Source organism: Rhinolophus ferrumequinum, chromosome 2 (assembly GCF_004115265.2).
Source record: "Rhinolophus ferrumequinum isolate MPI-CBG mRhiFer1 chromosome 2, mRhiFer1_v1.p, whole genome shotgun sequence".
In the NCBI taxonomy this organism is placed as follows: Eukaryota; Metazoa; Chordata; class Mammalia; order Chiroptera; family Rhinolophidae; genus Rhinolophus; species Rhinolophus ferrumequinum.
In genome coordinates this window covers 89,247,951-89,320,039 of record NC_046285.1, presented here as the reverse complement: position 1 = coordinate 89,320,039, position 72,089 = coordinate 89,247,951, and positions in this window count along the sequence as shown.

Here is a 72,089-nt window from a genome sequence, read left to right as displayed (position 1 = left end):
TCTTCATTACATCATCCTGGGCTACAAAATATTTGAGGCTGCATTTTTCTGTTATTTTGAAGAGTTGTGGTCCTGTCCTTTTACACATGTTTATTAATTTTCTTTATCTCTTCCTTCTTCTTATTTCTTCCTTTTATGATGAGTATAGGGACATTTCATTTTGCAGGTGGAAAACTCTGCCTAAAGCTTTGAGTCTCTCTTTATCCCTTTCCATTTTATGGGATCCAGGTTGTCTTTCTTTCTGAGCTGAAAGTTGAGGGCTACGATCTATTCATTCTTATGTAGCCTAAATTAATGAAAGAATAAACTCTATTTGGCATTATGTGGAAATCTGGCTGGGGAGCTAGGCTTAGCTTCTTTTAGGAAACCCCACAAAATATTCAGTACCTCAGCCCAGAATGAATTAGGATCCAACTCTGACAAGATTTGTCTTCTCTCATTCAGCACAGCATTCTAAAAGATGGTAATCAGTGAACTCGATCCGGTGTCTGATGAAGTCTTAGTAGGCATATATGGCAACCTCCTTAGGTCATTATCTTAGATTTACATGAAAACTAACTACTTGTAAATCCAGTACTTTTTTGTGTGTGTGGAGGGGGTGAAGTTATATAATTTTGTCCACTCATTTTATATTGTATTTGTGCAGCACAGTGTTTTATGATCTGCCATCCTCATCCATGTCTTGTTTCTTCCCTTCTTCCTCCCCCAAAGTTTATGGCATGAGGTTAAAGGCACTACTAAGTGACATTCTGACAGATCCCTGTCCTTGTATCTTTTAATCACTTTCCTTGGCATTGATGGAAATCGAGTTAGTAAACAGCCTTTAGAGTGCCATCTTTCCCTAGAATTCTCTCATCCACACAAGGTGTGATCAAAATGTATGGTAAATGTTTAAATTATATATAAACAGTAAAATACATACATATATATGTATATAAATATATATATATATATATATATATATATATATATATATGTAATAGTAAAAGACAGATTGTCATTAATCCCCCTCAAAATACTCCCCCTCCCTTCAAAAACACTTATCACATCATTCTTGCTGCTTTCTGAAGCAGTTCTGGAAATCCTCTTCCATGGGTGTCTTTACTTCATCCTCCATCATGACAGTGCTCCATTTCACACATTGTTTCTGACACAGCAATTTCTATCAAATAAAAACATTATGGTGTGTCCTCTTCAACCTTATTCACCAGATCTGGCATCATGCAACATCTGGCTCTTCACCAAAGTCAAAATGACCATGAAAGAAAAACATTTTGAATTGATTCAGGATAGTCATGACAGTGCAACTAAAGACACTCACAAAAGAGGACTTCCACAGCTGCTTCAGAAAATGGCAAGAATGACAGGGTAAGTATGTTCAAAAGAGTGGGGGTATTTTGAGGGGGATTAATGGCACTGGGTCTTTTACTGTATTATTATTTAATTATTTATTTTTTACTTAAACATTGATCCTATTTGTTTTGATCACCTACCCCCCAACCCGCCTACCACCCCCCTCCACACACACACTTTTTCTTAAGCAACAAGGAAGAAAGAAATGTATATAGCTAAATGCACTTAAAGATAGAATGTTGTAATATGTGTTTCAAAATTTAGTATTTGGTTGAGTATGGAGGAACAGAATCTGACCTTTACAATACTTGCATGTTATCTTAGTTTTGGTCATTGCTTGGAGCTGAACTTTGCCCAGATTGTCTGCCTATGCTGAAAGGTCAGGTAGAACAGGAATGTTTTCCACGTATTAGTAAGAGAATACTGTGTGATCATTAAGAGAAGAGGGCTGTCTCTGATATTAACTAGTCTCTACAAAGGAGTTAAAAGGGAGAGTTAAAATAGGAAAAACAGATTCCTTACATGCAGATATAAGTCAGCACTCTTAGAAAAAGTCTTTTCTAACTTTAAAGAAATAACTTACACAACCAAGTAACTATATCCTCTCAACATTTTTTAGCTTTTCCTTTGAAAACTATGTACTGCTTTATTTCTTTTATTAAGATAACTAATAATTTGACTAAATTGTAATCCCCTTCTTATTTGTTACCACAACAAATTCTGGGAATGGAGGAGAATTTAGAGCAGAAATTGTCCCAAATCCTTAGGCTGAACCCAGTTGGATTTGTCAAAGTTGTTGATCCATAGTGGGAGTGAGGATACAAATTTGAACTATCCATTTCCCTGACCTCTTGTCTTACTGGACTAATGAAGATCTGAAAAGGGCCATCTATGCCTTCATTCAGTCACTCAGAAATAAACATTCTCCTGGCCTCTAGTGTTACTCTTTATCATCCAGGAAAGAAGGGGTGATCCATCTGATTGGTGAAGAAATTGGGCATGAATGCTTTCATACCTATACTTTTAGACCTGGCTTTCTATACAGAAGATTTAATCAGATATGTTTTCTTCCCCTTTATTGGAGGCCTGCATTTCTCCACTGCTACTGGTTGAATAAGTGACCAAATCCTGGTAATATTGGGAGAAGTATTAGAGAGCCATTTGGGCTAAAGATACAAACATGAGGGCTACAACAGATTATAATTCTTACATTTGATCTTCCTCTTCATAATTTCTATGTTTATATCTAAACCTGTGACTAAAAACTCATGTTTTTGACTGATTTTTTTCAAACCTCAATGATGATCAATACATAAATGTCGATGTATCTAAAATACATGTGTAGTTTTACATTATTTTTAAAAATTAAGCTACAGTGTCAAGTTAAAGAGAAGTTTAAATCAGTTATTTAATTTAATGAGAAGTTGTCATGTTACCCTAATTTTAATGGATTTTTATTTGGGAATTATAATATTTGTCCCATGAAATAAATTGATTTAATATGCTTAATTACTACCTGTAAATAAAATTAGGGAAAAATCATAATGTTGTAGACTTGCATTTTTTGCAGTGTTTCATTAAGATGTCAACTTGCCATAGGATTAAAAATGAAATAACACCTTTTGTAAACAGGGATTTTAAGTTAGTCCAAATATTTTGTTGCTATTAATTTATTTTTCTCAGCAATATTTATTTTTCAATATCATCCGCATGTCATATGATTGTTTACTTAACTGGGACTCTAACTTCGTTCAGCAAGATAAAATACTAACTGGTTGACTAAGGAAAAGTTGTTTATTTTTGGCATCCTTCTATTTTCATTTGATCCCTATTACATTGCTATAGCACGTAGATTTAAATAAACATCAGAGATAGTCTGCAGATTTTAAAATGAATCACATTCAATTTAAATAAAAGGTTTACACATAAAACTCATGTCAGTCATATTTTTAATAATTTATAAATCTGAATTTTTCATTACCTAATGCCATTTTTCCTGACTTCTGTTAAGTACATCATGAAATAAAATCCTAAGCTATTTTAAGAAACACATATATTTGTTTTCTATTATAAATCTTCCACATTTGTATTTTATTTGAATACCATTGGAAAATATTTATATACCTCCTAATAAGGAATTTAAATATCTTAATTAAAACTTTGTAAAAGCTATTTCAAGTATGATTTAATTTATGATGAGTAGAGCATCAACTGAAACTATAGAAATACTTCTCCTCCTACAAATTACTTTGTTTTTTTCTTTACCAAAATAATGGCATACTCATCACACAATGTGAAAGTGATTACAGGCCTAAATGTGAAACTTAAAACTATAAAATGTCTAGAATAAAATATAATTTAAAATATATTAAAAAAACTTTAAAGTGAACTTTTTTGAAATTAAGCAACTCAGGTCTTTGAGAAACACTGTTAAGAGAATTAAAATACACTGAGAGAGCCCTGCCATAAAAAAAAAAAAAAAAAAAAAAATGTTAGTCTGTTGGTAACATATCAGGTAAAGTGGCAAAGAGTAAACTAGAAATACTTGAACATGATTCTAATAACACCTCACTGTTTCAAATTTCTAGATGCATAAAAGTATGCTTGCCCTTAGGTTTCCTAATAAAAGTTAAACAATTTTTATTCAAAGGGTCCTATGTGTAAGGTACTACATGGCAGTAAGCATGCAGAAAAGTGACGGGAATATTGTAAACATTTGTAAAATAAATGGGTAAATATAATATATTTCTATCTAGAAAGTATTTTAATTATTTTCTATTTTAAAACTGAAGTCTTCACTTTCTTTAAGTATAATTTTTCTCCTGAGACTAAATTAAAATATTTAAAGCAACCTATTCTTATATATAGAGAGAGAGGAAGGAAAGCTATACTGAACATAAGTCATTTGGAAATTCTTTCTCTTTTTAAAGTCAATTGCTCTAACATAAATACTACTATTAATACTACTATTTATGTACTCAGCTTATAAAATATTTTCAAGGTTTTTTCCAGAAAACGTTATGCATTTCTATCTTTGAAATCTATTGTTTTATTTTTAAAGTTAACTGACAATTCACTTTTTTTTTTTTATGGGAAAAGAACAATTTTCTCTTTATATCTCTCTTTGATAGCAGACCCTGAATAAAAATTAGTGTAAGAATCACTTTCATATGTTCACTACAGGTTTATATTTAGCATAAATATTACAAATTACACTAAGTCCTCACTTACCACCATTGATAAGTTCTTGGAAACTGTGACTTGAAACAAAATGACTTATAATGAAACCAATTTTACCACTGGTTAATTGATATAAACAAGAGTTAAGTTCCTATGGCATATTTACTGTTACAAAAACATCACTAAATTTCTAAATAAAGAGTCCTAATATTAAACATCGCATACATTTAAGAAAAATGAAATAAAATAAATAAGATCATTATTTTCCAACCTGTTTATTTCAGTTCAGAGTCTTGGGTGGTAGGAGCATCTCCTAGCAGCTCAGGGCACAAGATGGGACACACCTGAACAACCCTGAACAGGATGTCCTTCCATTGCAAGGGGCATTCTATTTTAAAACTGAAGTCTTCACTTTCTTTAAGTATAATTTTTCTCCTGAGACTAAATTAAATATTTTACCCACTCTAATATCACACCCACTCTGACTGGGACAATTCAGACACACCAATTGACCTAACTTGCACATCTTTGGGATATGGGAGGAAACCAGAGTATCTGGAGAAAACCCATGCAGAGAGGAGGAGAAGGTGAAAACTCCATGCAGACTGTGGCCCTGGCCTATAATTGATTTTTTGTTTGTTTTTTTGTTTGTTTGTTTCTTATCAGTGTTATAATGCAATGAGGTTGAACAAAACAATGTTATTGGAGGATGTGCTTTACATCCCACTCTTCAAAAAAGGAGATACCAAGAAGTGCAATAACAATAGGACCATTGCTCTAACTTCCAATGCAAGTAAAGTGAGGCTCAAGGGGATGTAACAAAGGCTTCTACCTTATATGTTGGAAGACGTTCCAGATGTCTAAGTTGGATTCAGAAAAGGAAGAGGCACTTGAGACCTAATCGCCAGCATTTGTTGGATACTTGAGTGCTCCAATGAAGTTCAGAAGAAGATAGTCTGTTTGATACCCTACAGTAAAGTCTTTGTATGGATCATGAAAAGCTGTGGATGCTCTGAAAGAAATGAGCTTGCCTCAGCACTTGATCATCCTGATACATAACCTGTATTGTGGACAGGAAGCACTGCCAGGAAAGAATATGGAGAGACAGAATGGGTTCCTATAGGAAAAGGTATCAGACAAGGGCACATTATATCTCCCTATCTGTTTAATCTCTACGCAGAACATATCATACAAAAAAAAAATGGGCTAGACTCAGAGGAAGGAGGACTGAAAACTGGTGGAAGAAATACCAATAATGTAAGATATACAGACATAGCATCTTGCAGGCAGAAAGTAGCAAGGATTTGAAATGACTTCTGATGAGTGAAAGAAGTGCCAAAGCAGGCTTGAATTTGAACATCAAAGGACAAAAATCATGACTACATAAGAAATATACAACTTTAACATAGACACTGAAATCATTAAAGATTTTGCTTACCTTGGTTCAGTCATCAATTAAAATGGAGATGGCTGCCAAGATATCAAGAGAAGGCCGAGACTCAGAAGGGCAGCAATGGAAGAATCAGGAAAGATCACCAAGAGCAAAGATGTCTCCTCAGAGACCAAGGCTAAGATCACTCATACCCTCGTATTCCCAATTACTATATATAGATGTGAAAGTTGGACAATGATGAAGGCTGTTAGGAAAAAAAAATCGGTTCATTTGAAACACAGTGTTGGAGGAGAGATCTGTGGATATTTTGGAACGCTATAAAGACAAACAAGTGGGTCCCAGAGCAAATTAAGTTGGAAACAACACTGGAGATAAAAAATGACAAAACTGAAGCTGACTTACTTCAGACACATCATGACAAGACAGGGATTCTTTGGAAAAGACAATAATGCTAGAAAAATAGAAGGCAGCAGGAAAACAGGAAGACCAAATATGAGATGGATTGACTCCATAAAAGAAGCCATAGGCAGGAGTCTCCAGGAGCTGAGAAGGGCCACTGAGGACATCACTCATTCATGGGGTTGCCGGAGTCAGAGCCAATTCAATGGACATGAAGAATGTCTCTCCAATTTTAATATGTCTTTTCAGTGGCATACCATCATCCACCTGAAGAAAGAGGTTAATGAAAAACCTCCTCTATATCCAAGGACATTAAATGGAAATTTTGGTTTAGTAAATATAATGCATTTTCAATCTGAAACTCATTTAACTTTATTCAGTTCAAATTTCTTTTAATTATATTGAAAATAATTGTCCCCTGCCTGTATCTCCACAACTAAATTGATCTAATGGATAGTTAGCTTTCTAATTCAGAACATCATTGGAATATTTGCTACATAAATAACACTTAACAATTTGAGATATTATCAATTAACACACTAAAGTTATTAATATAAAACTTTGGGCCTTTAAAGTATTATTACTACAAATAAAACCCTTGTATGTCAGTGTGTAAGTGAAATGTAAATGAGTTAATAAAAGTAATTACAAAATAAAAATTCTAAACGAACAAAGTTAGTTCAAATGCATTCTTTTCAGTTCAGAATTATTTTGCATCGAAAGGGCACAAATAAGATTTCATTCTTCTGGGCATATTGACATGAAATCCTGTCTACTTAATTCTCAAAGGAAATGTGTCCTTGTTAGTAAATAATTTGCATTCTCTTTTTTGATTTACCTCAATAAACTGCAAACCTCACTGATTATTATCAACTCATGTAAACTCATCTAAAGCAGGCATACAAAATAGTTCTAACTAATCCTTGAACTTAAAATGCTTAGAATCATGAATGTGTGTAAATTAAGTGCTATAAGGTAAGCGATATTAGCAAACAGGTTCGGAAACATTTAACTGTCGTTGATAATAACTTATAAAGTAGGTATGTAGACATTCACCTGACAGATCTGAGGGGCATGTTAATGGACTAAAATGAAGACAGATAGCTCCATTCTGGTACCACCGAGCAGACAGCCGCCTCACGAAACACTTCGCAGCCAACGCACATCAATCTCGCCATGATGGCTGCTCAGATTAGACAGAAAGACACACTCCTGTGAATCTTAAAAGGCCATTTCTGTCTCTTGAGAAGTTGTTTAACTTTGTTTTCATTTTATGGAGACTGGCTGAGCTCTAACACACAGGATTTGACAGATAGACTTTTGTAAAATACCTAGGAAAGAGGGATTTTTACTGAAACCATAAATTACAAATTTTGCAGAATAAACTAGCCTTGGCATTAACTTGAGATACTACAAGATGGAATTTATTATTTATTACTTTTTGCCATATAATATTTATGGGTAGAGTCATATTTTTTGTGGCACTATTTGATTTGTTTCAATTTAGAATGATACCTGACAGTAAGAAGGCAAACTTTACACAGCACATGTGTAATTATTTTCAAACCTAATTTATATAGTTTATGAGCCTCTCAAAATTATTAAGACACCCCAAGGAAAACATCAAATAAGTCTTCCTGGACAGTCAATGAGATGATGATTTGATATGCTGAAAGCAACCTCCCAAAGGCATTGCTGTCATTCTTTATTCAGTATTATATCCAACAGTGACATAACACAAAATGTGATTTCCCATACTTTCCAGAAATGATTTGTTTCTAGGATTTGTAAATCTGCAGCACTGTAAAGTCAAAGTAAACAATATCGATGTTCCAACTATGTCAATAAATTTATATCTAAAAACAGTACAATCTACTGTTAAAGATACCATCAGCAGGATATCAGACAGTGCTGCTCAGAAATCATGTAATCTTTTTTGTGTGTTGGTTTTTACTACTGAACACAATTGGTCAAACTAAATCAGTATAAGCACATTCTTTGAAAAATATTATAATACTACAACATTCGTAGGAGACTGAAGTCTTCTTGTCATAAATTCTGTGAAAATCAAATAAGGGATGATTCCCGGGTGAAGGGTGATTGATAAAGAATATGAATGACTTCAGAGGATGATTTTTGGGTTCTACAACATCTTATCACCTGTCAGTACTTAGTGTCATTTTTCTAGCCCTGGTCTTTACCACACCCGTTCTGTGTGCACTGGCTTTTTTATCTACTAAGTTCAGACATGTCTCAGTCCTCAGTGCATTTGAGGCTTAACACTGTAAGTGTTTAAACCACCCATATGTCCCCTTCTCAGGCGGGTCATCATTGCATCTTTCCTTCCATTATCCTGACTTAGGACACAGGACTCCAGGGAAGACCAGTAGCCCTAAAATGAAATACAACGGTGGAAAAGCAGATGCTGAGTATTAGCTCATGAGCTTCCGTCCAGCCCTACTTCAGCTTCTACTTGCATACTTGGCTTCCTTAATCCCCAACTCAGAGACACATGGACACCCTGTTTTCTCATCTCTTGTCACCTGTTTTTGGCTTGCTATCTTGATTATCTGTACCGGTATCTAACTTGTGCTTTAGTTGCTTATGAATCTGAGAGCCTGTCAGGATCATCTCGATTCACAATTGCTATTAGGTTGGTGCAAAAGTAATCGCGGTTTAAAAAGTTAAAAAAAAAACAAAAATGCAAAAACCACAATGACTTTTGCACCGACCTAATAGAACTTTAGCTCTTTACCCTAGTGTGGTACTTGGCAATGTCTTCCTCCAACTTGCAAATACTGTCTGACAAGGGGCAACCTCCAATTTGCAAATACTGTCTGACAAGACCTCTGTGCATCACCCAGCCATACGCCCCCCTATCTGAGAGGATGTTCTTTGAACCTCTAGTGCTGATCAATAGCATCTTAAAGAATACATTTCCTTCCTCCCCATCCAACAACAATCTGAGTGTGCACTTTATATGGTTCATGTGATAATTTGTTCTACGGCTGTCTTACCCATGAGGCTAGGGTCTTATGTGTTTTTCTGATCCTCACATTTTCTCCAGAACTTAGCACAGTGCTCAGCAAAAGGTGGGTGTTCCATAGAAGGGTGATGAAGTAATATTCATATTAACTCTAGGGGAAACACAAAGTTTCTTCCTTCTACCCATCCCAATTGCTCAGAAAGATTAAGCAGGATGAATGGTGATCAGACTCCCAAAGAGTAGGATCAAGGATAGGTTCATGTTCAAAGACACCAATAAAATTGAGTTTCAAGTGGAATAAAATAAAACCAATAAAAGTCCCACTTCTGATCTGAGGTGGAAAAGGAAAATTGCTTCCCTTCTAACAATAAGAAAAACCTGCATACTATATAAAATCATATATTTTCGTGAACCTATCAGATGATTAAGAAGACTTAATAATTGATATAGTCTGTTTCATTACATCTGACATTTTTTGAGAATTCATGTGTTACACTTTGTTAGAAAACTTAGGGAATATGGAAATCTATTCATTCAATTGAATATCTCATAGTATATGAAAACACAGCTCTGTCATACTGAAAAAATATATCTTTTTAAAGACACTTGTCATTTGACTTAATTCACAAAAATGTAAGTGTATTTGCCGATGATACTAATATAACATAAAATATATTATATGTAATGTATAATGTATAGCATAAAAATATAATAAATGATGCATAAATTATATATATGTATAGCATATATATTCTAAAGAACTGAGAGACAAAAAATTACATGCTTATGAAAAACTAAACATTGTATATGAATCAAAAATTGCTGAAACATTTTAAAATGAATTGTAATGCAGAATAATTAAGAAGACAAACAATAAAGTAGAAAACATATAGAAAAATATCTTCCTGATTTTCACAAGTGAAACCATCAATGATGTCACAGTTCAACTGTGTTCCCCCAAAATTCACATGTTGAAATCCTAACCTCTACCGTGTTTCCCCAAAAATAAGATCTACCCTGAAAATAAGCCCCAGTTAAGATTGTCCACCAGACAGACACATTTAGTATGTTATGACAATGTTCCAGAAGATGACATGACTGTATTTGAATACACGTAGATTGTTGTACTTGAAAAGAATAAGACAGCCCCTAAAAATATGCCCTAATGCATCTTTTGGAGCAAAAACTAATGTAAGACCCCATCTTATTTTCGGGGAAACAGGGTAGTACTTCAGAAATGGACTGTATTTGAAGAAAGGACCTATACAGAAGTAATTCAGTTACAGTGAGGCTATTAGGGTAGACCCCAATCTAATCCAACTGTTGTCCTGACGAAAAAAAACAAGATTAAAGCACACAGAGACACTAAGGACATGTGCACACGGGAAATCCATGTGAAGACACAAGGAGAAGGTGAGAAGGCAGCTAGCTATCTTCAAGCCAAGGAAAGAGGTCTCAGAAGAAACCAAAGCTGCCTACACCTTGATCTGAGACCTCCAGCCTCTAGAACTGTGAGGAAATAAATTGTTGTTGTTTAAGCCATCTAGTCTGTGGTATTTTGTTATGGTAACCCTAAAAAAAAAAAAAAACACTAAAAATGGCTTATAAGAAATTAAATCATTTCCAAATTTCTAATGATTAGGTAGATGCAAACACAGACATTATTGATGGGATATTTTATACCTCACATTCGCAAAATACAGAAAACTTAAAATGACAAATATAAGAAATAATATAATGGGAATCTTACATAAACCAAAGGTGATGATGTAAATTAATAAATTTTTTCCAATTTCTATTCCAAGTTTAGGTTCTTTTCATAATGAGGATTAGCATTATATTTTTTGTAAATGTATATTTAGCTTTGTAACTTAGCAAAATAATTAATTTTGCAAGTGATTAAATATTATTGTAAATATAATTTCAATTACTGCCTGATGCTCATTCTAATATATTTCCTATAATTACTTTAAAACAATCAGATATATTTTATATCTAGGTCACACTTTTTTTCATGATTGGTAAACTGCAGTGAACATATTATTGTTGTATAAAACTTTGCATATGTAGGGTTATTTTCTTAGTTAGATTCCAAGAAGCAGAAATAGTGTGTGTATATGTATATATACATATACATATATACATATACATATACACACACAAAATGGAAACTAACACATAAAATTTCAAAGCACTTTGAAATACAGTATTAAAATGATTTCTATCAGAATTATAGCAATTCTTAATCCTCTTCTATATGGTATGATTATATCACTCCTCCTAACCCAAATTGGCTTTGTGTCTGTTTCTGCTAAAACTTGTCCTATATTTTGTCTTGGTAAACAAAAACAAAAAAATTTTCCTAAAAATCACATCACTAGATTTTTTAAATAATAAATTATCATGCACATGTAAGAAAAAAATAAATCAAATAAATCAAATGTCTTCTTTTTTTAAACAGTGAAAGTCTCTAAACACTGAAATAATTTCATTATCAAATATTACTATAAAAGTCATACATTTTATAATTTCAGTACTGAGATTAGTCATGAAATCTAGGAATCAAATAGTTTTTGTTATATTTTAGGCACAGCTCCCTATAAACTATAGAAAACATCTGAGGAAATAAAATGTAAGTATTTTTCCTGTCAACATAATTTTGCCCTTCTACAAAGACTAACATTCAGCCTCTGTCTTACTTTGGAAATGTAATGTCTCTGAGAGCTAAGACAATTTTTGTGGAAATAAAATTCCCATCTGCATGTTTATTTGAGGGAAAGGATAGCCTACTTTAATCACCTTTCAAAAGTGCACATTTAAGCTTCCATTATCTCTATCTGCCTTTGCCATTTAACTCATAGAATTTCACTTACATTATCTCAAATATGTCATCAAGTGTCCTACACTGCAGGGACTCTCAATGTCTTTTGCTGACTTTTATATTACTTTGGTTAATCATGGACTTTAAGACTATTAACGCTTTTGAAAAGTTGTCTGTCAACACATAAAGGTTAGTCTGAAATTGATCTGATTGTATCTGTAACAGATAGGCTTCCAAATAATTGCTGAATTCATAATCATTTAATTAAAAATAATTGTTATAAAGCATTTTATCCTTCTTTCTCACAGTTTCCATTTTTCTTTACAAGCGTTTCTATTTTCTCTCAAGTTCCAGATATTCAATTAAATTCCTCCTTTAAATTGCCCACACACATGCTTAACATAAAACATTACATTTTAATCACAATGTGTAAAGTCTCTGTGGTACAATTCTTTTATTGAAGATAGAACAAAAATTACTTTCCTAGGCATAACTAATTCTCTAGGGAGCTCATTTTGGTATGCTTTATTATAATTGTCAAAGACTATGAACCACCTGAATTGGTTTGCTATTGTTACCTACCTTGATATTACCACAGGGGTTCTAATTAATTCAGATCTGTGTAAGCTATTTCCAAACTTGATTAAAAAAAAACACAAAACATACAAACATATTATTCTCTCTTTTTAGTCTTACCATGTAGTCATAGGTCAAATAAGAAAATATTGCCTCTTTTTCATTTTGTATTTCTGTTAATGTACACATTTTAACAATAAAATGCATACATTTTATTTTTATACAAAAACAAAACTACATGAATTTTTATTAATATACTGTAAAAACAATTAAAATGACATATTTTGAACACAATGTAGGGCCTATTTCTTGATAGTTACATTACCAATACTCTCAAAAATCATTACTTCCACAGTCTCAGAATAGTTAAAATTTTTGTAATATTTTATTTATAGAATAAACTAGACCATTCTTTTTTGTACTACATATAGTGTAAAATCAGCCTTTGAATTGTATGCTTGCCACAATTTCCAGGTCTTTAAAATGTATAAGGATATATTACTCAAGTTGGGAAATCTATAAGGCAACAAAAATATTCAGACACATATCTATTTTGTTAAAAGAACTATTGACTATTATATATATATATATATATATGTATGTATATATACACATATATTTATACACACACACATATATATATATATACACATATACACACATTATACACACACACACATATATACACACACACACACATATATATATATATATATATATATATAAAACTTTATACTAAATTCTGAGGAATGCTACCTTTAGTGTTTAAATATGACATAAACAAATTTAACTTGTTTAGAATATATCCATGATATACATGACAGAATTAAGCATGTTTTTTTCCCCAGTAGAAACTAAATTCTATAAAATAGCTGCTATCTTTAGATATAACATTCAAGAGAAAAATATATAACAATCTGTAACCTTTCAAAATTGGAAAGGAACATTTAGCAATGTTTACACTAAATTTTTAAACTCTTACCTTCCTTCACAACTGTAATGCCATGAACATAAAACCAATACCACTTAACAACTACAGGGTGTTTGGAAACACAGGTTAAAAAAATAGAAGGATGTTTCTGTTGTCTAAGTCACAGGTCAGGGGTACACTACTACATTTTATAAGCGGGATCCAGGGAAGTTAAATATCCTGGAATGCTTGAGACACTGTAGCACACAAAGAGATCTTATTGTCTTAATTTCAATAGCATATCTGTTGGAGATTATAGAAAAAATAATGACATTGCCAAGGGTCGTATCCTTACATTGGTTAAGAGGAAAAAAACTATTACAACCAGAGTTTGATCTAATTCTCTCTTTGGATATTGATCCCTTAGGAATGAATTACAGAAAAAGGACTGTTATTTTATAATCGCTAGAAGCAACAGATGCAGTTTTTAAATGACTAAAGAGCTGATTTTAAGATTTTAAAAAATATCATCTATTGCTCATAAGACATCTGATGCATTTTGAATAAACTTGAAAAATGGCACCTGGCATTGTCTTAGTCATTTGGGACTGCTATAACTAAATAGTATAGAGTGGGTATCTTAAACAACAGAAATTTATTATGCCTGAATTGTTTTATCCATATACATTTAATGTCATTATTCATATAACTGGATTTACATCTGCCAATTATCTTTTCTCCCAGTACATCCTACATCTTATTTCTGTTCTTCTATTCTTCTCTACTACTTTCCTTAGCATTAAGTGAATATTACTAGGGTGCCATCTTAATAACTTAATGAGTTTTTTTTTCCATTATATTTCCTTAGTGGTTGTTCTACGATTTACCATACACATCTTAGCTAACTAGAATATACAGTAGACTTATACTAACTTAATTCCAGTCAGAAATTAACATACAGAAACATTACACATATGAGGCTTTATTCTTCCTTCCTCCCTTTTCTGCCACCATTGCTGTGCATATTACATCTACATATGTTACAAATCCAACAATGTATTAAGCTAATTATTACATTGTAGAATTTAATTTTTAAAAACAACTGAAATAAAAAAAAAGAAAATATGCATTTTTTAGCTTATCATATTAACTTTCTGATTTATTATACAATTTTTGGTTCTTCTCCTTTGTTCCCTTTTCACCCTTTCATGGCAGCAGTGTTAGCAGGACTCTGTCTGTTTCCCTGATCTCTGTTAGGTGTCTGCATCTACCCAGCTGTTAGGCTCCCCTAATTATAGGCTGTTTATTCTACTATTTAAAAAAAATGTCCTGTTGCATAAATTGTTTCACAGTGTGAACCAAATAAATTCTGACTTTTGTTAATGTAGATTTTGAAGCCAGACTTTGAGTTCTGTTCTAACTCCATTGCTGTTTCTTTTTCTGATCCTCTCTAATAATCTAGCAGGCCTAAGGAAGCTGGTTGCTTTCATGGAGGTACAGGTTCCTTATAATTGTGTACTACCCAAATCTGCCTTGTTTCAAGAGCATCTTTAGGTTCGAATATTCACACACTCTATTCCAATTACTTACTTAAAATTGAATTAATTTGGGAAGAGCTTTGGAGCTCTCTATTGTTATGGCCTGCGTCTGTGCCTGGGCAACAGGGCGGAGCTATTCTTCGGTGCGGGGGTGGGAACAGTAGTAACCAGCCTCTCTCAGTTGACAGCCCTGCTTTACAAGCATGATGCTGGGCAGGAGTGGTAGCCGGTTGTCTTCCTAGTACGGTGCTGGGCTTGACAGAATCTACTCCCCAGTGTTCTCAGTCTGCCACGTCTGAGGTCCAGCCTCTACCCTGATTAAGGACAGTGGGTAAAGGAATGGAGCCAAAGATTTCTCAGCTTCAATTGCCTAGAATTTGGGGTCTTTACCAAAAGCTGGGGGATGAGAAATGTTTGTTTTTTTCTCCTCCAGACTACAGTTGTGGGGAGATCTTCAATTTTTGTATTCACCTAGAATGGATCATCTATCATGCTATGAACTGGGGGGTAAGGAAAGGGAGAGATTGCTGAGTTATGACTCAAGAGTCACAAAATTTTCACCTTCTTGGCAAGATTTAATAGCTTCTTATTAAGAATATCTACTAATTAGTTTTATCCTCTCAAGAAAATTTCTAGAGGCTTTAAAACTGTTTTTTGTTTGTTTGTTTGTTTGTTTTTTTTGATATAAATTTCACCAGGTAAGGCAATTTCACTGGGGTATATGATTATATAGGTCATGAAGTTCCTCACACTCATAATTCCTTCCAAAATCCATCCTTATAGTCTCCCAGTGTGATTTTAAAGATTAAATGAAATGATTTTAGATAGATAGATGAGAGAGAGAAAGAGAGAGAGAGAGAGAGAGAGAGAGAGAGAGAGAGAGAGAGAGAGAGAGAGAGAGAGAGAGAGAAATAGATGATAGACTACATTGTGAACAAGTATATAGCTTGTGGTATGATACTGCTAATTAAATTAATATTGTGATGACAATTATATAGCATTGTGTGTTCAAGTAAGAAGTCTTGGCTCAAAGTGAAAAATGGGAGTTTAGTCATGAGAGTGATTAGATCACAATGTTTGCACTGATCAGGTAGCCAAACAAAACATTTCTGTTCCAAGATTATAACAAATCTTTAAAAAATCTGTTTGCCTATTGTTGCCTTTTCTCCTCAACAGTCTGTCTGTAGTCAGCAAACTATTATATCTTATACTACACATGAGAACTAAATGTTGTGTGTGTGTGTGTGTGTTTGTTGTTGTTTTTTTTTAATGATATTCTCTTAGAGGAGCTCTACTGTTGAACATAGTCAACTAGCAAAACACCCACTCATCAGAACTTAGAATGTTTCTTATGAAATTACAAAATGAATATTATTAAGACCTCTACATTACACTTATAAAAATAAAATCACACTAGAATAGCAGATATCATATGGATTCATGTATAAATACAGTTGTTACTGTGTTTTAGTTCTGACATCATAGAAAATATTAATAGAAAACGGTAAGTATGTTTTAAAAATGGTGATTGCATCACGTTAGTCAGTCCTAGAGTTTAAATAATAGCCTCGGGCAGTAAATGTTATATCTCAAAACCTGTGACCCAGCTGCATTCTTTCTTGAAATGGACTCTGCAATAATATGACTTTCACACATATGATAGCAACAGCTTCACTTGGAGAAGTTGAATTTTACAACGTAAGTTAATGGAGAAATAAAAAAAAAATGCAGTGATATCTGTATTGTAGTATGCCTACAGGGTTGAAATAAAATGAGATTAAAACAATGCAAGTTCAGGATATTTTGTCCAATGATTACTAAGGTATTCAATAAATACTGTCAACCCCCAAATAGTATATTGGGAGCAATAAGATAGCTTCCCAAATGTGCAGAATAACAAATTGAGAACATGGAAAACATAAGAAAATCAGCTATGTTTGAACATTTTTGGGGAAAAAATTAACTCTTGCCATAAATTAAAACTGCATTTTTTTAGGGAAATGATTACGTCTTATTAGATTGATCAGTCCTTCCCATAAATACCTATAAATAAAAACAAAACAAAAACATAACTAATTGACAACATTAAAGAATGAACAAAAACAAGCAGATTCTGGAAGTGTTGTCCTTTATCAGAAGAAAGTTGTACTAGGAGAGTTGCTGATTTGTATGTTTTGTTGTTGTTTGTCTTTCCCCAAGGGAAGGCTCCAACTGTATTCTATGGGCTACACAAATCATACATATATATACAGAGGGTGCCAAAATAAAAGTATACACATTTTAAGAACGGACAAAACTATTAAAAATTGTAATATTTAATATATGCCAATAACAAAAAATGAATACAAGTCATGTTTGCTTCTGCAATTACAAGAGGTATTCAAAGTGGTTACCATCAGCATAATTTTAATACAGATTTTTCCTTTCCTAAAATGTGTATACATTTTTGGCACCGTGTGTGTGTGCGCGCACACACACACACTGGCATCGGTACATAGATTCCAAAGAGGAGTACTTTGAAGGTGACCGTTGTGATATTCAGCAATGAGGTACGTAACACTTTTTCTAAAATGAGTTTGTGAACTTAATTGTCTGACCTCATATATAATGTCCTGTAGTCTTCTTTGAAGAATTAATTCTTCAAAAAGTTTGTAATTTCCACAGAAAGGGCCAATCTTAGAAAGGAGAGAACCATAAAGATATAATCCAATTCTTTGTACAGACAGACTCTGCCCATAACATACCGTGGTTCTCTGAAGTATACACACACAGACACATTCCAAGCAATCCAAGTCAGGATAAAATAATTGACCTGAAGATTTTAGATTAGATTCTGAATGAAGGCTATTATTTTTGGGGAACATCACAGAATACAAATTATCCAAACTGTATCATGCAAAATATCTAGGATAGAATCCAAAATTATTAGGTTTATGAAGAAACAATAAATGTTATCCCTACTGAAGAAAAGGACAATAAAAGGACAATACATGTAGACCAAACTAGATGTAACTTTAATATTGGAAATAATAATGTGCTTAAGGACATTAAGGAAAATATGCTTGTTATACAAGGAAAACATAATTAAAAACTGAAAGATACAATATAGGAAATTACAACAACAACAAAATCACTGAGTAAGCCTAACATAAGATTGGAGATGATAGAAAAAATAAGTGAGAGAGAAATTACATCAATAAAGTAACTATTCAATCTGAAGTACAAGAAGAAATAATACTGGAAAAAAATAAACAGAATATCAGGGATTTGTGAGACAATATGAATACTGAACATAGTTGTACATAATTGAGTCCTATTGAGATGAGGAGAAATAAGACATTCAGGGAAACTCTTGTAAGCAATAATAGCCAGCATGTACCTCAGATTATTGAAAGACATAAATTTATACAGCAAAGAAAACCAGAGAATCATAATAAATAAGAAAGAAAATTATACCAAGCACATTCAGGCAAATTTCTAAACCCAAAATATAAAGATAGTATTTTGAGGGGTCAGAGAAAAAATTACTTTGTGTATATTGGGTAAGAGAAATTTTAATAACTGCTCAATTTTTATCAGAAACAGTGGATACCAGAGGACAGTGGAATTATAGATATAAATTACTAAATAGGGAAAAAAAAACAAAACAGAACTCTACATTCAATGAGTACATCTTTCGAGAATGTGGATTAAATAAAGACATTTTCAAATATAAAAAAGAAAATTTGCATGATAAAAATATTAAAATAAATACCTCAAAAAAAAGTATATTATACAAAACGGGTACTTACATTTTCAGGAAGAATGAAGAGGACAGGAAATGTAAAAGACTTGCGTAAGTATAAAATACTATGTTTTTCCTTTATGTCTCTTCAAAATATATATGACTGTTTAAAGTAAAATAACATTGCCTTGTGGGGTTTGTGATGAACTGATGTGTCAATACAAACGATAACATTGGTGTAAAGAATGGCAGAGGTGGTAAAATGTCGTACTTTCTTACATTTTCTATATTTTACATGAAGTTGTACAATATTTACTCTCAGTAGACTGTGAAGTTACAAATGCATATTACATACTCAGAGTAATAACTAAAACAATGCAAAGAGATGAATGCTAAAATGCCAAGAGATAAAAATAATTTTAAATATTCGGCTATTAAAATGAATGCAGGACAGGAAGAGAAAATAAACTAAAAGCAGAGAGGACTAAACAAATAAATATGATAAACATAATCCAGCCTAGTAATTACTTTAAATCACAATGGACTAAGTAATCTTATTAAAAGACAAAGAATGAAAAAAAAGAATAAAATTGTAAAACCTAAGTATATATGGTCTGCAAGAGACACATTTTCAACATAAAACACAGGTAGGGTGAAAGTAAAAGGATGGAAACTGTTACATCATGCAGAGTGTAAGCATAAGAATGCTGAAATAGCTAAATTATTGGATACAAAAGACTTTCAGACAAAGGGTATTATCAGAATTAAAGAGGTACATTTATAACAAAAGTGAAAACATGAAGACATAATGATCATGAATGCATGCTTAATTTCAGAGCGTAAAATAAATTAATAAAAATTTTATTAAATTAAAAATAGACAAAGCCTGTATCCTAGTTAGAGGTATTAATAACCTTCTGTAAGCATTTCATGGAATTAGACACAAAAATCATAAAAGCCATTGGTGATTTAAAATACATTATCAGTTACTTTGAACAAACTGACTTTTACAGAAGATACCCAAGTGAGATGACACTTTTTTAAGAGCACATGTAATGCTCACTCAAACTGAACATTAGCTTAGTCAGAACAAACCTCAATAAATCCAAAAGATTGAAAAATACAGAGTGTATTGTCTAATCATAAGGGGATTAAATTAAACATAAGTAACATAAGCTATCCATGGCAACCTCAAATAATTGGAAATTAAACTACATACTATTCCTATAAAAAATCCATAGGTTAAAGATAAGTCACAAAGAAAATCAGAAAACATTTAAATGTGCATGATGATGAAAAATTGTATTATTATAAATAATTGTGAAGCAAAAGTGCACTCATGGTTTCCTTTAAACTTGAAATATTTGGAGTAGATAAGATGTGCACATTCCTCTTAATAAATTCTAAGGATGTCAAATCTTAGCTTATTTTCCATTAACTATTGTATTGTATCTGAGATAGCATTTATGTTATATTCATATTGCATGTAGTTAGTTGGTATGTATTGCAAGGATTGAAGGTTACATCTTTGTATCCTGAATTTATCTTTCCTCACAAATGTCAAACCATCCTTTGCCTACTTTTTCTGAATTTGATGTTGCCAGAATTATTTTAAGTATAACCCATTGTTCATAGACCCTTTCAGATTCACTTTTTTGTTGTTGTTTGCTGTATTTCACTTTATTTTCGTGGAAATAGAAGTGCATTAGTTATCTATTACCTTTATATCATTTTTGTATGCACATAAAAATGGGTAAGAATGAAAATTATTTTTGAGAAAAAAAATCATTATAGAAACCACTGGAGCAAATGAAGAAGTACACCATAAGAACAGTATTTTGTAAAAGAACTCAAAGTTAGATTTAGATTAAAACCTGAATATTGCCTTGACTCTTATCAGTGCAAATAATATTCCATCTGAAGATTGCTTTAAATCTTCTATTTCACAGTTCTGACAGTCTGTTTGTTGCACAGTGTCAGAAAGACCACAGCTTTGTACAGTGTCAGAAAGTTCCCAGTATCTATTCTCATTGAGTATGTCTTGTAATCTATTATTTTCTCACGCACCCAATTGCTATGCTGAGAGTAATTACAGTGGTAACTGATAATGTTTCTATTACACATAATTTCATTTGATACTCTGTTCCCGCTTATCAAGAACAGACTGCCATAGCTTAGACAAAAAGCTGATCAACCCCATTTCAAGTTTTCTTCAGAGGTATTTTAAGGAACATTTAAAAATCACAGCAATTAATTGACTGCACATGTAATAATATGTTTGCTATTAAAACATAAATTATAAAGGACATGATTAATTTTAGTTATATACATATACATCATGTTATAATTTTACATTCAATGTGGAGAATTAGATAATTTAAGTAGATAATTGTAAACATGTTATGAAATTGTCACTATAGGTTGTGAGAAATGATCACAAAATGTGTTAGAAGTAATATACAATGTATACATGGAAATATGAAAAATGAGGGACTTTTTGGCAGATTATATGACGGGAACTGAATAAGTCAGAAGTAAAAAATGTCTAAACAAAAGGAGCAAAATGTGCAGAACCAGAGGTAAATGGGACCATAGACTTTTTGAAACGAAAAAGTAATCCAGACATGTATAGCATCTTCGCCCAGATGTAATATAAATGGGATAATACAGCATGCAGCCTTTAGATTCTGACATTTTCACTTATCATAATGAGATTCACCTATGTCGTTCCATGTATTAGCAGTCCATTTATTTTAATTCCTACTTAGTGATCCATAGTATTGAGGTAGCATAGATTTTATCTATTTACTAATTAATAAATAATTAATTTGTTTCCAGTTTGGGACAATTATGAATTATCAAGTGAACACTGGTCACTATAAACATGGGCATTTAAGCTTTTGTGTGGAGATGCTTTTTTGTCTCTTGAGCAAACATCTGGGAGTGGGATTTTGGGTCTTCTGATGTGTATCTTTAAATTTATTAAAACATTTCAAGACCATCTTGCAAAGTGGATATAATTTTTGCAATCCCACCCACAATGTATGAATTAGCCTCGACCCACATCCTTGCCAGCACTTTGCATTGTAAGTTGTTTGTTTTGTTTTATTTTGTTTTGTTCCCTTGCTATTCTGATAGGTGTGCAGGGTATCTCATTGTGGACTGAATTCCTCTAACAGTAACTGGAACAAACTTAATATATATGGAAGAAGCATGGGCTAGTTTTCTCCGCCTTTGTGAGAAGGCAGTGGAATAACAGGAGTTTATGATCATGAAGGAAAGATTATGATTTTTTTATGAACAAAAGGAAAAATTTAAACCTGCATATTTGAGGAAAAAGTGAGAACTGCTAGGCAATCCTGACCTGTCCTTTCTTCTGCTGATTGGTCAGGCTCAGTGTACTCATTGATTTCTTCACCCTTATCCAGCTGACACTGTTGTGGCATCTACTGGTTCCCTGAATTCCTGCTCTGTGCCCCAGTTCACAAGAACATATTCACCTTGCTTGACTCGTGTTTTCTGAAGTTTTGATGCTTATTACGTTTAGGGGAAAGGTGAGTGGATAAAGATAGGGATTCAATAAAATACAATACTTTTGAAACAAATTTCTGGACAATAGGAAATGTCTTTCATTAACAATATGAAATAAATTCTCATTAGTCTTCTGACAGTTGTATCAATATGGCTAAATAAGGAGACTGGTATTCAAGAATTTACTCTTTAAAAGACACTTTAGGGAGGACTTGCAGTGTGCTCTATGGTAGTAGTTGGGCTAAATAACATTTAAAAGCACTTTAGGGGCTTAAAGTCTAGTGATAGGTTGAAATATAACCAAGTAATTGTAATATGTAGAAAATCTTAACAATGAGGCATTGACAAAATGCTCTAAAACCCTGAGGGTCAATTGATTCATCTTGAGATTCAAGAAAGAATTTCCTCAGAGACATAACCTCTGAGATTGGTCTAAAAGATGACTGAAAAAGAGTTAGCGAGACAATGAATCCTACGAAATGGTGAGAACGTGGAAATTTAAGAACGAAAAAACAGAACTGCAATATCACAGTGTGTGAAGAGAATAGGACAGCATTCCCTGGGTATCCAGAGTGAATAGGGAAAGTGTTCAGAAATAAACTAAAGACATTTGGTAGTGAATTTTTAGAGCTTCTTCTGTGAAAATTAAGATCTCACACTTTCATCTTAAAAATCAGTGATATGCATGTATGTTTTGTTCTTTTTCATGGAGCATCTCATTCAAGTTTTGGTTTCCCTTTCTAGAAAAAAATGTATTTTTTACTTCCACAAACACACACACACACACACACACACACACAAACACGAGTATATGTGTGCATGTGTTGTGTGTGTATGTGTACACACGTGAGTATACACACATATGTATACACTTGAGTCCAACGTTCATACACTTAAACTGACTCATAACCACATAGGGGTTCTCTAGCCCCTAATGTAGTTAGAGACAAGATATTAAAGTGCTTTTAAGCAGAAGACTGTTTCTGATTACTGAAAGGAAAAGAATTTAATGGCTGCAAAGTTGCCAACAGGGAGAAGAACATTATAAAGATGAATATTACCAATAATTCAAATTTTAAAAAGACCTACAAATACAAACTGGGTGGTTTCCTTGAACTCAGCTTATTAATTGCAGATAAAAACATTATTTTTGACATTCAAAGTTTTAAAAGTTAATATTCCATTTACTGAAATTAACAGATTGGGAAGATTATTTTTATATCATTTAGTTCAACATGAACTTATACGACATATAATTCTAGTAAATATTAGCAAATACACTTAAAGGTTTATGCATTTTCTATAAACAGATATTTTGAAAAACATTTATATATATATATACCTTAGATTTTTAAGCATCAGTAAAAAAAGCCTTCCACATATAAATTTAATACATTAAACATGTAAATAATGTTAATCTTAAACTCTCTGAACTTGCCAATGGTATTTAAAAATATAAAAGTGGTATTTAAAAATTCCCTTTTATCTTTAAATTTAAAATATGATTTGAATATATTATTCAATAATATTTTAAATTGATTTATAATAATAATTTCTTGATACTCTATTAGGCCTGAATGTCTTATACATGCTAAGTGATTAAAACAAAATATATACAGATAATTCCTAAAATAAATAAATTATTTTAAACCTCATTATAATGATTATTTATATTTAAATTTCCCAGTGTTGTGGACAATAATAACACACTGACAAAATCATTTTGCTACCTCATTTGTTTTTCTCTCCCAATTGAATTGGGGTGACTTTCTTGGTGGGCTGAAATTATGAACCAATCAAATAATTTGATTAGAATACAAAATTTGTACGTGCAGAATCCAAGCAGATGTTTCTAATAACTATAAATCTTCTTTTATAGAACTATAGCAGCTCCCAGCCCGAGTTCTACCCCAACAGGAGTCTTGCACCCCATGTTCCCTGGGCTCAAGTATAAACACTGCTAATTCTCAAGTCTGCCCTGAGACTACAGTACCTCATCGAAGTCACTTTATCACTGATTCAACTATTAACCCTTCATTCTATTCTGAATTAGGCTGTAGTCTTCCTATCTAGGAGAATGTGACACGTTACCAGATTCTGCCTATTTCTCATATATGGCCCGAAAGACATGTTCTTACATCATTCCTGTAACAAGAGTGATCTAGGACAATTGGAGAAAATTAAAAAAAAAAAAAATGACTAGATGATTTCTTCTTTTATTTTCAATCTAGAGTCCTAATGGTTCTTGCTTGAGTGAAAAATACAATATCATTTACTGTAAAGTTGGACAAAGGAGGATAAACAAGTTTTGATGAATTTCACTTTGGGTATTTTGAGTTTGAGGTACTTTGATATATGATACTAATATTTTCATGATGTGGGTATTTGAGGTACTTCAACAACGGAAATTTTGAGTGTGAGGCATTTACTTGATTGTAATATATATGTTGCAATGTTTTGAGTTTGCAGTTACATGTTTGAGATTACTGTAATAGGTAAGGTCTGAATACACGTACATACCAGAACACAGGTGAGCTTTATGGGACAGGCCAAGAATGAGATTGACATATTCCAAGAATGTACTATTGGACCACACTAAGGTTTAAAGGGAGATATCCAGAAAGCTACTAAATACACATGGAAGAATCATATAGACAAGAGATTACTGTTGAGCTGAAGGTAAGCTAAGTACCTCTGTGACAAGCAAAAATCTTTACTAGAGCAATGATTTATACACAAGTAAGTACCTGTGTACACATGGATGTCTTTGCTAAAGTGAGCTGTTTTCTCAGTCTGAGAGGATTCAAGAGTTGTTTGAAGGAGGTAAGCTACACATGTCATTGGATCCAATATTATTCTTATATGAAATAAAATCACAGTAAAACCCTAAACCAGAGAATTCTGAATCCTTATAAAATTGTACTGGTAGATTATGACTTAATATCATGTTTTCATCTTTCATTAATTGAAAATTAACAAAAAGTTAATTTTAAGGGTAAAAACTCTGGGGTTGATGTAAAAACAATAAAGTAATTCTTTACATTGTTTAATATCGTATGCAGAATTTGATTCCAGGAATTACTTTACATTATCTGGTTTCTAAGCATCCTTTCTTGAATAAACAAGTATAATGAGCTAGCTCACTATATTTACTTTTCTCCCTGGCTGCTAGAAACTTCTGAGCCAAGTGCTGTTTTCTGTTTTTGCAGTTTTGCTCAAGCAGTTATTTCCTGCTCTAATTTTGCTCTTCTTTTTGATTATTAAATTTCCTTTCTTTGTTGTGATCCTTAATTTACTGGACAGGTGGGCTTTATATGACCCTTCTATGTGTTTGAATAATGCTTCCATGGACATTCTTTTATAAATACTAACATATTTCTTAAAAAAATTATTTTGGGTAAATATCTAAGAGTCAAATTGCCATGTCATAGGGTAGGTACACCCTTAACTTAAAAAAAAAAAAAGCCAAACATTGGCAAAATATTTGTATTAATTTGCCCCAACTCCAAGCCTTATGAATGAAGGTCTTGGTTCCTTCACACCCTCACCAAAATTTGGTATTATCCATCTTTTTTTTTCTTTTTTATCTTTTTTTTTTTTTTCCAAATTTTAGCTATTCCATAGAATGTGGAGTTGAATCTATCACTTTCCCTGCTGATTGATGATGATTAATGATGTTGAACACATTTTCATACAATTTTGAGGTCTTTGCATATTTTCCTTTGAGTTGTCTGTTTAGTTCTTTTGCTAATTACTTTGTTGACTTAAATGTCTTTTTGTTATTGATTTGAAGGATTTCACATAAATGCTGAATGCAAGCCCTATCCAAGGTTATGGATATATTCTCCTCTGTTTTCTTCTAGTAGTTTTATAGTTTGAGCCTGTATATTAAGATCTATAAATCCTTCTGCACTAATTTGTGATACTGTTTAAAGCTTTTTCTTAGCACCACAGTTTTGTCTTTACAAAAATCACACTGACCATATATGTGTGTACCCATTTCTGTCTTCTTAAATGGTAAAATGAGGCACATTACATTTTTTAAGAGTTTCTGTGGGAATACATTCCTTCGAATCAAGCAGCACCAAACCAAAGGCAATTGGGAACACTCCAACAACAGGATCTAGAGGCAAGGTTTTTAAGATGACACTGCAGTCAAGCAAAGATGTTATTTGGTTTGTAATAGCTTAAGCAGTTGCTTTATTTGAAAAAAAAAAAAAAAAACTGGTTGACTTTTTGTGGTTGGTTGTCCTACAGTTTCATTTTCTCAGATTTGAGTGCACTGACTCTGGTTTTGGTTTTGGTTTGCTGATCTAGGCTACCAAGGCGTTAGAGCCACCTTTGGTCTACTGGCTTCCTTCTTTAATTCCTTTGACAGTCTCTAATATTTTATTTTGAATTATTTGTCTACTGTAATGCTGATACTACTCTGGCTTGATTATTACTGTGTTACAAAAAGACTTGAATCTGGTTTATGAGTCCTCCAATTTTGTACTTTATGTCACAATTATTGTGCCTCAACTTCTTTCTTTGTTTTTACTATAAATTTCAGAATCAACTCATTGTTTTGATTGAAATAGCTTATTTGGGATTTTGATGAGCATTTCATTATTTCTACAGATCAATGTGACAATAATTAACATTACAAACATATTGTCTTTGATGAATAATGGTAGTACTTTGCTTTATTTATAATTATCATTTTAACTCCAAACATTTTATAGTTTTCAAAGAAAGATTTGTATATATCATTTGTTTCATTCACCCTTATTGTTAAGTATTGTGATGTTTTTGCAAATGGAGTTCTTATTTTATTTTTCCAGGTTTTGACTGCAACTCTTTAAGAATAAAATAAATTTTTCTACATTGACCTTGTATCCTATGACCCTTTTAACCTACTTTGTAAATTCTCCTCATTTGAAAATTTTTAAAACTTTTTCTATGGCCCAAGATATGATTGAGCTTGTTGAATGTTTCCTGTTTCCTACTGCTGCTGGGTATAGTGTTTAACAGATATAGATTAACAAAGTTAGTAGATAGTTTTTATTTGAATCTTTTATACCTTTACTGATTATTTAGTCTACATTTTCTGTCAATCACTGGAACAGTAGCCATAAATCTGTGTGATTGCAGATTTGTTTTTTGTTTTTTTTTCTTCCTTTAATACCATGTGATTCTGTTTCAGACATTTTGAAACTCTCTCTCTAGATTAATTCATGTTAGGGTACATATATCTTTCTTCATAATTTTTAAAATTTATCTTATGAAGTTCCACTGTTTAAAATATTAACTAATACACCTTATCTTGACATCTATATTGTGTAATATTAATACAGTCACTCAAACTTTTTTCATTTTTAATGATTACATGGTATATTTTTTCCATGTGTGTTTATTTTGTGTTTATTTTTTCCATTCTCCTGTGTTAATCCTCCTCCATTTTATACAATATACAGATATAAACTACAAATAGATCAAAGATGTAAATTTAAAACTTAAAACCAGAAAACCTCTCAAAGAAATCACAGGCAGTAAACTCTGGTATCAGTCTCAAAATATTTTTTTGGATATGTCTTCCTGAGTAAGGTCAACAAAAAAAAAAATAAATAAACAAATGGGACTACATCAAACTAAAAACCTTTTCCACAGCAAAGAAAACCATCATTATAAGAAAAAGTCAACCTATTGAATTGGAGAAGATATTTCCAAATGATGTATCCAATAAAGGACTAATATCAAAAATATATAGAGAACACATACAATTCAACATCAAAAAACAAAACATCTGATTAAAAAATGGGCAGAGGACCTGAATAGTCATTTCTCCAAAGACATAGAGATGGACAACTGACATGTGAAAAGATGTTCAACATCACTAATCATCAGGGAATGTAAATTATAACCACAATGAGATATCACCTCACACCTGTTAAAATGGCTATTATCAAAAAGTCAACAAATAACAAGTGTTCGAGAGGATGTGGAGAAATGGAAACCCTAAAGCACTGTTGGTGAAATTGTAAATTGGTGTAGCTGCTATGGAAAACAGTATGGAGTTTCCAAAAAAATTAAAAATAGAGCTAGCATATGACCCAGAAATTCCACTACTGGATATTTATCTGAATCAAATAAAAACACTAATTTGCAAAGATGCATGCACCCCTACTTTCACTGTAGCATTACTCACAATAGCCCAGATATGGAAGCAACATAAACATCCATCGATAAACAAAAGACAAAGAAGATGTGGAATATTACAGCAATTAAAAAGAAGGAAATCATGTCATTTGCAACAACATAGATGGACCTAGAGTGTCTTATAAGTGAAATAAATCAAACAAAGACAAATATCATATTATTTAATTTACATGTGGAATCTAAAAAAAAAGAAACAAACAAACAAACAACACAGAACAATCCCATTGATACAGAGAACCAAATGGATTGTTGCCAGAGGGGCAGGAGAGATGTGTGGGCAAAATAGGTGAAAGTGAAAAGAGGTACAAATATCTAGTTCTAAAATTAAAAAAAAAAAATCATGGGGATATAATGTACAGCACAGAGAATATAGTCAATAATATTGTAATAACTTTGTATGGTAACATGGTTCCTAGACTTGTGGTGATCACATCATTGTCGATATATAAGTGCCAATTCACTATGTTGTACACCGGAAACTAATACAGTATTGCATGTAAACTGTAATTTAATAAAAAAATTAAGTTTAATTCCAGTAGAGAACAAATAGTGTGTATTTATTTTAACTTTAAAATAATCATTGAGCTATTTGAATTTATAAACACATCTTGTTCCTCATTTTCTATTTGTCTCATCTCTCTCTTTTCCTCTCTTCCTTTTGATATTTTAAAAATCCCTTTGGGGTATTTGAATAGACAGACAGATATAAATATAGATATACCAGTCTACTCTAAGACTTTCTACTTGTACCTTTTTGAATTGCATTTAATGGTTGCTCTAGTGATGATAACAGTATTCCTAGAAACATTCTCAATGTACAGAAAGAGAACAGTGTGCTACTTCATTTGGCTCATTCAATAAGGCATGAGAAAAAGAAATGAAAGTTATAAAATTAGAGAGTGTGTGTGGAGGGGGATCTCTTATTTTCAATGGCTTACTTACACATATGGACGATCATTAGGATTCTAAGTAAAAATTAACTAATTCTAGTGATCATTTTCTTGTTTTGTCTGTATACTAGATATGGTGATTTATCCATTGTATACATTTGCCTTCTTACCTTTCTACCTTTAGAGTATACATTGTCTTTATAACATTAGCGTGCTGAGTTTTGTTCTGGCAGGCAGTTAAATTGTTGCTGGATCCTTCTGATGCTATAAGGTTTGATTTTATTTTTAGAATAGGTAGAACTCCTTTCTAACTCCAGTCCTTTCTTTTTGTGCACAGCATTTACTTACTGTCCTTTCTCCTAAAGCGTGGGCTTTCTAGAGGCTCAACTGAATTACTTAGATGATTTGTGAGGTCTCTCTATTCTGGATAGTCTAGAATCCCAGCACTTTTCTGGAAAGCCTCACCATTCTGCTCTCAATCTCACAGCAGCTGCTCTCTGTAATGTTTTTGGGAGTCTTGCACTGAATGTACACAAGGACCAGAAGGAAAACCCACACACAAATGCATTCCCCAAAACCCAACTCAACTCCATCTTCTCCGGCACCCTGACCTACAACTTCTAACAGATTAAGTAGCACCAAAATGTCGCTTTTTGTCTTTAGGACTCCATGACCATGTACTGTGCTTGGGCTCCACCCAGCTCTGACGGATAGCCAGGCGAGCACGATGCTGACGTCATCATTGTCTGTTCTCCCAGAGAGCCCATGGCTGTGCTGCCTGATATTCGCAGCTCTAGGTTGTGTCTAGTTTGTTGTTACTTTTTAAATGGAAAGAGGGCAAATCTGAAACCAGTTACTCTTCAACAGCTGAAGATGGATTCCTTATGTTCTCCAAATGGATTTTTAACTTAAAAGAAAAAAAAAAATCTGCCTTACCTGGTCCATGATGACAGGATCTCTGTTCATTTTCCTCAACAATTTTTCTCTAGAACCTACAAAAAAAGTGTTATATAAAGAGTACATACGCGCTGAATATTTATCAAACATCCTAAAATAATAAGATCATTAAAATCATCCCTGGGAATATGTGTACTTTAACTGAATATAATAGTGATAAGGTTTCCAGTAAACATTCTTCTCTATTTTAACACAAAAAGTACGTAGAGCCCAAAGCAACAAGGTTTTATTAAGCTTGGGTTAAGGCTCCCAAAGTAATCTCAGTCAGTAGATATCAAAGTGATCTAATTAGAGATAAATGATTTATGAGTCTAAAAACTGAGACAGCCAGCAGTTCAAAGTGTGAGATATTATAAAGGAAAATAAACATTTAGCATCTGATTTCAGTTGAGGAGTATTTTTAATTGAATATGTGACATTCATTTATCTGGACAAGTCAAATTCTAGGGCTGCCATTCAGTGTGAATGGAACGTGTGTAATACAAAATAGTGGAATTCAAAAAAACCCAAAAAAACAAAGGTTAAAAAAAAAACTGATATAGGTGATGTTGGATCTGTCAGCAGTTTCTGAGTGCAGGCCGGGATTGTGTCTCATGAAGCCGAAGAATGGAAACACGGACCAGGGAGAGGCAAAGAGTTTTAAAAGGAGGATAGTTTATTAGAGGCAGGAGAAATGGTTGCAGCTCCCGAGTGGGAGGGGGTCCCGAATGGGGGTGCCCCATGACTGAGGCAAAAGCTCTTACTTTTATACCTTTCCTTAACTGCTTGGGGAAGCGTTGCTGTTTGAAGAAGGGAACTTGTTTAAAGAAGGGAGCTGGCACCTTCTAATGAAATTCGTCTACCAGGTTTGTCCTGCTTGTCCATCCTAAAGGAATTAGCAAAGTAACCCACTCTTATCTATCAGATCAGCTCCGTTTGTCAGGCCAAAATGAATTTTATGATTAACCTTAAGGCCTTGTTATATTATGTCCTGGAGCGAAGGAGTGATTTCAAAACCTGAAGTTTTAGAATATGACTGTCTTTTCTTTATTCCACCAGGGACCTCCCTGTCTACCTAGGGACATGCTAACTCTCCTGTATCAAAACCACTGATATTATCAAATTGTTTGTATTACTTAGGGTTCTCCAGAGAAACAAATGTATATATATATTTGATCTATATTACTTGATCATATATATATATATATATGTGTGTGTGTGTGTGTGTGTGTGTGTGTGTGTGTGTGATCTATATTACATACATACACATACACACACACACACACACACATTGAGAAGGTGCCAAAAAAATGAATACACATTTTAAGAAAGGATAAAACTGTATTAAAATTGTAATACTCTATATATACCAATAACAAAAGATGAAAACAAGTCACATGTATACATTTTTTTGTCACTCCCGGTATATATATAAAATGAGACTTATTAAAAGGAATATTGGCTCACACAATTATGGAGGCTGAGAAGTGCCATGATCTGTACTCTGCAAGTTGGTGACCCAGGACAGTTAGTGGTGTAGTTAGAAGGCCTGAGAACCAGGAGCCCCAAGAACAAGAGAAGAACAATGTTCCAGCTCAGTTAGGAATATAGAGGATTCAATCTATCTCTGACTTTTCTGCCTTTTGGTTCTATCCACACCCTCCACAGACTGGATGATGACCGACCACAATGGGAAGGCCCATTTGCTTTACCTAGTTCATCAATTCAAATACTAATCTCATCCATAAATACCCTCATGGATACACACAGAAATAATGTTCAACCAGAATGTCTGGGCATCCCGTGCCCCAGTTAAGTTGACACATAAAATGAACTACCATATTACTTCTATTTCTTCATACTTGTCTTCAAGGAGTATTTTATTTTCTTAATCTTGTTGATTACCTTTTGTAATCATTCAAATGGATTATCTATTATATGTTAGCCACTATCTAAGATGCTGGAAATAAAATACCCATCCTGATGTGAGAACAGTGACCTAATTATGTGTTAATTTATGAATGATTACCTAAAGGACTACATTATTTGGACTTTTTTTCAGATATCTATGTTCTGTGTGAAAGCTGAGTATCTATGGTCCACCTACAACACTGCCACCTGGTGACACATACCAGAATTAAAGGCACTACTCCCGTAAGATAAAGGTGGTCAGTCTCCTAGGAGTGCTCTAACTAGGGCTGTCTCTTCAGGGTTAAAGCAATCTGTAGCCAGTGATTGACAGGAATTTAACTTGAAGGGACACGGTATGCTCTGGGAAAAAGTTCTAAAATTATGTTAGGGCCCTGATTGAGGTAGATTTCTGGGAGTATTTCCAGTTTGGTGGGGAACTAGAATATTCATTAGCAGACCCTAAGATAACAGTATCTTTGTACTTGATCCACAGTTGTGTATTAAAGTGAAGTCATAGAATTACTACATGAAAGTTAGCTTTGGATATCCACCAAATATTATAGCTGGTTTTGAGCAATAGAATTTATTATAGGATTTATTTGCTAATGGAGACTAATTCTTAATACAATGCCAAATTTAATTAAAAAGTAACAATTTCTTGGTTTTTGACATAGTAAACTTTTATGGTGGATGTAAGAAAGGAATATGGTATCTGGAATATGGTATCTGCATTTTCTGAATCAGATTGGAAAATATACATTACATGTCATTTCACACATGCGTAGATTTATACTTTTAATATAGCTTCTATATCTAAATAATAGTTGTGATATTTAAACAGGCTTCTCCTGTTTAGGTGCTAAGATTTAATTTTAGCACAAAATAATTCCTGTGATTTATTATTTCAAAGTCTTAAACAAAATACATCAATACATGTTATATTTTCAGAGTCAAAATGGTTTTGCATATAAGCTATATTGTCTTAAAATATTTTATTTCCATATAAATGGTTGCCAGAAATGTTTGTGTTTTTTTTTTTTCTTTTACATAGAGTAATATGATTACTACTCCATGAAGTCACACAAAGACTGTGTAGGTACAATACTTGGTACAAGAAAATAGTTGAAAATTTTTCCAAATGTGTGACTAACAGCCACACATCTAATTTAGTCACATCTAATTTATAAATATACATTTGCCACAAGATTTGTAACTTTGGGTAGTTTTTAATCTACTTTTCAAAAGACATCAATAACTTGAAATCATTTTAAAATATGTATTTTTCTCCCAATTTGATTTCTTACAAAAATGTTCTCTCAGTTTAAGAAACACATGACTCTTATTTTTTCCCCCGCTACTAACTGGCTGACTAAATAATGAAACGTCCCAAAACATTAAAAATTTGTAACCCAAATGCTGTAACAGAACAACTGTCTGAGTTGTTCTTTATAGCTGGGTTTATAGACAGATGCAGGCAGGTTAACTCTCCTCAATGTTACAAATATCACATATAGGACAGAGCATGGTGTGGAGAACTTAAAAGGAGGAAAATTCAAATGAAAGGTGTGTCAACATGGTACAGAATGAAAGAGAAGTACTGCCTTTACATCTGCACGTTTAGTTTCACAGAATGCTTTCAGATTTACAAAATATATGTATCTTTGTACTACTTTCTGCAATGATTTGTATGCCTCAATAAGCCATAATAAAATAGAATCAAGTAAGAAACGAAAATCAATGAGGTTTACTCCTATGGTAGTACATTCATTTTAATTAAAACATGGGCTAGAAAAATATCTAAGAATGTAACTTAAAACTATATAGTATAAGTTTTATCCTTCATGTTCATATTATTTATTCATTAATATCTCTTATCCATTCAAAATCAAAAGTGTTCAGTTGTGTTTTAACCTGTACTCATACGAAGGAGTTATAAGGATATGGTCTTTACCTTCCCATGTAAAGTGTAGGATGATTCATTACCCCCCAAATTAATTTTTTCCATAGTCATTTATCGTCATCAAGTTTCTATCATGTGGCAGGTTAGTAGTTGTGTCACAGCAATTGCTGTATCCTCTGTAGATTGACTTCTCAATGAAAATAAATGCATTTTCTCAAGGTCACATTATCCCCCAGTTATTAGGTTGGTGCAAAAGTAACTGTGGTTTTTGCATTTATATTTAACCTTTTAAACTGCAATTGCTTTTGCACCAACCTAATATTTAAAATAGTGCAACTCTATTCAGTAGGTATTTATACACAAAGAAATGGTTTGGCTTATCGTAAAACGTATTTATTGAGAGGGGTGGAGAAAATAAAGTCTTTATACTTAAAAGTTGTTTTGCATAGTGTAGAATTCTAAGTCTCATTTATAATGGAAACATTGTGTGCCCCACAGTGATAAGTTCGTGTCTGTGGGGATTATGGTGGAAACCGTCCAGGCCTTGAGTTCCCTATAACAGTTCTTTCTATTTAATAGATGCTGGGTATAGAGTGTCAGCCCCAAACTACACCCCTAATAGTGATCCTTTTTGGCGCCCTAATTTCCTATGACACATATCTTCTCTCCTATACTAAAAAGCAAATATCTTCTGTTTCCTGAACGAGCTTGGATCAGAAACTCAGTCAAAGAAGGCGTAATGGTTATGAATGCAAACTTTTAAATAAATATGGAACAAAGGAGTGTCGCTAAAGGTGGAGAGAAGGAAACTAAAATGATATAACTAGTTGTAGTTACTGAATATAATCAAGAGAAGAAACATTAACTGGGAAATATCATTACTCTAAAATGATAAAGAGCCACCATCCTCAAAAAAACATTTTAAACAAGTGTGAAATCCATTTTGTTTGTTTGTTTTTTGTTTATAGTGTTCTAGTAAGCTTAGCTGTTTACAACATACACATATATTAAAAATAAAGGTTGTGTATATAGTCTGTTACTTTGGCAGACTAGTTAATTTGGCTGAAGCTGTAAAGCTAGTCAGTTATTTTCTAAGGAAGACACTTCCATAAAAGAGAAAGCAAACAGAAATAATAGGTCATCGATATATATTCTGTAAAATACATTTTAAAGAGCACTGTTGTTATGAACTGAATTGTGCCGTCCCCAGTCATTTGCTGAAGCCCTAACCCCAAATATGACTATATTTGGAGATAAGTTCTATAAGAAGGTAATAAAGGTTAAATTAAGTCACAAAGATGGGTCCTTAATCCAATAGGATTGGTATCTGTATAAGAAAATGATGAGAACCAGAGATCTCGCTACCAGACATGCATACAAGAAAGGCCACATGAGGACACAGCAAGAAGGTGGCTGTCTGCAAACCAGAAAGAGAGTTCTTCTCAGATACTAAGTCTTATGCCATATTGTTCTTGGACATTCAGCCTCCAGAATAGTCAGGAAATAAATTTCTGGTGTTGTGAAATTTTGTTATAACAGCTTAACCTGTCTAGTACAACTGTTGCACTCATTTTATTTGGCATAATAATAAAGTAAGGTGGTTAATTATTATCATTATCCAAATACTGGAGGCAAAGAAATTAAGTTTTCAGTAAGTATGAATGATTTGCCTCCAATCACCTAGGTAGCAAGTGATGGATTTATGATTCAAAATTAATTCCTTTTCATATAGAAAAGCTTTATATTTACCAATTGGCCCAATAAAACACCATAAGTCAAAAAGAGCCATAACTGGGTGTCTCAACAATAGCATTTTCATGAAAGAAAATAAATATTGGGAAAGAAACTTTTTTCATGATATGAGAGGAAAATAAAACTACCAAAAGGCAAAGTTGTAATATAGTTAGTTTGTCAGTATCTTAAAAATTGGGGAGATAATGAAAATAGCATAATATTATCACCATAAAGGTGATATAAATTTGGACCTTATTCACTTCAATATGTTTAAACATTGTAAAAGGAAAACCATTGCTATATATTTTGTAAAGCAATTTGCTAAACATGATGCACCATTTTGACATGCAGAAGTCTAAAATATAAAATAAATAACTTTCTTTAACATCTCCACACTTTCTGAAAGATATTTACATATTAATTCATAAATCCAAAAGATGTCTCTATAAATTCCATTGTCATCTGAGTTATTTTCAGGATATTTCATTTTACATTTCCCTATATTTGGCTACTTACTGGGGGAATACTGTGTTTTTAAAATTCATGTTGGCAACATTTATATCTAATTAACCTCCATATGTTTGAGTTACTCCTAAAAAAATTATAAGGATATATATCCTTATTGGGAATGCAATTTCTCATAACTACACCCCCACAAGTCCTATTTTGAAAGAAATCACTCAGTAAAACTAGAAGAGTAGTTAGGATAGAAACTGTTTAAAGAGCACACTTCTGTTACCATGGTAACTATAACCTCACCAGGCTCAATCTAGAGTTTATAAGGAAGCAATATAATTCTGTCATTTATTTTTTTTTCCGGTCTGTGTTTCTTCAAAAATAAATAAAACCACTACAGAATAAGTAATGACAAAATATATTTACTCATATTAGCCTGTTGTGGCATGTGCAAAAAATTTAGAAGTTATCTTATACATCACACCAACAAACAAGTACTATCTAATGTTAAAACCAGCCTGTATCTCTCTAATGGTACAAACCCTTTAGTGCTTATATTTTGAAATTGTAATTTTAAAATAAGAAGTTAGTTTCAGTAGTAATATGGACAAAAGATTATTCACGATATAGGGAAATTATTCATTTGCCCTATGCACAGTTTCATATGTCTTAAATGATACATAAAATAGCATTGAAAGCAGATAAATTTATTTTAAAAACACCGTTTTCATTGTTATACTTCAATTATCTGATGCTAAGTAAATCCCAGCCAGATCTGGAAATATGTAGTTGACAATTTTCAGCAAAGCAATGATACAAAATAATGAATTCAAATATAATGTACTAAAACATTCGAGGGACCTTGTTTATGAAGGAGGTGGGACAATCAGAAGTGAGAGAAGGATAGATATAAATATTGTGAGCTATTATGAGAAAATGTGTAGTGCTAAGTTGCATTTGTAATACAAGGTATAATAATTCTAAATAGCATTTCTCAGCATGTATTATCTTTAATTAGCAAAAATAGAACAAGTAAGGAAATGCTTCCATATTATGCATATAATATTTTACTTGGTTTTTAAATACAGTTTTTCTTATCTGAATTATAATTATATAATCCCATATATCTTTTGATCAGAACTGTGAAAATGTATCCACCCATTTTCACACTCAGAAAGCTTGTTAATAGGATGCAAGTTCATGCAGTTTATCTGTTATAAATGCGTTGGTATATGTTAAAAATTCTAAAAGAATAATTTATATTGGGCACAGAATCTGTTTAAAAAAGAAGACTTGCTAATCAAATTTAATTTACTCTTTCTGTTCTTATTTCTCAGGATGGCAATGGGATGCAAACCAGGCTACTGGTTTTGCCATCTGCATTACAAAATCACGTCTTGGCTGGAATTCAAATATAGAACTTTGATTTTTATTCCCAGAAACTTCCTGGCACAAAACCATAAATGGCAGGTGGATTTAACTTATGTGGGCATTTGAAGGGAAAGGTCTTTCTTTAGTAGTAGTGTTAGAATGTTAGGTGTGCATGCAGATTAGACTTTTCTCACTGAGCCATTTAATGTTCTATCCCACTATACACCTATAGCAACCAATACATATTTTTGTATACATCATATACAGATTTGAAATAATTCATGTCCTCCCTACCAGTTGGAAGCTCCCCGAGATAGCCTGTGGCAGACTGTAGCATAGAACAGGCATTCAATAATTATGTGTGGCTGGAATGCATATGGCCGAATCATTGGACAAAAATACATCCTGAAAGGGGACTGTTATCTATTCATTTTTGCATCCCATGTATTTACTCTGCAGGTGCATAGTAGGCAGTTAATGTATCTATGCTTACTGATGAACAAAGGAGTTCCATGTGTCATTCTGACAGCAATTTCCATGGTAGAAAAAGATAATTCCATAGCATCATGCTTTTACTTTTACTGCTATTTCCTGTAGTTCTTTGAAAACAAACATCAAGAAAATTAAACTATCTCTTATGGGAAAATGGTGTGAAGGAAAGGCAAGTAAAATTCAGATGTCACAAACTATCCATATCTCAAAATATCTGCTTGATTTCAGGAGAATGAAATAGGAAATACTTGCTTATCTTGAAAGAAAAGATAGTCAATGAGCTGAAATATTTGTCTTTTTTATAAAATCACTGAAACTGGAGTGTACAATAAACAAAGAGCTTACTGGGCACAGGTTATTAAATTGCTTCAAAATTGCCTATGGCCCTGTAAAAGTAGGTATAAATTGTATTGTTCTATAGTGCCATAGAATTGCTACAGGCTTTTGATATTTTCTCTCTGAAGCCTGTTGACCTGTAAATGGACTGATTTTTTTTTTTTAATAAAGACTTTAATATCAGATTCTGGAAATCATGAAGAGGATTTTTATCACAAATTATTCTTTGAAGTATTTGTTAAATTAGCATTTAAAATTAATTGGGAAACTATCAATGTCATAAAAAGGAAAAAGTAAGGAAAGTCTATAAAACTGACATAAGTATAGCCTACAGAAACAGAACAAGTAAAAGTAACATGGTATCCTGGATGGGATTCTAAACAGAATAGTAACAGAAGGTAAAACATCAAAAAATATCAAAATAAATTATGGACCTTAGTTCATAATAAAGTATCAAATTTGGTTCATTAATTAAAACAAACATCATATTAATATAAAATATTAATAATAGGGGAAACTGGATGTAGAGTAACTGGAAACTTTGCATTATGCTCTCTTTTTTTTTCAATAAATATAAAGATGTTTTAGAAAGTTAAGTCCATTAAGAATGAATACAAACATGTATATCAGGTCACACATTTACCCTTTGTCCTCAAGCTCCAATATAACTCTGCCTGATATTGGCCATGCCCCTAACTCATTCTACTGGATGAACCCCTAAACTCATCCCAATATTTTGAATATTTGTTTCCTGATTGTAAAATTGTATTGTATAAAAGTTTCTCTTTTTTCTTAATTTATCATGAGGTTTCTTCCCAGATACAATCCTTAATCTGTTAAAAATACTGCACCATGCGGTGACTACAAGACATCAACCCACTGCATAGATGGATACTTCTGTAAATAATAATAATAATAATAATAACAATAAAAATAATAATTGTATAAAGATAGCTTAAAGACCACTGAGGGAATGAATTACAAAAAAATTTCCATAATAATATAGAGCAATATTTCTAGTTACTAAACACATACACACACGCACACGCACACACACATACACACACAAGTCGATGCTTAACATTGTTTAAATTAAAACAATGGACTCCATCTTAATTCAGATTGCATGATAAAGAATTATTTCTCAGTAAGTAAAACAGAATTTTAATAAAAATATGATCAAATATGACAAACTGTGATTATAAGGTAATATTTGACTATTACTGACTAGAAAATAAGTTGTAAGCTCCATATGGGAAAATCACCTTTCCGCAGCATTAATTTGAAACATACATCAGCATTTAAGGGAACTGTTTGGAAATTAAGAAAGGAACAGTTAGTGTGACTTTGTGTTAGGTTTAATGACAGTTTATTTATTCTTCTTCCAAATAAGTAAACCAATGCAACAAAGTGACTAGAGACATCAGGAAGAAGGCAGGGAGGGAAAAGCTGTAATCCTCACCCATGAAATTTATCACAGTTAAATTAGTAAGTGTGAATACAGTAGGTGAGGAATAAGTGGCTATAAAAAGTTGATAAAATTATTAAATTAACCACTGCAATGAGGATTAATGACTGTTGTTGAAAGAGTATTAGAGAGAGTGGACTATATAGAAAGGTATATATAGAAAGGTATATAGAGGTATATATAGAAAGGTATATAAAGGTATATATAGAAAAGGACTATATAGAAAGAGTATTAGAGAGAGTGGACTATAAAGTAATTGGTTACAAATTACTGAAAATTTATATTTGAAAATGATTGTCCAGATTTCTTAGGTAGGAAACTAAATAAATACACTGCCATTAATGAGGGTGGTCAATATAGTAGTACGAGCAGATTTAGTGGTAAATGCTCTTAGTTAATGATAAATTTATTTGTTAATGGGGATTCCCTGTAAGTAGCTAAATACATAAGTATAGAGGCCTTTAGTTAAGTTTTGGATGGAGGCATATTTTTGTTGTTTACTAATTTATTCTTGGAAGGGTTATTTTAGGCAAGGCTGAGAATGCCAAGGGAGACTATATTCTCTGTGAAGCAAGCATAGATACGTGTGATTATTAACATCTAATAAGTGCATGAAGAACAGAGATCAACAACATGAAGGGGTGGCTGGAAGACTTAGAGAAGAACCAAGATGAGGCAATGTGATTTAAGATTACAGAGTGATGAATGCTGAAGAAATAGAAGGATGCAAGAGTATCTCCTGCCAAAAGAAGACAACACTGAAGAAAACTAAGACACGGGCGTAGTTTTTTGCCTAACTGGAAAAAATAAATAAATAAATAATTATTTTTGAAATTATCTTTGAAATTAACTGAAACAATTTTCGCCTTAATATATCAAATTTGTTTTTTAGTTCTGCATGGTTTTGTAGTTGTCAGAGGCATTGTACTTATGATCCTTATCTTCTGTAAGTGTACACTAAACTATATGTGGAATGAGCCTTTCTATTGTCCTATATTCTCAGGTGGTAATGTTTGACTTGTCTTTACTTCATACCTAACCAGGAATACTGCAGAGTCTAGACTTTTCGAACACCATCACGTTTTGGGGTGGGCCACAGTGCTTTAGAACCTCCTGTCTATTTCTTATCCATGATTCTTGACAACTTCTAATGCAAGTGTACAAAATTCTCCTTAACTCTTAAGCGAAAGCATCACCAGCCCAAAGCATGCCCTTTGTGTGCACTTACTGACCCTGAATAAATGAGACGACAGTGTCAGGACTTAACCCAAAGGCACATAGAGTCTTTAGCTGCTTTGAAAGGTGGCAAAAAATCCCATATAATGTCCCAGTGAAATAAAAGGTGGTCTAAGGAAAAAATAAAAAAGTGTGTACAGATGCAGAGCACACAGAAGTGCGGAATCACAGCCTGAAGGGATTTATTCACAAATAGAGAATACACAGTGACAGCACTGCCAGCTTCCTTTTCTAACCTGTTCAATAAGAGTTCAAGTCCCATGACAGCTCGTAAAAGTCTGGTCAACACCTAGAAGAAAAGTGCAATTATCTGGGAAAAACAAAAAACAAAAAACTGTTATGCATTCTACATATTGGAGCAACTTACTTTAATTCATATTAATATTTATAATCAAATAAATCAACATTCACAATTCTCTAACATCCATGAAGTTGCAGATGGACTTTACATGATGATTTAAAACTTACTTTTGTTTAGTTTTATCAAGCATGTTTGCTATATCTTTCTAAAAAGAAATCACCATGCCATTTGTCTTTTCTCTGTTTCTAGATGGATGTTTATTGCATTTTTCCATCATAGCTGTGTACTTGAAAACAACTCTCATCAATTAATATGAGTCACATCGGCAGACTGCCTACAAACCCATAGCAAAGATAAAAGTTCTGCACATACCTAATGAAGAATGAATTTGTTTAAGTTTATTTTTTAACAATTACTATCCACATGAATATCCTTTCTCTTAAGCAGGATAAAACATAATTATAAAAGAAATGTGAATAAAAACATAAACTATTATTTTATTGATCTTTCTCTGAGGTAAAAAGAGATGTGATTTTAAGACAGATTTTAATAATTTAGAATGATGTTTCCTGATGAAATAATCAAGAAAAAAATAAATCTGGTAGATTGCCAAGTATTTTGATTATAGTTCTGAATTCCATTAAAGCATTAAGCAATTAGTGTTTAAAATAATTATGTTAATTTAGGTTAAAAAAAGAGAAAAAAACAGCAATTAATGACTCTTCCTATAGATTTCTAAATAGCCAGGCAAGATATTCCTGCAATTTACGTTAGGATGAACCTTTGAATCATATATATTTTAGTTCATTTTGGTAGAATTTTTATACTTTCTAAAATGTTATTCAATTTTCTTAAATAACTTAATATGTTAGAAAGTTCGTTTACAATTTGTGAACTTCAGATAGAACGTTAGAGAAGAAATGTCCAAACCAACCATTTTATGAAAGTAATTCAATGACCCAACAAATCCTTTCACAGGTAAATACTCTAAAAACACTTACATGTGTCTACTGAGAGACTAATACACTTAAAATAAACTATGGCTTCATGAATCTTACAAACATATTCTATCTGCAAAAAGAAAAATCAGCCCTAGAACTTTCCATAGAGTATGAAGCTATTTTTATAATGACTAGCTATAAGTAAAACTGATATATCATTTAATAGATACTCACATATGTGAAAAAATCATTAAGGAGACAAGTGAGAAACTGATAAAAAAATTAATTTATATTAGTAGTTTCATGGGATGATGCGTGACCAGTGATACCATGGGACATGGAAGAGACATGGAAGTCATTTCAATTACAAATATTGTTGTTGTTTTTTGTGTCTTGTGCTCCATAGGTGTTCAATTCTATCTTATGTATCATGTCCTAGAGATATGTTACACATTTTTTTTGTACATTTCAAATATTTTTATCAGAATATATTTTCAAAAAGCCCTTGGTCATTGTCTTTTCTATTCTAAATGCTGGGCTATTAAACAGAACAATACTTGACCTCAAAAACATCTACAAATGCTTCTTATGATCTCAGAGTCTTTAAAAAGATTTCCATCCTCTTTGCTACTTAAGGGGCTTAGAGTATTGAGCGTTCTTGTGCCCTCACAGGAGAGGAGCTACTTGTTGCTAACACCATTATGATTTCAGTTGATGCCAACACTGTCATCTACCTATGCGTTCCGACCAAGTTCTAACTCATTCTAACATCCTTTTATGAAAAAAGAAATGGCCATGTAAATGCTAATGGCTTAGGCCTGCCAAATACCTAGGCCTGGCTACCTCTCTCAGTGCACATCGGGGACCCCCCACCCCCTGTCAAGTAATTTAGTTTTTAGGTTATTGCTATTTATTGATTTTCTATTCCCTGTCCTGGGTCCCTTAATTTCCCTTTAGGAGTTTCCCTTCTAAATCGTATCTGATTCCATTTGGATCGTACGTGAGCAGGAAAAAAAAAAATGAATACTTGTAAGAGGAAATATCATTTCTAAAAGATCGCCAAATTTATTAAAATAAAAAAAGAATTGCAATTTATAGGTAGACCAAACAGTTCCTATTGGCATAACATATATTATATCAAGAAGGATAGTGGACTTTAAACCTGACACTGTACTTTTATATCGTCATTGTTGCTTTTTCAACATTTCCATTTACGTATAGATATGACTATATGAGCAATTGAATCATCATGTCATTGGTTACAATATAGCTGAAATTAACTGGACTTATTTTTTTAACAGTTATGTGTGGCAAAATCTGAATAATTTCTACACTTGAGATATCAGATATGGATAAAATGAGCTGGCAATACCAATTTTCTCTTGCAGGATTTTTGAAGCTTTAACTGCTATCCTTAATCTTTAAATATATAAAAGACCACTTCAATCACCTAACAGCTGTCATTACACGGAAGACACTCATCATCTAACCTCATAGTTTAAAATATTTAACAAAAATCACAGAGGACCTGAAAAGATGGGAGGCCTCAAATATGTAAAATGAATCTTTATTAAAACAATGTTTATTCTGGGTTATTATAAAGACTACATAAATCCACCAACATTGGTAAATATCCTAGAATTCCAAATCATTATAGTTCCTTGTCATTTTTAAATAATACAGAATAATCCACTTCATTACCATAAAGATCTTCATTGCTAGATTTAGGGCAAGAATACAAATACAAAGATCGTTTCCTTATTTTTTCATGTTTTTCTTTATTTTTCTATAACCAAAATTCTATTCCTGTACAATTCAGTTCAGGTACAGGTTTCCAGAACATTGAGAATCTTGATTTTTTTAAAGCATAATGTTTGTGTAGTGATAGAAAAAAATATACAAAACTGATGTTTGGAGCCAGAGAACTATTTTGAATGTCAAGGCATTTGGATGAAGACACGGAAATATGGTCATCTGTTTACAAACAAACAAACAACACAAAGGTAAATAAAGAGGGTTTGTTTTTCTTGCAAACCCTAAAATCGAGGAATAAGAATTTATTTAAAAATACGACTAAGGACTCCAGCTATTAATATATTTTCTTTATGCTATTCCTTGGCATATCGGCTTCATCTTCATGATTGCTGCCTTCAGGAACCAAGATGGCTGCTGTAATTCAGTACATTGTGTTTCTACAATCAAGCAGAAGTATGCAAGGGTGACATCCGCTGCATCACTCCAATTTTATCAGGAAATTTAAAACTTTCCCACAAACCCCCCGTAGACATTTGTTATATCTCATTAACCAAAGTTGCCACAGAGCTAGAGCTATTGAAATGGTTGCTCCATTTAATTATGGTTGCTCCAAAATGATTATGTACTAAGGTATGTAAGTAGCCCAAGTATAATCTGTAACCTATTTTTAGTAAAAGGCTTTTATTTGAGATGGAGTTTGTGTAGACAAAGAGTAATGATTGTCCAGGACTCAAGAAAGTACTTAAGCAAGCAAAAATCAGATCAAGACCTGAGAGTGAGAAATAGTAATCCTAGAGCAGAATGGCAGCTTTTGTTTTGTTTTGATGGCAATGATAACTTGTTAGGAAAATGGCCATAGAAATTAAAACTAAGGGAAAGAGGAGATGACAATACCTGTTAATAATTTAAATGATATAGGGTAAAAAAAAAAAAAAAAAAAAAAAAGTAAAAGTGAAAACATACCTCTGAAGTTTTAGATTCATTGATTTTGAGAGTTACTCAAGTAGTTTTAAGAAAAATAGGAAGGTTACAAAACGATCTATGGGAAATTGTGATAGTGAAGGATGAAAAGCTTAGTGTGTGAGAGTATCTCAGTATATACATATATTGCCATCCTGAAAAGTAGAACTGGATCATGGTACTAGAGATGCAGTCTTATCAGCCAGGTGAACACAAACAGTAGGTGAGTATGTGGCAATAGATAAGTTCGCCAATGAAGAGAGTATAAAAAAACACGTAAAAAAATAGGTAAAAACAATACATGACACTCTACTTTGTAGGTAGTCAGGGATAGCAGAGAAGCAAGGATAAAAAACAGAAAGTGGGATTGTTGACCCTTCATGCAAAATTAACTGAAGATTTGTCATACAACTACTCCGTGCCAAAAATCATGCTAAGGGTCAGGCATGTCACAAAATGATACAGTGTCTGTCCTCCAGTAAGTTGCCACTTAGATGAGAAAACATAATTAATATGGGCAATGACAATATACTAAGAAACAGACCACAATCACAAACATGTGATGCTCCTTAAAAAGGAGCTACACCTGGATACGGAGGCATTTGAGGTTAAAAGTTTGTGGACTTAGAGAGACAACATCTTTGTTAAAAATATATATGTGTGTATGGTTGATCATATATGTGTATGTACGGTCAAATCCATGAGGGTTTTAAGAGTAACGTTAACATTCAGTTGTATACTCATATGTATACCACGATTTCTTTATTCATTTATCTGTCGATGGACACAGGTACTTTCCATATCTTGGCTATTATGAATAATGCTGCAATGAACATGAAAGTGTTGATATGTCTTCAAGATCCTGATTTCAATATATATATCCAGAAGAGGAATTGCTGGGTCATCTGGTAGTTATCTTCTTAAGTTTTTGAGGAAACTCCATACTTTTTTCTGTAGTGGCTGCACCATTTTACATTCCCTCTAACAGTGTACATGGCTTCCAATTTCTCCACATTTGTGCCAGCACTTGTAATGTTTTCCCCTTTTTTTTTAATTTTGTTCATATCTACTACATGAAATCGTTATTTTAATAAACAAAGAATATTATGGAAGAAAAACAGAGCAATGTGAAGAAGATTGTATCAACTGACAGAGGCGCCACTTGTAATTGTTTATGAACCCAGGAGCTCAATGATGTTCTTCAAGAAAGCATATATGATTTGGTGCAGGGGGAAGGGGAGTAGAGCACAGAAAATACGAAGGACTATGTGGCTAGTAGGGACACTGAGACAGCAAATACAGAGTATTCTTCTGAGAACACTGTTGCTGAAGAGAAGGAAAAGATAAAGATTAAAATAAGTCTCAATATAGAGGCTAAGAATAGTTTATATTTTTTAGGTGCAAGTGAATATTGTTTTCGATATGTAATATATTTCAAAAAATAATACAGGAAAGCCTATATTACCAGTTTCTTTCATCCTTATGAAAATTAAACTCTCAAAGAACCAAAGCAATATCCAAACTCTATTTAGCAAAATAGCACACATTGCAGAAACACTGTTTAAGGTCATTTATTCAGATCTGTGTTTTTTACAGGGTTTCTGTGGACAGTGTTAAGTCACACAAGTACACAAGTTAACTAATCAGTGCTTTAACAAAGACTTAAGTATAACGGCATTATGCAAATGGCATTATGTATAAAGGTGACAGAACAGCAAGCCTAAGCTTGGCTAGAATACATGAATACCCTACAGCTCTCCCAGTAGTTTGGCGGTAACCTACATGTAAGCAATGTTACAGTTACTATAAGCAGTACAGACAAATTGAATAGTTTAAAGTTTTTGTTTATTTTTAAAATTTTGGTAGTTTAGTGAGTCAGGCTATTTTTAGAAAGTCTGAAAGGATATGTGTGTGTGCGTGGGTGTGTGTGTGTGTGTGTGTGTGTGAAGGGATGTGGACCTTGGTGTATCAATGGGTGCCTCCCACAAACCACCTGGCACATCACTTTTGTAGCTGTTTGTTACTGATAAGGGCTTGAATACATGACTCATATGCACTTTAATAGAGTTGTGTAAAACTGTTACGTCTTGAATGACAAAGCAGTGCAGATGTTCTAAAATACATTAGAAAGAAATTTTAAAATATTTCTACTTTCACAAATTTGCTACTTCCAGGAAAATGTCACCTGCAATATGCGAAGTTTCTGTCTGATTTCCCCTCCTCGACTCCATTAACTTAAGTCATAGTAACCTCATTGGTGCTTGCCACCCTCATTATCATGTATTATGTAGCTGTCTTTTAAATTCACTAGACAGAGACCTTCCATTTAAAGGACATTAGCTTCTCGACTCCTGTGAAATCTTTAGCCAGAAGTGAAAATGTATATGGTCTAATGCTGTTCCCACAGAGAAAGACATTTGATATGGGATTTTGTATGGGTAATAATCGAAGAAGTTTTACCTATGAAATTAATAGAGTTTATTCTTTAGAGCCTGTCACTTATTCCTGCATCTAATTTTATATTTTATAATTTTATTCTTTTAATTAAAGCAGCATTTCTCAACAGGGGCCTATTAGCACTTTTGGATGGATAATTCCTTGTTATGAGGGGCTGTCTTGTGCCTTGCAGGCTATTTAGCAGTATTTATACTCTTTATCCACTAGATTCTAGTATCTGGGACAATAAAAAAAATAAAATAAAATAAAAAAAGTCCAGATAGTTCCAAATCATCCAGCTGGGGGCCTGGGGATAATCACATTTAAGAATCACAGACTTAAAGCCGCCCTTTCCCTCAATTGTATACGCTTTAGCCACACAAAACCTGCATCTGGCCTGGATAGCAGCTATTAAAAGCAGCATCACAGAAGGTTTAATATCACTTCAATTATAACCTAGAATATTCTGTGTGAATGAGTTTCTTTTTTTCTTTATTTAAAGATTTTATTGGGGAAGGGGAACAGGAATTTATTGGGGAACAGTGTATACTTCAGGCCTTTTTTTCCAAGTCAAATTGCTGTCCTTTCAATCTTAGTGTAGGGTGCCGTTCAGCTTCAAGTTGTCCTTTCAGTCTTAGATGTGCGCAGCTCAACTCCTGGTCCAGTTATCATTGCTAGTTGCAGGGGGCGCAGCCCACCATCCCTTGCGGGACTTGAGGAATTGAACTGGCAACCTTGTGGTTGAGAGCCCATTGGCCCATGTGGGAATCGAACCGGCAGCCTTCGGAGTTAGGAGCATGGAGCTCCAACCGCCTGAGCCACAGGCCAGCCTCTGAGCTTTTTTATATTCATGTAATTTTGTGACATTTAACTAGCAAAATATCTTAGAAGTTTAATTTGTTTTAACTTGTGACAAGCTTGCTAACTTAAAAATGATGCAGTTTTCAATAAACTTCATTTAATTATACAGCACCCTTTATAAACAGTGTTGTTAAAATGACTTTGGATTATGAATTCATGATATATACACCATTTATGTGTTAAATACAATAAAGAGTCAAGCATTGTGAGTAGAAGTAGACACTTCCATAATTGATGAAGTTACACGTAAAATACTAAGCCCTTTGTGCTATGTAATAACTTTCTTCCACAAAATGAACACTTTATGAAGAAATGTAAATCTTTGAACCTAATAGTAATTGCTATCAATGCATTCAGTAGCAATCTAAGATTATTTTTGTTCCCTTCTTAGAGAACTCATTAATACCTAGTGATTTATAAAACAACAGCATATGTGAAAGCACAATTAAAAAAATCTGTTGATAAAGATACCTTTCTATGCATAGGGACTCGTTCATTTAAACCATTTTAATGTCTGTATTATTATTCTTTTTCCTTTGTAAAAAAAACACATAGCCATTTGGAAATGGAATAAACAGCATGAGGTAAAAATGTAAACTATGGCAAGATAAAATAGCTATATTATTTGCTTCTGAAATCAGTGCCAATTTAAGTCAGGGTTTCTAAGTTTTGTTACTATAGCTAAAAACAGTCAATAAAGTATCACTTTCAAATAAATATATGAATTGACATACATTTGCTGTTTAATTACATAACTATTATAACTTTGGAATACCAAGTGTAAATAAATATATGTATCTGATAAATATACACTATTTGTTTTACATTTCCTGATTTCTTTTCAATATAACATATAATTCTCTTAATCTAAAATATCCATAAGTCTTTTAAAATATCTGGTTTGGGAACAATACATTGATTCTTAATGTCATTGAATTAAAATAAAAATGTCATTAGTTTAAAAAGGAAATGTAATCACAAAGGCTGATTAACTAATATCATTAGCAAGTATGAAACTGCTCTCTAGATGTCTGTCAATAAATACATTTCTCGATATCAAAGGAGAAGATATTAGGAAGGCATTATCAATACTCAGAGGTGAAAAAATGATTTTTCATCACTGAGAAGACTCTAGATATGAACACTGCATTAAGGAAAAAGATGTGTGTGTGTGTGTGTGTGTGTGTGTGTGTGGAGAGAGAGAGAGAGAGAGAGAGAGAGAGAGAGAGAGAGAGAGAGAGAGAGAGAGAGAGAGAGAGAGAGAGAGATAGAAAGGGAGAGAAAGGGAAAGAGACAGAGAGACAGACATATAAAGGGAAAGAGACAGAGAGAGAAACAGAGAGACTGAGATAAAGAGAAAAGAAGAAAGCTTTTAGGGTGTATGGGTGAAATATTTTCCATACCAGGGCTTCTGGATCTCGACTTCACTGGCCTTTCTAGAGTCCTGGAAGATATTAAATTCTAGCAAAAATAGAATATCTAAATGGTCATGACTAATTTTCTAAGAGAAGGAATACTCTGAAGTGTGTTGCTTTTTTTTTATCCTAGCTACTGAAAATATAAAACTTCAGGGGTTTAGAGAGGTAAATATAGCTTATAATTAACTGATTTTGGTTAATAATTCACCCCTAAGTAGATAGTGTTTAGTGAAATAGAGAAAAAAAAAAATATCTACCTAATTGTTGAGGTCCACAAGTGCTGAACAAGGGCACAATTAATTGACAAATTGGTACATCTCTCAACCTAATGTAATTTGTTCCAAATTATTTACAGAATGATTCTGCAATGCTTGTTATTATTTCCACACCCCAAAGATAATAAATGTTTATTTTCAGCAATATTTAATACATAGCAATGGCTCACACTTATTGGTAACACTGTATGACCAAAACTGGGCTGAGTGCTTTCCAGGAGATGTCATGTCTCTTCTAATTTGCCTAACAACCTAGTAAAGCAGTAACTATAATTATATGAATTTCATTGACTGGAAAACTTAAGCTTAAGCCGAATAATTGAACTCCTCTGGTAAGGTACTACTATATGAAAAGTAGCATGTTTCAAGTGTGGGATACCTGCCAGTATGACAGTGCTGTGACTGATTTCTGCACCACCACTATGTAAGTTAATGTGGCATTGAATTACTAAGCGAGGTAAGATTAATCAAAGGGAACCATCAAAAAATGTATTCCATCTTATATTAAGCCATTGTGACAACTTTTTCCAGGCACTCAACCATGCCAATAATTTCTTCCATCCAGACTTTGCAGCCAAAAGTAGTAAAGGGTTTTTCTACAAATCTGCATCAGAGGAATTTTCAAATTATTGGATTCTGAGGAAATCACATGCAGAAATATTAATCATTGATCAATTGGCACAATTGTCTTTAGCATGTCTGAAGCAAACAAGAAAGGCACTGTAAGATAACTGACATTTTTTTCAACTTCACCCAATGAAGGAACTGGTTTTAAAGCACATCCCAACCAATCAAATATTAGCTCTTCACACTAAAATGGTTTAAATAACCCACACTTTGTGGAGAGCACCAGCAGAATGTAGAGGTAAATGGCCCTGGATCACCAAACTATCAGGACATAGAGATGCACCCAAGCTGTCACACACAAAAACACTTCAAAGTTGCTAAGAGGCAAGACCTTAATTGTTCTCATCACAAAAAGTAAACGACAATTAAGTGAAGTGATAGTTAATGCTATGGTGGTAATCATATTGCAGTAAATATATGTATCAAATGAACACGCTGTACATCTTAAACTTACAAAATGTTATATGTCAATTATATATTTTAAATAATAATAATAATAATAATAATAATAATAATTATTATTATTATTATTATTATAAAACACTTTAAGGCAAGTAGCTTCTCTTTAAGAAGACTGCCTTGACTCAGCTTATTTTTTTCTATGCATGTCACTATTGCATATATTCATACTTTAATCTCAAATCATTCATGTGAAGTAGATGTTCTTTATTTCATATACATGGAAACTAAACTTTAAGGATATCAAATACTTGCTCAAAAACCTGTTTTCCTGATGCCATCTTCTGTTTTTATCATCTCTTCTAGTGTATTCTAAATTCTAACATGGCATCTAGGCAATGGATCTTAATATACTCTAGTGCTTAATAATGTAATTCGAATCATATAATTTCACAGTTCAAAGTGACATAGAGAACATATAAAGTGGAAGAATAAAAAAGAATGAAATCAATTGAATACTAAATTAAGCCCTCTAAAATACTTAAGCTATCTTTTAAAGACATACAAAATATGTCAAAATGGACATATCAAAGAGAAAATGGACTTATTTTACACTATTTCAAGAAGCAGATTTTAGAGCAATAAATGGACTCTATAGGGAAACACAGGTCGGAAGAATTTTCTAGGAGCCAAACAGAAATTGCTTTTCCTATAAGACATTTAGATCCCCACAGACTGCTGGTGTTCAAGCAAATAGACAATGCCTTGGAAGATAAGATGTGCAGTCAACTTTAGTGTCTAATAGTTTATTCTGCTAGATAATATTTTTACTTATATTCAACTCAGACATTCTGTGAATCACTTTGTCATTATTCTAATTCAATGCAATTTAAGCAAATATAGTGCTCACATTCTAGAAAAGCCAATACAAAGAATATCCTACGTATACATGGGTATTAGAATCCAAATTATCCCTGGTATCAAGCAATCCAATTAGAATATTAATGTTTTCATGTAAATAATGTAAGATTATTAATCACACGTTTTTGTCTTTGGCATGAAATACTTTTGATCCTGGTTCTCCTTCCTAGTTTAATATTTTTTTTTCCAGTTTCCAAATCAGGTGTTACTTGAAAAAGACTTCCGTCATCCTCTCTACTTTATTATTAATCCTGGCTGAGGCAATCACTTCCTCAGTTAGAAAACTTCATTATAATTATTTACTCCCATGTTTATCTCATTTACAAAATAATATGCTCCATGGAAAAGAAAATAAAAAGTCATTTCTTATTGGTCTTTATTCTCAACTGCCTAGTATAATATTTAGCAAGTATGGGGTGTCAAAAAGCACTTTTTTAAAATAATTGAACATATGAATGATTGAATGAATAAGTTATTTAATATTATTATGTAATATCCAATTACATATGAATGTATGTTTTTATATGAATTAAAATTTTTATAAAGATACTCAATAAATTGATAATTTATTTTTAAAAATTGAAATTATCAATTTTTGAAGAAAATGTAGAAAGAAATTGAGCCAGGAGGCAGAAAACTCGAACTTGCATCCTTGTTTTATCATTTTTGAATCCTTGTTTCCTTCATCTTTAAAGTGAACTCATGTTATGACTGCATGTTATTCACAAATACGTTTTAAATTAGCATTGTATATTGCCCTCAAGCATTGAAATTACCTGATTAAAATTTCAACAAACAGATTTCAGGTCTATCTGATTCAATGGAGCATATTTCTAGAGTGATAATATGATTTTAAGAGCCCCATATGCTAGAAAATATATTTAAAGTGTTAAGATCCAAGGACGAAGGTATGTTTACTTTATTAATTTCCTTTCATAATATTAAAAATATCATTGTTAGAAAATTCATCACATTAAGATGAATTCCCTTAAAATTATGGAGAAAAGAGTTTCTTTTTTCTTTTTTATCTACATGATATAATCGTTAATTCAAAATATGGGTACAATGTGTATACCCAATAGCCACTGTAGAAGCAAATCAAAATGGAGTTACTTATGCCAACGACAAAATGGAGACAGAGAAGGCACATGAAGGAAACTTAAACTAACATTACAGATATTATAGCTCTTCTCAGAAATTAGCAAGGACATCTGACACTCAAGAAACACCAACTCTATTCATGCTATCTGGGCACTTCCTTATGCCCCTGATTTAGCTAACCTGATCAAAATAAGAAAGAAGACCATTAGACAACCAGTCAGCTGAAAGAGCCAAATAACCTCCATATTTATCTTAATAAAAATCCCTTAATCTGTGAGCAACTCCAGATTCATTAATCCCTTAGGCTTGAGTTTCCTGACTTGCAGATCAAAAGCCTTGCAATAAATTCATCTTTCTGCTTTGTTTTATTAAGAACGCAGAGTTTGGTTTTTGACACCACATAAACACAGGTTCAAAGATCTCAAAGGACCTTATTGACAAACTGTATCACAACAGGTTCAAACAAGCTATTACAGCCAAGTAGGACAAAACCTTCCTTAACACTGATTTATAAATCTGTAAGCACTACTAAAGAACAACACATGGTAAATTCTTTATCAGTTTACCTATCAGCTGAACAATAGTAAATAACAAACATTTTTAATAGTGTATACATGTATAAAACGTTTGCATTTCTACAAATTATTGAGCAGATGTAACCATTCCAAAAAAGGTGGGGATGGTTGATTTTTATAGCAACAGAGAAAGTTGAGATAAAAATGATATAATTTTGAGTTTTGACTCAACTTCAGTAGGTTTAGTTAATTATATTTCAGAATATATTTTCTTTAGTTCAAATTTTTAACTTCGTGTCTCACCAAAGCATAGCTGAAAGAAAAGTATCTTTCATACAGAAGAAAAAGATTTTCATTTATACAATTCTAAATTTATAAATAGGTTTAAAGATAGAGTCTTAAATCAGCATATGGTCTTAATTTTAGGAACATACTTTCAAAATGTCTGCAACTGTCCTAAACAAACTTCCTGATTCAAACCATCCAAAGAAAAATCATATTTCCCAAGATCAAAATTAAAGTGCATGATATGTCTAAGTAAATTTGTGTATTTAGGTTGGCTTACCGGTAATTAACAATTATGTGAAGTGATAACCCAGTAACTTGATTCTGTAGAAACAACACAACTACTTAGAGTCAAGTCCTTGTTTCACATTTTAGAAACTATTGTGGTTACCCCATAGGCACTTCAGATTTCCTCCACTACAAATTGTCTGAAATATTGCAACTGATAACACCATACATAGGAGGGTAGGGAAAAGGTCATAACTCACCTAATGAGGTTTTCTGGGGAAGAGTAGAGAAGGCTTCCCAAAAGGTCTCAAAGTGGCTTGAGAGCAGGGGAAGGAAACTACTTTAGAGTAAAAAGATATGAATTATACATAAATCTTATTTTGCTAAGTGCTTTATCTAAACAACTAAAGATTGACACGAATTTTAATTTTAAAGATCATAAATGAACAAACTAATCAGAAACAGTCCCAGAGATATAGAGGAAAAACTGAGGGTTGCTAGATGGGAAAGAGTGGGGATGAGGGAGAAGATAAGGGGATTAGAAAGCACAATGGGTAACTACAAGATTGCCACAGGGATACAAAAGACAGTTTGGGAAATATAATCAACAATATTGTAAAGATTTTATAGGGTATCCGATGGACACTTCTCTTATTCGGGAGACCACTTCATGGACAGTGTAGGTGCAAGACCACTGCAGTGTTCACCTGAAGCTGAATAATAATGAATGTCAACTATAATAGAATATGTGTGTGTGTGTGTGTGTGTGTGTGTGTGTGTGTGTATACATATATATACATATATAAAGGACGTGGAGTACAGCATAAGGAATAGAGTCAGTGGAACTGTAACAGCTATATATGATGTCAGATGGGTAGTAGATTGGGGGGGTTATCACTTTGTGAGTGGTATAAATGTCTATTACATTGTTTTGTACACTTGAAACTAATTAATTAAAAAAAAAAAAAGCCGAATAGGGGAAAAAACGATACAGACTTATAAAGCAAAAGGGATTTGCTGTGTTAGTCAAAAAATTTTAACAACAGTCAGGTGATGGTGATACAAAAACAAAACCTAATGAAGTTATTAAACTTCATTTTCGGAAAAATAATACTACCAGGTTCAGAGAGGGGGAAGATGGCTTATAAGGGTTGGAGAGAAAAGGGAGTAGTCAGCCTTACCTCAGATTTTTCCACAGCTATTTTGGAAAATGGATTTTCAGTGGGAAAACATATGTCCATAAAATTCTATACCTAGTCAAACTGTCCTTCAGATGTAAACAAATATACAAATGGAAAACCTAATATGTGCATTTTCAGTAAATTTTCAGTAAATTGCATTCATGTAACACTCTTATTTTTAAAATGACTTGAAGATGTAACCCAACAAAAGAATTAATCAAAATAAAGAACTGAAAAAGGAAAAAAAAATAAAAATAAAAAGGACATGGCAGGTTTGACCTCTGCATCACCATGACGTATATATAGTATTTTTCAGGTGTTTTTTTTTTCCCCTCTTAATTCTATATGATCCCATATGTACATGTCAATACATGTAATTCAGGAAACATTTTATACCTAAAAAGCTACTATATTTCCTAAAGGTCAGAGGGAATCAGAACTTGAGATAATAAAAAGAAACCTTTATTTTATTTTTTTTTAAATTTATTTTTAATTTATTGGGGTGACAATTGTTAGTAAAATTACATAGATTTCAGGTGTGCAATTCTGTATCACATCATCCATAAATCACATTGTGTGTTATTTTATTTGGGCATTTTATATTTTGAGAAGTTATAGAGGAGAGAATACAAGTAAAATCTTTTTTTTTTCAGATTTTATATGTTTAGTTTTTTAGTTGCATTTAAAGTAAACTATTCACTTATAAATTTATCCTATCTTTGCCATCAGTGAGTAACGGGTTTTAAGTAATAAATATAAAGAAGCAAAGGCAAATGTTCAACTGAAAACATTACAAAAAATGTATTAAACAGAAAAGTGTGTGTTGTTGAGTGCTCTTCCTCTCAGCTTTCAAAAATTAATTGCATTAATTTGTTAATGGCACATAAAGAACTAACCCAAACTTACCTTAAAAACACACCCATTTCCTAGCACATGGTTCTATAGATGAGAAGTCCAGCATGTTATGGCTGGATTGTATTTTCAGATTATAACAAAGTTAAAATCAACATGTTGGCTGGGCTGAGTTTTTGTCCTGAGGCTCTAGGGGAAAATCTGCTTTCATGCCCATTTTTATTATTGGCATTATCAACTATTAAGTCAAAGAACAAACTAATGCATCGAAGTCAAAATGTTTTAGAAGATGACTTCTGCACAAAATAGATATTTTCTCTTTTGCTGCAGTTAAAATTTTGTTGCCTTGTGACTGTGGTACTGTGATCCCTATTTCCTTGCTACTTGTTACCACGTGGCTCTCTCAGATCCCTGAGGCCGTCCTTATGCCTTGACCTGGGGTCCCCTCTATCATGAAGCCGTCATCATTGCTCAGAATCCATCTTGTGTTTAAAATGTCTGACTTCTTTGAACAGCAAAATAAACTTTCTGCTGTTACAGGTCTCATGTGATTAGATCAGACCTACCCAGATAACCTAGATGTCACAAAATGAACTGTCATATAATATAACCTAATCATGCCAGTAAAGTACATCAGATTCACTGTCCTGGAGATTATGCAGAATGTTTACACTGGGCAAGGTGGGAAATCTTGGAGGCCTTCTTAGAGTTCTGTGTACTAATGTCCTTAGCCTATATCCTTACAGGCGTGGAATACATTCACTCCCAGTGTTTCCAAGTGTCTCATCCATTGCAACATCAGTTCAAAGTAGGAAAAACAAACAAACAAACAACAACAAAACTCATTTGAATCTCTTCCTCCCAAAAAGTAAACAATTTCATTTTCTAAATTATCTCAGTCAGGAGCAAATGAGGTACGTGGAGTTTGTTGGAGAATGCAGCTGTAGCTAATTCAAGAGAACACACACACACACACACACACACACACACACACACACATGCGGGGATTTGTTCCTCTTTTCTCCCTGTCCCACTGCTTGAGCAGGGATACTGATCAGCCCTCGGTGCTCCCAGTTCTCATTTTCAGGCCTTCAGTCTTGGACTGAGTCATTTCACTGTCTTTCCTGAGTCTTCAGCTTACAGACGGCAGATTGTAGGACTTCTGAGCCTCCATAGTTGTGTTCTCTCAGAATCTCCACGTGTGCCACCTGGTCTGCAGCCCAATTCCACTGACTGTCGGTCCCCAGGATGGCAGAAAAGTGTCTCATCCATTGCAACATCAGTTGAAAGTGCTCTAGTCCAGAGAGAGCCATGAGCCACCTAGGAGTTCCCATAGCCTGTGGGCCTGAGCCCCACACCTACTATGTTAGCTGGATCCTTCCAAGGCTGGAGTCCAGTCAAATAGCTCATCACCACACCTGTGAGGACCGGGGCTAGGAAGCTGGTCTTAGTATGTGAGGTCCCTGGATCAACAGTGACTTCCTTTTTCCTACTTGCAGTGGCTGTGACAGACAGACACTACTAGAGGCTGTCTCTGCTGGCCTCTGTGGGCCTCTAGATCCACACTTGCCTAGGGCCCAGCCCAGGTCTATGTTCCAGGGCAGCTTTAGTTCCCGTCCTGGGGGCAGATGGGCTCTGGCATCAACTATTGTGTGTGTGTGTGTTGGGGGGGGTGGGGGGAGGTGGGGGAAGCTGCTGTCCCTCCCAGGCCTTGCCCAGAGCTGTCCTGTATCCAGAAAGCTCCACAGAATCTTTTATAAAGGGGGTTTGAAGGCCTGTATCCAGAAAGCTCCACAGAATCTTTTATAAAGGGGGTTTGAAGGCCCTAGCTCGCTTCTGTTATGAAGCCAGGTGAATTGTTTTCTGATGGCCTGACAGGCGTTGCATTTTTATTTTAGCCCATTTAAGGGAGTGAGGACTTGAAAAGCCAGTCTTTTCCTGGGTGGGAGACTCAAAGTTTGAAGCTTTCTTGCTACAACTCCTTCCCCACCTCCATGGGGTCTTAGTGTGTGGCGGTCTGAATATGAAAAAAAAAAGAAACTACTCCAAAAATATATATATTTGGGAGGGCAATCTACTTTACTGAGTCCACTAATTCAAATGCTCATTCTGAAACATCTTCATAGACACATCCACAAATAATATATAATCGAACACCCTGTAGCCAGTCAAGATGATACTTAATATTAACCATTACTCAGGCCCACTCTTTCATGGGCTTTACCTCCAGGAATCCCACCTTTCTCAAGATGAAGATCCCAGAACGATTCTCTCTTGCTCTGACAGAGGGAGAGGAAGAATAATCATTTTGAAATTCTTTCAGAAGTGTGTATATAACAAAGGCCTACTTTTCAGTGGAAAAGACTTTACCAGAGTCGCATCCCACTGAGTGAAGAGAATTCCACCACCTACAGGCCTGTTTTCCCTCCTATCTCACCTAAAGTGAGGGAAAAGCTATACCACTCTAGAAAGACTTGTGAAGTATACACCATAGAGACACAGGTCCACGCAAAGACTGACATTTAATCATCAGACTCTCCTCCCACACATCTTATACCACACTAGCCAGGATAAAGTATAGTCAATTCCCATTATTTGTGAATTCTGTATCTGTATATTAACCTACTTTCTGAAATTTATTTGCAATTTCAAAATAAATACCCACAGAGATTTTGTGATAATTTACATATATGCCCAGAGTGGTAAACAATCTGGGTTGCTTTCCATTCATGTCCCCACTGAGGTGGAACAAGGAGACACTCTGCCTTCTTATTTCAGCTCTTACACTATAAACATGCCCTTTTTTTCAGACTATTAAGTACTACATTAAAAAAAATTATCATGTTCTCTTTGGTGATTTCACTGTTTAAAAGGCCCCACAAATGAAGTGCTAAAATTCTGCCTAGTTTTTTTTACTAAGAAGGATGTGATGGACCTTTCTGAGAAAATATGTGTGTGAGATCAGCATCATTGGGGGCATTAGTAAGTGCTGCTGGTTGTGAGCTCAGTGTTAATGAATCACAAGATGGTACCTCCATAGAAAGGAAGAGGAATTTCTCAGACCGGTTCAAAAGCCTCTCTGGAAAGTGCTAACGTGACATGTATAGTGTGTGACGAAACTATTGAAAATATCAAAAAGGGGCTAAAATTTTGGATTCATGAGAAAAATTTAAGACATAATGTACAGCAATATCGTGAGCTAAAAGCCAAAGAAATTTAGGGTGATTTTATGCAGGGTCAGGATAATGTTAAACCCTTCTCACCTAGTGCTGGGTAGCTCACGTATTTCAAAAGACAACATAGCATAAAAATGTTAAGCTTACAGACCAGGCTTTTAGACCTGCCGACCAGAAGCTACAGAAAAGGAAAAAAAAAAAAAAAAAAAAAAAAAAAAAAAAAAAATATATATATATATATATATATATCTGCCAAATGTTAGCAGGAAAAGGGTTATGTAAAAGAGTAGGTTTTCAACCTTGTAATACTGTTTGTTTTGAAGGATTTGACAAATGTAACACAAAGAGCATTTCAGTTGCTGGAAACGTTCTGCTCAGAGGCTCACAGGAAGCTGGTTCTGTGTCCATAGCAGCAAAAGTTCAGTATTCCTTAATTCAGTGCTCTTGGTGACTTTATAGAATAGAAACAATGGTGAAGCATAAGAATTGTCTGTATAATAGCAGTGGAGTACAACTGAAAGAGCTGCAAGACACCAACTGTCTCTAAGGAGGAATGCTCAGCAAAGACCAAAAGCAACAGGATAAAAATGAGGACATTAGAGGAATTTGATGTCTCTGGCACCTACAGATATAGCAAACATTCAATACATCCCAGCTCCCAGCCAGACTCACACAAATCCTTACACTAAATGACCAGTTACACATTGTTAAGTGGTCTAATAAATAAGTGAGAAGAAGAAAAGGAAAAGGAAAAATAACATATAGTTGAATGACAGCTAAAAATGTTCATATTTTGAGAGAAAATATAAGCTCTCACACCTAAAAAAAGCTTAACAAACCCGTTAGCAAATATAAAATTAATATGAACAATGAAACACCCGAGGATACCATAAACATATTACTGAAAAATAGGGATAAAGAGAAAAATCTTATTAAATATCCAAAATCTCAATGATCACCAAGCACAAGAAATATAAATAGAACAACTACAAGAAACACTACAATTCGATTTCTGAAAAATAATGATAAAAATAACTAAAAGTAGCCACAGGAAAATGACACCGCATACAAAAATTTCAAGAAGGAATTACAGCCAACTTCTTGTCAAACAACACGCATGCCAGAAGACAATGAAGTGACTCTTTAAAGTCATGGGAAACAAATAAACAAGGAACAACACTAAAATTCTATATTAGATAAAGTATTTTAAGAATGAAGGCAGAATAAATTTTTTCAAGAAATGTAGAGAGAATTTGTCACCAGATGAACCACAATACATGTTAAAAGAAGTTGTTTCCTCACGTATAAGCTCAAGTTTAGAAAGTGATTATTTTGTAAGCTTGTAAAGAGCCCATGATTCTAAAACGGGAAAACAAGCCTACTATTGAACATGTGAATTGAATATATTATCCTCAGAAGCAAACTACTACAGAATTCAGTGATTTAAAACTGCACACAGTTTGTTTATTTATTTATTTATTTATTTATTTATTTATTTATCTATTTATTTATTTTTATGTTCCTAAATTCTATGGATAAGGAATTTGGCAAGGTACAGCAGAGGTTGGTTGTCTTTGTTCCACAGTGTCTGGGACTTCAGCTTGTAAGACTTGAAGATAAAGGAGGGTAACACAGTGGCTAGAGGTTGATATTAAGTGGACCCTTTTACTCCTATGAGCTGTAATGACCTGAAGTTAAAGACTGCCAACCAGAGAACCTGTAATTGGCCAATCTACCTGTTCTGGTTCCTCACAGCATGGCGGTCTTAGGATACTCAGATACTTCCTACATGGTGGGACAGGGCCTTCAGTTTAAATATTCCCGTAGCCAAGGAGAAGCCTGCATTGCCTTTCACTACCTGTCCTCAGAGGTCACATAGCATCACTTCTGCCATACTTTGTTATTGTCACTGCAGTTAAAATTCATTAGGAGAGAGCATTGATTCTACCTTTCAATGGGAAGAGTACCAAATACTTTACTGATATTTTATTTTTAATATATAGACCTACTATACTCTCTGATTTTCCATCTGTGTCTCTTTTTTTTTTTTTTTTTGTCCTTTTCTGGAGCCGCGAGGTCTGTAGTTTGCTGCTTCTCTCTGAATATGTGTCCCGTGTCTCTTCACCCTTTTGCACAAGCAACTGCCTTTTCTCCTTGAATAGAGCTCAAATGACCACCAATGGACATTCTGTGTCTTGACAAATGCCATACTACCTGTAATAAGAGAAATTATCCTTTTATGACTTTTTGAGAGAGTACCATATTTTGCCGCATATAATGCACACTTTTTTGACAAAACTTGTGAGGGAAAAATAAGGATATACATTATAGACGGGTAGTACTAATTCCGTATCTATATAAGTGTTTTTAATTTTTACTTATGCTTATGAGTTATAAGTGTAACTGAATAATGATATCTGTATGCAAAATAGTACCATCGAATACGATAATCGGTTTTGTTGAATTTATGACCAACTTGCAACTACGAAGAATTCTTGGCTGGCTGTGATGTGTAAATATCATAAATTTGTTACCAGTACATAGAATTTCTTGTACCTTTTCTTGTGTTTTGTAATTATTTGTTACATAAAATAAAATGTATCTGGTACCTTATACCTGAAAGCTTATTAATGCAAACAAATATTTTGGTAATAGAAAGCAATCTTAAATTGCCAGTTTAAAGTAGCAAATAATTGTATCAAGTACACTATGCATTAGTTTCTCTAAAAAAAGATGAAAAAAAAACAACAAAAACGATTATGAGAAAAACATGTATGTTCAATTATATTAAGCTTTGATGTTATTATTTAAGATTCCTATTTAGATAAATTATGTTCTACTGTGCCATATTATTCTCTTTAAAATGCATTCAATATGTGTTTTAATCATTGCGACAATATTAATTATAAGAAATTTAAATGCTACTTTAATAGAGATTGTCTTTCCAGTGTTCTTTGCTTAAAGATTGCACTGAGTACAAGTTATGAGCAACTTTCATCTATGTGCAAACAATATACCACAATTAAAATTATTTTCAATAAATCAAGTCTGTTCTTCAGAAAGGGCAGCCCATGAATAGATTTTCACCAAGATCTTTTAAGTACCTAGTTAAAGTTATTCAGCCTGCTTTATCAAGATCTTACCAGATAATTAACTTTAAATTGTTACATACATGCTTCCAGGCAATACCAAAAAACTACTTAAACATATTAAAAATTGAAATACATTACATCATTTCATCATCACTCTCAATTGGAAAAAAAAATAATATAGACTTTTCTTCTTGTTAAAAAAATAAGTTTGCTTGGAAATTATTAAGAAATCAAGATGACTACTTTAAGTATTTCAGATTAATGAAGTCTATCATTTAAAAAAAAATTAGACTAATCAAATATCTGCCAAAGTTAAAGGTTCTTTAGTTAAACACACAGACACACACACACACACACACACACACACACAGACACACACACACACACACACAGGTTTAGGAATATTTCTACTAGGAGGTATTGATGTAACTCAGATAATATATCCTTTGAAATGTATGTGAGTCAAAAACTACTCAATGGTTCATGGGAGTACTGCATCTCTGTGAGACTGGGCAACCATGATAGCTCTGGAGCTATTTAAATCATCCCCAAATCAACACTCTTTTCTTCTGCTCATTTCTCGCTCCTTGCTTCTATTTGCATATGGATCTCAGCCACTGCTTGGATCCTTTAAAATAAATTACGTGAAATGTAAACAGGCACATCCTTCACCCTGTGACATATAATAGTCAACATTTGTTCTGTGGAAACATTATTAAAATCATGGATGATGAAAATCTAAATTACAATGCAACAGACAACAAAATAAAATTGAATGTTCTGACAGTCCACATTTCTTCCCACTCTGACATTGGAACTCCTTTCGTCTACAAAAAAACACTACTCCCTTCCCAGTCACTGCCACCACCCTAACACCTCCACGATCACCACCACTAGTGTCATCTCCCCTAAAAAAATCTCTTTAAAAAAAAAAAAGAAACTAAATAGAAATGCAGAGAGTGTTTTCTATTTTTATAAACAAAGCAGTTCAGCTCTTATGGAAACGCTTTCTCTCACCCTCCCCTTTCATAGTACATTGCCCGTATCCAATCCTTTCCATACCTAAACAGGCCAGTCAGTGTTTTCCTAACGCAATAATGTCTTTCCACTAATAGGGTTCAGCTTTTAAAGCATTTTAACATATTTTTCTCAATTGGAGAGTGCAATTTATATGTGACTATATTAATGATAAATTAGGTACATTGTTTGATAGGGATTTATAATAAAAACATTAATCACATAACTCATTTCTTCAAAATGTAACTGAATTTAATCCCCGCTATTGGTTATCACATAGGATGACTACTTGAATAGATTTTCCTGGGTTGATTGAATCTTCAAATATTTTAATTAAAATATTCTTGTATATAGAAACAGATCCATGGGTACTTAGGTAAAAGATAATGGTTTTTCATACACCAAATAATATTTCAAGGAAGAAAATAATGGCTTAAAGTCCTGTTCATGATACAGAAGACAGAAGGTGTATATTTCAACAGTGAATTCAAAGGAGTATTATCAAGAATGTATAAGAGATATTATCCCTTGTATTTTAGCATCTTCCATACAAAGTATCTTTGATTACCTGTGACTTATGCAGCCCAATAACTTTTTGTGACACTTAATGTTAACCTTTTTTTTTTCACTTTCCATTACCTGAAAACATCAGTATGTTTTCTTGTTGAAGTAATTTGAACTAGTAATTTGCAAATTTCCTCTGACAGCCCTTAAGGTACAATGAATTTCTCAAATTGGTAGGAGCCCTTGAAATGTGTTTGCACTGTCCCTGCTGCACAGGTAATGATCGAGTTACAAATGTGCAAGTGCACAGACAATCCGAGAGAAGGGATTTTTCACTTACTCAGCATTGTCTGTTTCCTTAATTATTTGTAACCAAGGGCCGTAAGGAAGTTTCTCATCTTATGATTAAATTTTACAACCTGGATTTTCTGTTCATATGCCTGTGCTATATTTAATGAGTTTGGTTCAGGAAACAACAGAAACACAAACTTAACCAAAAATCACATCATTCCTTTTAAATAAGTGTAAGATATTTCCCATAAATAGTATTATATCAACATAGAAATCTTCACTTCGCTTAGTGGCCATGAAATGGAAGAGCAAAAGGCTCTGTCCATCTAAGTTTTTAAGTATATTAATTTTTTTTATCTTTTGTGACTAATATTATGTCAGCTGGTGCAGGAGGCAGAGAACCCAGTGACAGGCTCCACAAGATGTAGCCTTTATCAGCTACATTTTCAGAATTCTATAATCATAATATATTTTATGATTTTTGGCCTTAAAAAATTTTATGTTCTTTCCCATTATTAAACTTTCACCCTTGGGGTAGTGGGCTGCAGTGACTAACCTGTAGGTCCTGAAATGAGACATTTGAGCAAATCTCTGCTCTTCCACTTACTAATATGGGCAAGTGAGTTAGAAATGAATCAGGTTTAGGACTGGCAAGGCATACAAAAAACAACAACAACAAAAAAAAAACAGTCTAATAATGTCTCAAAAGCCTAAGTAGCTACACTTCACTCACATAGCTTAATTCCAAAGGTCAGAGGTCTTGAATTGCTAGGATGACCTAATTAAGTCATCAGGGAACCAGGCTCCTTCTAACTGTTAATACTTCCATCCTCAAGGCTACATGAGAGTTGCTGGAGCTCCACCAATCATATCTTCATTTCAGAAAACAGAAAGATGGAAAAACAAAGGACAAATGGTATAACCTAGCCCAGCATGTTCCTACAATGAGTCTTTATGTCTTTCCAACTTCCACTGACATCTCATTGGCTCAAACGTGGTCACCTGACTATAGTCAGCTACTGTTTCATGTACTACCACTGACAACTATTTTATTACACTGATAGTGTCCATGAGTTAGGATGGAAAGGGCATAGGACGAATGGCTTGTCTCTGCTCCACGATGTTTGGAGCCTCATCTAGAAAGACCCATAAATTAGAAGTAACTGATGACAGTGGGCTGGTATAATCGGAAGTCATCTCAATGACATGTCTGGAAGGTGGTAATCACTGTTGACTGAAACCTTATCTAAGACGTCTACTTGTGTAATCTTCACAGCATCCTTGGGCTTCCTTAGAAAATGGACTCGATTCCAGGAGGAAACATTCAACGTAAAACAGGCAGACGCTGTGTGTTCTTTTCTAATTTGATTTGAGTAAAACAGTGTCATTTGAATGAAAACCTTAACTGCAAGCATACCAAAACCTTCCTTTCCAGATTAAAGAGGAGGGGGATTAAACTCCACTCTTAGTGAGGTAGTGGCCCATTTCTAGAAATCCACGTATTGTGAAGATATCGTTTAAGTAATCTTTGGAAAATTCAATTTCCTTCTTTTACGTCTAAGTTTCAGAAAATTGAGTTCTTAATCTCTGTGCATTTTACCCCTGTAAAAATTATCTGGCTGCTTTTAAGAAAGAAGGGAAGAAAGGATATTCAGCAGTCTTTGAAAGACCTCTGTTTACACATTTGTAAAAGTAGTAATATAATAGTATCTGTTTATAAAACTTATTATCAGTAATAAGTGAAATAACGCCACCTATCATTTTGGGGACGTTCCAGAGTAATACAATAACCAAGAGGATCCACCACAGCCTGATGCTTTACACGGATAACATTTGGTGACATGTCGACCTTTTACTGCCATGGATAGCTTCCAATGTATTATCACAATCCAGTGATTTTCAACCATTTTATATCATGGCTCACAAAGAAAATGACAATATTTTACAGAAACTAGTTTATCAAAGGTTGCTCATAGGCTGAGATGCCAGAACAGCTGTGGGTCATTGAAGCCCAACCCAATTCACCTGTCTACTGAGGAAATCAGTACCTTTGTATACCTTTAACACACTCTACCATTATCAACCCTTTTGGGCCAAGAGCCTCTATTCAGTAAAGCACTACATATAATTCTCCTGTTATCTCTAAGTTGATGAGCTATAGAAAAGTTTAAGTAGGAATGTATGTAACCCTCTCACTCTCTCTGCCCCAACACCATTCCCTGATACTGACATGGTCATGAGAACCAAAGCGGAGATTTAAGCATCAGCAGAAAGAAGATGCTTGGAATGAAGGGCACTAGCTCTATGTAGACATGTGGAGCAAGTACATCTAGCCAGAAACTACAGTCTTCCTATGATTTGCAGAGCAGCTGTGCTTATTAGCTTCATTCCTGGGGTAGAGAGCACATAAGTTCCAAATGAGGTCATAATGAGTGTCGCCAATGGGTGTCCAATTTACAGATGATTGTCAGGCTGGAGGTGGTAGGATTTGTGCTTATTAATAATTTTGGATTTTTCTTCCTTTCTTCCCTTTCTATCTCTGACACTCTTATCTGTGCATTTATATACACTATTTATTCTTTTACTTTATATTACTTTGTATTCATCACACCCCTTATGAATTATTTTGTCTTACAAGCTAGTTACTTACTCTATTTGTTGAACACGTCCTATGAGTTTCAACTCTTCCATTTTTCATCTTTAGCAGAATTGAATATTCTTCAAAAACATAGTAAACAGACATTACACTTCAGTAATATAATTGTTTTAAACCGTGGATACGTTTAATGGAGGAGGACGTTGGCACCACAAATATTGTGAACTCCAGAGTCCACACCCCATCCTGAAATTCAACAAGGTTCATCATGTTTTACTTGCCATTGAAATCTCATGGAATTACTTTTCAGTAACAAGGGAGAAGCATAATTTGTGTATTTACGACATGGGCACTTCCCTGGTTCCTTGTCTAATAGTGCCCTCAAAAATTTGTATTTGCCCTTTTGTGAAACTGAATGATGACTGAGGCATCCTCTCAGGTCATTAGTCTGTAGTTTTAAACTGCCAGTAGCTTTTGGCAGGAGGCAATGTGCAAGCCGACACTTCAGGAAATATAAACATCTTTGGCTTTCCAGGGGCAAGCCATTTATTCATACACATGCATTGACTACTATTCTGGTCCAGGCTTTTTCGTAAGTTGTTGGGGATAGGATAGTAAACAAAGCCCCTGTGAGTGAGTAGGTAAAAGAATCCCATGGTAGCCCTGAAATGTGCCTCTCAGATATTCATTTGCAAATACTGAAATTGATTGCCAGTTACAGCTGCTACACTCTGAAATCTGTGACTTCCTTTGTGACTTTTGAGGCCATGCTTTGCATATAAATTCGCCTCCCAATGACTGTGAGGCTGGGATATTCAGGTGCACCCATTCCTGGGAGATTTAGTACTGTGCTGATGGGACATTTTGTCTAAAGTAGTCTACAATAGCCTGCCAAATTCTCTTAGGTCTGTGCAACAGTCTAAGATTTTTCATCCTTCCATCCCACCCTCCCTCCTTACTTCCCTTTTTCGTTTGCCCAGGCCAACCTGTATCAATATCTGACAACTTTTCAGACTCTCCCAGTCCCCTTCTATTTTTCTTCAAAGGCATTGTCCCTTATATAATTTTTTAAATATATAAATATTCTCTTAATCAATAAAACCATGTATGCCCTACTGGAAAAATAAGCAAAAGAATGAATCATCACTGCAGAAAAGTAGAAACAAAAATAGACAAATATAAGAAAAAGAATTTAATTCTTATAGATCTTTTGCATGGCTAATTCCATCGTGTCTGTATTCAGAGGAACCAGACTAATCCACAGAACAGCAAAGAAATATATAGTATGTTAGATTTTTATCAGTTCTATGTAGAAAAAATAAAGCGGGGAAATAGATACAGGTTGAACAAGGTGAGTGGAATTGCTATTTTACTGGGTTTGGGCGCAGAAGGTCACAGACTTGAGGAAGTGTAGCAGGAAGCGTGTGAGTATTTCAGGAGGACTGTATTCCTGACCTGTGATTTTTACATTGTAAACTTTGGGCAACGTTGTGCCAGCTCAAACTGGGGCCACATCTAGAGAACTGTAGACATTTGTTTCTTCCCTCTATGCATGGAGAAATTTGCCGAGTTCTTATTACCCTGTGGTATAGAAGTGCCATTGAGTTATATGATCAAATTTCAGTGAAAACACCAGGCTCACTTAGCCTCAGAGAAAAGCAGGGAAGAGAAATCTTGTAGAAGACAGTGGCATCATGTAAGACAATACTGTAATTTTTCTTCCAGATACTCTGATTAGAATGAGAGAACTTCACTGAGAGATCATGGTAATTTATTTTAAATGAAGTTACTGTGAATGGCTTAGTGTGTGCATAACAGACGGGGCCAGCATGCTTGCAAATGAGGAGTTGATTCCTATTTACCAAACTATGCAAACAAAAGATCCCCCCTTTAAACCGGAAGCAGAACATCAGGATATTGAAGTCTGGGTCTACCATGCAGATAAATCACTTAATCCCTTTTGTTCTCATTTCAATAAACATGTAATTTGTTTTAAATGAGTATGTACTACATATAAAGAATTTTGACCTGTACCTAGTGTATTATAAGATCTAAAGATATATTAGCTATTATTATTTAAACCAAGTGAAGTTTAACAATCATCAGAAAGAGATTTAATCAACATTTCTAAAAGTATTGGAAGCTATTGCTCATGCAAGAGGTATGGTTAGGAGGATGCAATAGACTCTTAGTTAAATTTAATTACCAAACTTGCCTCAAATAATGATAAAAATGTAACTTCACATGTTAACTTATAGTTGGCAGAAGTATTTTATTGTATATTTTTTTCTCAGAAGTTCTCAGAAGTTCTCAGAAGTTCTCAGAAGTATTTTATTGTATATTTTTTTCTTTGCTTTTACTTACTTTTTCAAAAAAGACTGCCATCAGATTGACCTAAGTATTATGTGGATGACGCTAGGTGTGCAAGACAGTTCAGTAGATCCTTTTATTCATAACTTGAGTCATGGGTGAAAATAAAAGACAAGAATGCAGCATTTTAATTTATCATAATTAATTCCTTGGAAAATTCATTTTGTGAAATCCTTAAATAGCTGTTTAAAATACATATTTAAAAAAATGTTTTCAAAATGAAAGAAATATAAATTACTTGAGGTATCTTTTGATCACAAGGCTATCTTGAGTACATATTTATAACTTAAAAAAATTAAAGATAATTTGAATTGTATATTATATATCCCTAGTATTAATTTGAAAGATTAAAGTAATAAAATTTAGCTTTATTTTATCCTTTTAAGTATATGTGCCATATCATTGAACAGATTTTAAGAAAAAAAGCCATTACCATATGACACAACTTAGCCTTATTTTTAAGACTCCAGTGGGATATTTTAAGAAATCAAATAAAAGTCTGTGGATTTGGATAATATACTCTCCAAGCCAGAAGTTGAAGACTTTGTATTTATGGGATTTTTGAGTTAATGAGGGTAAATACAGTGTGCCCAGTACTAATTTACTAAATTACACTGAGACTTTTTCCCCCTAGTAATTGGCACTATTTTTTTAACATTATAAATACAGATAAACATTAATTTAAAGTAGCTCTCGGAAGACCTGAAACTGTAAAACACCTTGACACATAGGAAGAAAACATAGGAAAGAGCTCCTTGACACAAATCTTAGGAACACTTTTTTGAATATAAGACCAAAAATACAAACAACAAAGACAAAAATAAGTAAGTGGGACTACATCAACCTAAAATGGTTCTGCACAATAAAAGAAACACTTAACACAATGAAATAGCAACCTATGGGATGGGAGAAAATATTTGAAAATCATATATCTGATAAGGGGTTAATAGCTAAAATATATAAATGACTCATATAACTCAATAGCAAAAACAAACAACAACGATAAAAAAAAAACAACTTGATTTAAAAATAGGCAGAAAAACTGTATAGATATTTTCCCAGAGAAGACATACAAATGGTCCACAAGTATATAAAAGTATGGTGAGTATCACTTATCATCAGGGAAATGAAAATTAAAATAACATAATCTTACACATATTAGAATGGCTATTATCAAAAAGACAATAGATAACTAGTGTTGGCAAGGATGGAGAAAAGAGACTCTTGTTCACTGCTGATAGGAATGTAAATTGATACAACCACTATGGAAAATAGTATGGAGGTTCCTCAAAAAATTAAAAAAGAACTACCATATGATCCAGCAATCCTACTTCTGGGTATAGATCCAAAAGAAATTAAAATATACTACTGAAGAGATAAATGCACAACCATGTTTATTGCCACACTATTCCTTAATAGCCAAGATAAGGAAGAATCTAAGTGTCTGTCAATGGATGAATGGATAAAGATATCACACACACACACACACACACACACACACACACTCTTCAGCCACGAGAAAGAACAAAATCTTGCCATTTCTGACAACATGAATAACCTGGAGGACACCATTCTAAGTGAAATAAGTCAGGCAGAGAAAGGCAAGTGCTCTAAGATATCACTTAAACGTGGAATCTAAAAAAGCCAAACTCGTAGTGGAATGGTGGTTACCAGGGACTGGGTAGTGGGGGGAAGTAGAGAGATATTATATTGGTCAAGGGGTACAAATTCTGAGTTAGAAGATGAATATTTTCTGGGTATCTAATGCACAGCATTGTGATTATGGGTAATGGTACTGTACTATATACTTGAGAGTCACTAAGAAAGTAGATGTTAAATGTTCTCATCACACAAAAAAGATTGGTAATTATGTGACGTGATAGAGGTATTAGTTAACACTAAGCCAGTAATCATATTGCAGTATAAAGTGTATCAAATCAACATGTTGTAGTACACCTCAAGTTTACACAATGTGACATGCCATTTATATCTCAATAAAGCTGTAGGTCAATGCTGAATAGCAAAAGACTGAGAACAGCCAACTCAACCCTGAAGGAGAAGAACAAAGTTGGAGGATAGACATTTGACTTCCAGACTACTTACTATTATGTAATATAAAGCTATATTAATTACTGATGAAAGAATAGATAAATATATCAAGAACAGAACAGAGAACCCAGAAAGACACCTACATAACTATATCCAATTAATATTTTACAAAGGAGCAAATACAATGGAGAAAAGACAGTCTCTTCAACAAATGGTGCTTGAACAAACAGATGTCCACATGCAAAGAAATTATTTTAGACATAGACTTCACACTCTCCACAAATATAAACCCAAAATGGACCACAGAACTAAATGTAAAACACAAAACTTCAAAACTCCTAGAGATAACATAGGAGACAATTAAACGATCTTGAGCATGATGATGATTTTTTCATACAATTCCAAAGGCATGATCCATGATAAAAATGATTGATAAGATGGATTTCATTAAAATTAAAAACTTCTGCTCTGTCAAAGACACTGTCAAGAGGAAAAGAAGACAAGCCATAGACTAGAACAAACTTTGGAAAAGACACAGGTGATAGAAGGCTTTTATCCAAAATATGCAAGAAATTCTTAAAATAACTCAACAATAAAAT